The sequence below is a fragment of the Pristis pectinata genome, chromosome 33 (genome assembly GCF_009764475.1).
Source record: "Pristis pectinata isolate sPriPec2 chromosome 33, sPriPec2.1.pri, whole genome shotgun sequence".
NCBI lineage: Eukaryota > Metazoa > Chordata > Chondrichthyes > Rhinopristiformes > Pristidae > Pristis > Pristis pectinata.
In genome coordinates, this window is record NC_067437.1 from 17,423,621 (window position 1) to 17,495,709 (window position 72,089).

Consider the following 72,089-nt stretch of genomic DNA (forward strand, 5'->3'; position numbering starts at 1 on the left):
GAATGTCGACTTGAGGGGGCCATGTTTGGATTCCTCTATATTATCTTCAGTTATTCCTTGAACTCCTGAATAACTGATCCAAACCGTCCTATACTGGTCTTTGTATTCAGAAACATCCTCTGAAGCCTTTTGTTTGCAATTGACCACTTTACTCCAATCAATCTGTGTTGGGGCCTTTTCTTTCAACCAACTCTTAATTGCATTCCCACCACCTCCTAGGTCCTGTCTGTCATCTCCCGTGCTGTCATCAATTCTCTCACTCAGCTGTCTGGTTTGCTGAGAAGGCAACGTGGTGGCCAAAATTTGGAGGCCATCATATGGATGCAGTTGGTATATGTTCTTGAACCGATGACGTTCAGTCCAAGTCCTTAAGTTTCCTTTTTTAGGATGTGGAATTTCTCTGGACCATTTGTCAATTTTTTCTGGGTCCACTGGTTGATGGTAAGTCTCTTGTCTCCTTTCATAATCTCCATTCTCATTCTTGTATGCTTTGCCTTTGTTTTTATTGGGGCAAGTCGTGACATGGCTGCCAGACCAACTTTCTCATCACTGTCGTCATCACTTGAGTCACAAGAGGTTTCTGTTGGGTCAGTGTTATATCCATTCCGCAGTGCCTTGGAGTTCCCAAGGCGTTGCTGTTCCTGGGGTCTGTTCAATGCTGTGCCCCTGGAAGGACCGGCCACTGAAAGTGTATTGAAGCTGATTCAGTATGTCCTGGAGCTCCCCACGTTTTGCATTAAGTTGGTTACATTTATTGCTTTGTTTTCTCACTCGTTCAGTTAATGTAGAAAGTTGTTCTTTGGACTTCACTGTCTCTGTCATACTGTTCCTGCAGCACGTTACACATTTCTTCCTCCTTCCTCAATTGTTCAGTTAATCTATTTGCTCAGTCCATTCACCATGTGCTCACTTTAGTTCACGGGTTTGGATTTTTTAGCTCGGCATGCTCACTCTCAGGTTCAGTGATTTGGCTCCTTAGCTCAGCACACTGATGCTTTCTTAGCTCTGTTAACATTGCAATCGTCCAGCCAGGTTTTGCCTTTCCCGGCCACATTTTCTGAATCTTATTCCATATCTTTCCAACATCACTCATAAGCCAATTTTCACCAGACTGGGCATCAACAGCACACTTCTTCCAGATTGGTTCATTAATCACATCAAATTCATACACTTTATCCAAGTAAGGACTTAAATCCCCAGTTATCAGTTCTCTCTCAGGTGGAGATGCTGTGGTTTGTTTCTCAACTCCAGACATTGTTTCAATTCAATCTCAATGAATACTCTTCAGTTAGATGTCAATCACAGTTATCAATAGAGTTTCAACCCGAAATATTTCAAATAGCAAGGTAAAATAGAGTTTTCTTCTCACTCTTAAACTTCCTTCAGATGGTGTACTGAAGCAGAATCTGATGATTTCCCCAACAATTCAGAAATGGAAGATGCTCTTACCTTCTGTCTGTCTGAGGAATTTTCAAACTCTGTTTCTCATAACCATCCTGACGACTATGCCAAGATTGTCAGATCCGGATATTTTCAAATCCGCAGGTTCTTTCAGGAGTCCAGGAATGAGTTGGAAACAACTTGGTGCTTCACAAAGTTTTATTGGAAAAGTTGAAAACAAAGTAACAGTCACAGAGCACATGGCTCCAGCCTTACTACTAGGAGATGAGCCGAGACAAAAAGAACTAAAGATGAGCTAGGGCCAGAGGGGGAAGAGAGCAAGAGAGAGAGGCAAGAGAGTGATTAACAAAAACAACACCTTTTATACCTGAGATAAGAGGTCCTTCTTAGCTAACAATAGTCCAATCAGGAAACCTATTAGATAGCTGTGGCAAAACCAACCAACGAGAAAACACGTATTCACCTGATGGACAAACCAATAAGCTAGGAAGTGGCCATTCCTTGTGCAGCCACTTGAGGTGTATTAAACACGATACGTGTTAAAAAACTACTTAAGACAGTCGAATCCAACAACAGGCAGGATTTCAGATTAATGAGGTTTCAAAAAGTATTGATGGAATTGTGCTTTATCAGAAATAATACAGGATAAAGAAAGGAGTAAAGGATAACGATGAACCTCCGTAAGCCTCTCCATGACCTCAGTTTGTATACTGTGTGTTTTGGAAGAGGAGAATACAGATTCATTAGGGTGCTGCTTGGTGTGAGCAAAAACAAATGCCAGAAAAGTGAATGGTTAAGCTTTCTTTGTTAGGACATCAGAAGATTTAAAGGAAGAAAATGGGACGTTAGCTTTCATAAGTCGGGGGATCGAGTTTAAGAGCCGCGAGGTGATGATGCAGCTTTACAAAACTCTGGTTAGACCACACTTAGAGTACTGTGTCCAGTTCTGGTCGCCTCACTATAGGAAGGATGTGGAGGCGTTGGAAAGGGTGCAGAGGAGATTTACCAGGATGCTGCCTGAAGTAGAGAGTATGGATTATGAGGAGAGACTAAAGGAGCTACGGCTGTTCTCATTGGAGAGAAGGAGGGTGAGGGGAGACATGATAGAGGTATACAAGATATTGAGAGGAATAGATAGAGTGGACAGCCAGCACCTCTTTCCCATGGCGCCAATGCTCAAAACAAGAGGACACGTCTTTAAGGTATTGGGTGGGAAGTTCAAGGGTGATGTCAGAGGGAGGTTTTTCACCCAGAGAGTGGTTGGGGCATGGAATGCACTGCCTGGGGTGGTGGTGGAGGCTGATACATTGGACAAGTTCAAGAGATTGTTAGATAAGCATATGGAGGAATTTAAGTTAGAGGGATATGTGGGAGGAAGGGGTTAGATAGTCTTAGGTGTGGTTTGAAGGGCGGCACAACATGGTGGGCCGAAGGGCCTGTATTGTGCTGTATTGTTCTATGGTTCTATGGTAAAATGATACAAGTAAGGTAAAGTAGAAGCACAGTGCTGCTATTTAATATTTAGCGCATCGAGCAAGAAAGGGTTTATATACAAGGTTAAACATTAGGAGCAGGAGAAACCTGCACACGGACAACTGAGAGGCTGTGGAATACACGGCCATGGCTGCTTGCTGAGCAGAAGAGTCAGCATTGTAATATTAGACTGGAAAGAATTCGAAGGATGGGAGAGCAGGACAGGTAAATGTGATTAGAATACTTGCTCACACGTGGACTATTAGAAAGGAATGCCCTGTTTCCATTTGTGACCCCTCTGTACTCCTGTGTCGAAGTAATTAGGAAGGTCAAACTCGTGGACCAGGGGAGCATCAATCACCCCTTTACACCCCTGCAGTTGTTTTTCTCATCACCAAAATGCTGTGTGAGGTATAAGAGTTTTTAGAACTTGACTAGCAGGCTGGTAAACAAACCACAAGAGCTGTCACACTGACCCAGTGAACACAGGACATCACCTCTTCTGCAGTTGGTCTCCATTCCACAAGCTGTGTGTGTAGAGGAGCAACCTGTTGGCAGGCTTTATGGTCTGTGGCTGGTTCACCATCACTTCCTAACACAACCGTCACCGTCACCACACACAATCCCTGCCTCCACCTCTCCTCCCTTCACCCAGCCCCCATGAATTTTCCCCATTTTAATTCTGATCGGAATCTGTGTTCCAAATTCAGCTAGATCTCAGCTGAGGTCAGTTTCTGATTAGTTTTACTTTTTAACTCTGCTCATTGAATCAATTAATATATAACTGACTATCAGGAGAGTTCATGCTGACCGTCAATGAGCTACATTGCCATACGAAAGTAATGTGAAATCAGGAAGTGATCATTTGACCCCCTCATATCTGCTCCACAAATCTAATGGCCTCTGCATTCAATACATTCAGTGGCTGAACTTCCAAAGCCTCCTGGGTATAGATTTCAAAGATTCGTTCCATTCTGGGTGAAGAAATTTGTTACGTGTGTCTTGTGTGACTGATCCCTTATTTTGAGACCGTGACCCCCTAATTATTGATACCCCAACCAATGTGGGAACATAATCCATCTTGCTAAGAATTCTGTTCCTTTCAGTATGATCTCTCATTCTTCCACACAAAGAGTGTAAGCTCAGTCTGCTTAACATCTCATGTGAGATACAAACCACTTCAGAAGTCAACCTGATGAAGCTTCACTGCATTTTCTCTATCGTAAGTGCATACTTATTAAGTTGGGAGACCAGATCTGTTTACAATGTTCTACTAATACTCAGTTCCATGGCAATGAAGGTCAACCAAATTGCTTGCTTGACCTGCATGTTAACTGTGTGATTTATGTACAAGGTCACGCAGGATCCTCTGAATACCAACACTTCTCAGTCTCTCATCGTTTAAAAAATACTCTGCCTCTCTATCTTTTTCAGTCAAAGTTCATGATCTCACGTTTCCACATTGCATTCCTTGCCCATTCACTAACCTGTCTATTTCCCCAGAAGTTTCTCTGCATCCTCCTCATTGCCAACACTGATATCCTGCTTTGTATCATCAGCAAACTTGGATATATTACACATGGTCTGCTCATCCAAATCATTGATATAGGTTGCGAACTGCTGGGGCCCAGCCTTGTGGCACCTTGCTAGTTACAACCTGTAAGTGACCAGTTTATTCCTGTGGTGTTATTCAGTGCTGTCAACCTGGATATAAGCTTCTGTTTTCTTTTAAACCATTTGAAGCTTTCACTGATGATTGTCTGGCTGTCCACCACAGTACTAGCACAGTAACTAGTTGTCACTCTAATCAGCAGCAGTTATTTTGGTTTATTTCACATCATGGGAAAATGACAAAAAAATGAACTTTTCAGTGACTGTCCAGAGCGTAATTGAACATTCTATGTTCCCAGGGTCTCTTTCCAATGCACCGCTCACCACTTAAATTGATAGATTATATTGTCCTTTGGTGCCAAGAGGTGAGTAAAACTTACTTTAGAAGTTCCCAGTCTAGAAAGATTTCACATACTCATCATGGGACACTTTCCTGTATTTATTGTCTGAATTCAGGGCCAGTGCCTTTAGTGTCAAACAAACAAAGTATGTCCTGCCAAAATCAACAGATGATTTCTAGCAGATGGCTCCTCTTCTGGGTACTTCTTATGAGACAGTGTAAAGGGAACTTGCTTTGTATCTAATATGTACTGCTCTGTCCTGCAAGGGTTTGGGGTGGCACTTAGTCTTCACTGTATCTGCACTGTAGCAGTCCTAAAGTGTTAGGTAGAACACTAAAATCAGCTACACTTTGTATCAATCCTGCACTGTACTGCATTGGAGTGTTTGAAGGAACAGTGCAGAGGACACAAGTGTATTATCTACTCCACAGTTTTTTAAATCTGTTTCTCAGGATCTGATTCAACTCTTCTAGTGAAGCTACTCCCACAGTGCTGTTTGAGATGGACTTCCAGGATTTAGACCCAACAGTGATAAAGGAACACAAATACATTTCCAAGTCAGGATAGTGTGCAACTTAGAGGGGAACCTGTAGGTGGTGGTGTTCCCATGCAGCTAGAGTTCGTGTCCTTGGCAGCAGAGGTTGCAAGTTTGGGAGGGACGGTTGGGTACCCTAGGTGAGCACTGCAGTGATGCAAGGAATGAATGTTTCAGGTAGTGGACGGAATGCCAATCAGATGGATAAAGTCAGGCTTCGACTGTTGTTGGAGCTGCTTTATCCAGGTAAGTGGATGGTATTCCTTCAGTCTCCTGACCTGCGCCTTATATCCAATGGAAAGACTTTGGAGTTCAAGTGGTGAGTCACTCACCACAGGATACCCTGCCTCAGATCACTTTTTGTAGGTATTTATGAGGCTGGTGCAGTTGAGTTTCTAGTCAATGACGACTCCCAGGATGTTAATGGTCAGGGAGAGCCAAGGTAATGCCATTGAATTTCAGTGGAAGGTGACTACTTCAATGCACGGTGTAATGAATTGATCTGTATGAACGGTATGCAAGACAAGCTTTTCACTGAACCTCAATACATGTGACAATAATAAACCGATTTACCAAATTAACCAATTTAGACTGTTGTTGGGGATGGTCATCGCCTGGCACTTTTGTGGCATGGATGTTATTCGCCACATGGCAGCCTGCACTCAGGTCTTGTTTCTTGCAGGTGGGGGCTGCTTCATTTGCTGAGCTGTGAATGGAATTGAACATTGTGCGATCATCAGTGAACATCCTCACCCCTGACTTTATGAAGGATGGAAGGTCGTTGATGAAGGATCTGAAGATGGCTGGGCCTAGGACATTGCCCAGTGGAGCTCCTGCAGTGATGATTGGCCTCCAATAACCACAACCACCTTCCTTTGTGCAAGGATGACTCCAAGCACTGCAGTGTTTACTCTGTGCCCACAGATCTACCGGGGCTCCTTGATGTCAGTCAGTCAAACACTGCCTTGATGTCAAGGGCAGTTACTCCACCTCTGGAATTCAGCGCTTTGATCCATGTTTAAACCAAGGTTGCGGTGAGGTCTGGAGGTGAGCGGTCCTGATGAAACCCACTGGGTGAGTGGGTTATTGGTGAGTAAATGCCATCGATAACACTGTCAACAGCACCTTCCATCACCTTGTTGCTGTTTGAGAGTAGACTGATTGGGTTGCAGCAGAGCAGACTTGATTGGATATCCTGAGGTTTGTGAACAATACATTGCTGAGCAACTTCCTACAGGGGTAGGGCTGGTGTCAATGTTGTAACTGTTCTGGAACAGCTTGGCTGGAGGAACAGCTAGTTCTGGAGTGCAGTTCTTCAGAACCAAAGCAGCTTGTCATCTGGTCCCACGGTCTTTGCTGAAAACTGTGCTCTCAGCGTGTCTTGATATCACTGGGAGTCAACATAATGAGCTGAAGCCTATCTCTGTGATGGTGAGGATCTCAGCTGAGACACATCATCTAGATAAGATATCTTTATTAGTCACCCGTACGTTGAAACACACAGTGAAATGCATCTTTTGCGTCGAGTGTTCTGAGGGCAGCCCACAAGTGTCGCCACGCTTCCGGTGCCAACATAGCATGCCCACAACTTCCTAACCTGTATGTCTTTGGAATGTGGGAGGAAACCGGAGCACCCGGCGGAAACCCATGCAGACACAGGGAGAACATACAAACTTCTTACAGACAGCAGCCGGAATTGAACCTGGGTCACTGGCGCTGTAAAGCATTAGGCTAACCGCTACACTACCGTGCCTACACAGCACTTCTAGGTAGATCTATTTGTGAATGCTTCAGCCTTGTCTTTAGCACTCGTACACCAGGCCCTACCGTCACTGAGGATGGAGATGTTCTTGGGGATATCTTCTCCTTTCAGCTGCTTGATTATCTATCACCATTCATGACAATATGAGGGAAGACTACACAACTTTGTTCTGATCTGTTGGTTGAGGGATCACTTTGCTCTATCGTCTGCATGCTGTGTTCGTGTTTAGCAAGCACATAGTCCTTCACCCAGATGACGCATCATTTTTAGATCACCTGCTGCAGCTCCCAGCATCCCCTTCAGTGCTCCTCATTGAACCTGGATTGATCCCCTGGCTTGATCATAGTGGTGGAGTCAGGAAGGTGCCAAGTTACAAACTGCAGTCGTTTACATTTCAGCTGGAAGGAAAAACTATAAAATAATCCAGGGAAAGCAACTGAAGTAAATGCAATTAATGACCCAACACTATCAGAGGTGTATGTCCTTCCCCTTGCACCTTGAGACGTCCATGTCCTGTCAGATTTATGTGAAATTGTCAGCCTGTCATTAGTTTTGTCCTGTTTTTGTTTCAGTTGAGTCTTGGCATGGTGAATTGTACCTACCTTTCATCAGGCACTACTCTCTGTTTGCAGTGTGATAAGTCAGGATGGTCACACTGACCAGGGGTGGATTAAACAAAGCTCAACCATGCACCCGAGAGGTAGCCAACTTGCCGCTCTTCTCGCTGCTGGGCAGGACACAGCCACAGATGTGTAAGGAAATCAGATTTTAACAGCTATTGACCGTGTTCTGAAAATTCTGAATTGGAGTTTCAAGAAATTGGCTGCAATGTTTCGAAGAATCCCATTTCTGATGCTCTGCAAATCCAAAGTGGTGCTTTGGTTTTTAATTCTGATCAGCCTGGCGCTGCACATCCTGATTGCACTGCTGCCTGTACAGGAGTTAAACACACAAATATGTGATCACAACACACAGGCTGCAGACAAGACAGGTCACTTTCTCCCAAACCAGCCATTGTTGAAGAGCAGGCTGTCAAAGGCGAACAGAGAACTGCAAAACTTTGCCAGCACTGGAACATTGAGCAGCACGTCTCAGTCCTTGGAAAAGGTGAGGGATTCAAGTGACAGGAGTCAGTCACTCCCAAGCAAGTTATCTTCAAAGTCAGGCTCTGAACTTGGCAGTAATTTGCAGAGGGATCTCTACAAGCAGAATAAATCCAAGCTGACAGCACTATTTCAGCATCCACTCTACAACATCCCTACTCCACCACTGTCGCCAGATGACCACCTCTTCTCAGTAAATTCAGCAGAAAGATTCACTGCAAAGAGCAGCAACAGTGATGGCTGGTAAGTGGAACACAGATCAAATAACCCAGGAATCACCAGGGAGGGACGGTCAGCTGTGATACAGTCATTGTCTGATGCACAGAGACATATTACTGCATGCAACATCCAAACTAAGGCAATCAGCACTAAATAATGTAACAGAGCCAGTAAAACAAAATATCTGCAGGCAGACACCATATTCTACTGTGGAACACAAGCTTTGTTGTAATACACATCCTATACAATAGAACATACAGCAAAATAGGGAGCCAGTTTAATGTGATACATATTCTGGAGTAGGGAAGTGATCTAATATAGGGACTGTACAATACTCTCAAGAGATCAGACTGAATCAGAATGAGATTTATTATCACTGATTTATATGAGATGAAATTTGTTGTTTTGCAGTGCAAAGACATAAAATGACAATAAATTACAAAAATAAAGAAGTAGTGCAAAAAGAAGGAATAATGAGGCAGTGTTCATGGGTTCATGGACCATTCAGAAATCTGCTGGCGGAGGGGAAGAAGCTGTTGGTCTTCAGGCTCCTGTAACTCCTCCCCGATCGCAATAACGAAAAGAGGGCATGTCCTGGATGGTGAGGGTCCTTAGTGATGGATGGGTGGTCCTCAGCAGTCAACAATCCTAATGTAATATATATTTGTTGCAAAATACTCTGATCCACATTTCACATGGTACACAGTGCATAAACTGTACTCTATTCCAATAGATTCTGCCAAACCGAAATACAACACAAGGACTGTCAAATACATCCTACTGTAGTACAGACTGTGCATTTCTTAGCTACATATATGTTAATGCCCAATCTATCATGTACTGTGAATGTTGTAAAATATTCTACACTGATCATACTGTTAACAAATAATACATGATGCAATATTCCAGTCTGGGATCATATCAATATAACACACATTGTAAAACGTATTCCAATGTAAAATATAAAATACACAGTGCACTAACACACACACAATACAATATGTACTCAAAATACACTAATCTAATACACATCCCTTTCAATACTTTTAATATTATGTAATTATAAACCTCTAATATGTGCCTTATTTTTATCATTGAACGGTTTGCACTTTGCTCTCATAGGGTTAGCCATGAACAGGAGTACGTTCTGCCAGATGGCAATTCTCCTGCTGATACATACCCCAGCTGGCTGAAATTCTACATCGGAATTAATCGATATGAGCTCTATGCACAGAACAGCAGCCATATTGTCTCTTTACTGCAGGAGCTCGCAACCTTGAAGATTGTCCGCGTCGGTAAGGAGAATTTTATTTGCCATTTCTGCTAAGTGAGTGCAAGGGCATTTGGTTTTGTGCAGGCTTGTCCAGACATGACGTGTGAGGGTGCACGCAATGGAATGTCCACACAGTTGTGCACTGGATGATGTGTGCAGGTGTGTGTGTGTGTGTGTGTGTGTGTGTGTGTGTGTGTGTGTGTGTGTGTGTGTGTGTGTGTGTGTGTGTGTGTGTGTGTGTGCAGGGCAGTTTAGGTGGATATGTGCATGCTGGATGGTGTGGATAGTCACCACAAGATGGTGCTGTGTAGAGTTTGTGCAAAGGTGTATGCTTGGTTTGCAATGGATGTATGTATACACTAGAGTGTGTGTGTATGCACTAAGGATGATACATGTTTGCAGAAGTGTGTAAAATGGCATAAGTGTCTGCATATCTATGCACGAGATGGAACCCGTGCACAGAAAAGCACCATTTCAAGTGTATATACTGGTGTGCACTGCATGGATCATCTGCACAGTTGTGCACCATTTGGAGAATGAATGCTGGTGTGCACTACTTGCTGAATGGTGTCTGTACATACATAGGATGGAACTGGTGGATGGATGTGTACGTGTGTACGTTGGTGAAGTATGTGCCTTCAGCTGTGTGTTGCCTGGCACCTGCCCATGCTCAGGAATGAACTGCAGTGTCTGCATGCATGGGTGTGCAAGTTTGGTATCCACCATATTGGTTGTGCTAAAATGTATTTGCGGGGGTATGCTGTTGGGATGTGCTTAGCTGTAGTGTACATTAGATAGTGCCAGGGTACTGCTCTGTATCTGACACAGCTCATATACCAGATAGGACTTGTGTGAGGCTAAGCACTGATGTGCTCGATGTGTTTCCTTTTGATATATTTTTCAGGAGCTGGGGTAAGGACAGCATTTACTGCCTGTCCCTAAATGACCTTGAACAGAGTGACCTTCAAATGCATTTCAGTCAGGCATGTTGGTGGATCAGGAGCTAAACAAGATGAGGATGGCAGATTAGGTCACTGGTGAACTAGACGTGTTTCTACAGCAATCTGTACCAATGACTTTAAAAAAAAATGATAACAAACTGAATTTAAATTCCACAGCTGCCATGGTAGGATTTGAATTTGGTTCTGTAGATTATGTGTCCAGGCCTCAGGGTTACAAGTATTGTAATTTAACCACTGCACCACCTCTAACTGCATGCACATATGCAAGTGTGCACCAGAATGGAGCGTGCATGCAGTTGTGGGCTGCGTGAATTTCTGCACACTGATGTGTTACAGCTGATGTGCGCCTGCCCAGCAACATCCATCAGCACATTGGCTTGGTGGTGTGCCAGAGACATAGGTGTATATGTGCACGGGGGGGTTTGTCTGCCAGCACACACTGGGAAGTGTGTACATGTGCACCCCAAATAGGAAGACTACACAAAAACTCGGAAGGAAAAGTGATTCATCTGTGGTTGACCAGAGAAATTAAAGATAGGATTAAATCAAAGGAAGTAGCTCATAAATTTGCCATAAATAACTGTAGGCCTGAGGATTGGAAGCATTTTAGAACTCAGCAAAGGAGGACAGAAGAATTGATAAAGAAAGGCAAAGCGGAATTTGTGTGCAGACTAGCAAGAAACACAGGAGAAAGGCAAAGATGAGCGAGAGCAAATGTGGGCTGCTACAGGCTGAAAGGAGAGAAATTATAATGGGAATAAGAACAAGGCAGAGGAATTACTTTGTGTGTGCTTTCACAGAAGACGCACAAAACCTGCGAGATGTATTAGCGAATCAGGGGTCAAGTGGCAATGAGGATCTGAAGGAACTAAATATTAGTTAAAAAATAGTACGAGCGAAAGCAGATAAATCTCAAGGACCCGATGACATACATCCCAGGGCTTTGAAAGAGGTGGAGTTTGAGATGATGGATACTTGGATTATCATCTCCCAAGATTCTGTAGATTCTGGAACTGTCCTTGTGGATCAGAGGGGAGCAAATATAACCCCACTATTTAACAAAGGATGGAGGATGAAACAGGAAGCTTAACCCCATGGCAGTGGTTGGGAAGATGCTGGAATTTATGTTAAAGGATATGATAACAGAACACCGAGAAACCATCCTACACTGATCCCATTTTATTCGCCCCATATTCCCTCTCCCCCAGACCCCAGCTCTGCTCCCGCCACTCATCTACACAAGGGGCAAATCACAGTGCACACTTAACCTAGCAAGCCACACGGCTCTGGGATCTGGGAGGAAACCCATGTGGTCACAGGGAGAACGTGCAAACTCCACACAGACAGCACTGGAGGTCAGGATTGAACCCGGGTCGCTGGAGCTGTGAGGCAGCAGCACTATCAGCTGTGCCACTGTGTCCCCGGCCTTTGGGGAGGGTAAAAAGTACAAAATAGAAACTCTGTTTGTCTCATTATAGGAAGGTCGTGAAGGCATTCGAGAGGGCCCAGAGAAGATTTATGAGAATGGCTCCGGTTCCTGTGATGAGGGACTACAGATACAGTGATAGGCAAGAGAGGCCGAGGGGAGAGCAGATATAAAACCATGAGCGGTCTGGGCAAAGGAGACACCCACTTGGTGGAGAGATCATGTATCGCAGGTATAAAATAAAGGTCAACAGGATTAAGGGTGACATGAGGAAAAACATTTTTTTTATATACAGCATGAGGTTGGAAACTAGAGCGTACTGCGTGCAGCTGTGGTGAAGGGAGGTTCCAGTGTGGCCTTCAAGAAGGAACTGGATAAATCTAAGGTGAGGAAAAAAATTACAAGGTTGCAAAGAAAAGGCCGGTGGGTGGAAGTAGAGAGATGCGCTGGTAGCGAGCCAGCAGGGACACAATGGGCCAAATAGCCTCCTTGGGTGCTATAAATATTCTGTGGCTCTCTGTTTCCCCCAGCTCAGGAGTCATAAAGACCAGGCAACCCTGGTTGAGAATAAGGGGTAGGCTGTTCAGGACTGAAATATCTCATCACTCAGAGGGTAGTGAACCTTTGGAATTCCCCACTGTAGATAGCTGTGGAAACTCAGTGTTCACCCAAGACAAAGATCAATAGATTAACATATCAAGAGATAACATATCGACAGATACACCACCTGGCCATTGATGGTGCTGAGGTAGAAGGTTAGCCATGACCTTGATGACTAGTGCAGCTGGCTCAAAGGGCCAAATGGCCTCCTCTGGCTCCAATTTCTTATGTTCTTATATACCCTCCCTGAGGTTCTGCAGGTGTAGGTGCGCCCACAGGTGTGGTGTGCACAGGTGTGTTGCCCCAGTCCAGTGGTTCTTTAGAGAATGACTGGAAGATTATTACATGGATAATTGACAAGTTAGAGCAGAAATGCTTCAGAGTTGATTGGGAAAGGGCAGTGGTAGCAATTGACACCAGACCAGGTCTTAGGGGTGTGAGCCTTTACTTGGTAGGCAGAATGTGTCCTGAACCCAGGGGAGAGAGGTTTTCATGGAGCTAGGATGGGAATGAAGGTGAAGCTTGGCCCAGATGGACTATTGCAGAGTGGATGGGAAATTGAGTTCTGGGCGCAGAGTGTGAGTGCGGCCAATGCTGTGAGACCTTCATTTCGGGGCTTGTGTGGTGTCTGATTCCAGAAAGAGCCGTCTAATCTCTGTAACAATTGGTGCAAGACTTTCTTACTCTTGTTCTTTAACCCACTGAGTATAAAAGCAAACATACTGTTTGCTTTCCCAATTGTTTGCTGTACTTGCAACTTTGTGACACGTGAATGTGGACACCCAAATCTGTCTGAACACTTAACCCTTGCCCTCTACCTAAAAATATTTTGTTTTTCTGTCCTTCCAACCAAGTCAAGTAACATCACGTTTGTGTTCACTATACTCTGTTTTCTTCCTCACTCACTACTCCTGTGGCAGGCCCTTTGCATCCTCCTAGTAGCTTCCAGGTGGATGGATGAAGAATATGCACACATGCTGGACGTATGGGTGAATGGTGTCTGCGTGCACTGCAGTGTACGTATGGCTGGTGTGGAGACAAAGCACTCCTGATTGAGGGGAACAGGCTGATGTGGTGGGGATGTTAGATTGGTGAGAGGTGGTGTGCTCTTGCTGGATGGGAGTACAAGGAGTCAAGATTATAACGGTTAAATTATGGGTCTTGTAACCCAAAGGCCTAGGCTAATGATCTAGAGGTATGAGTTCAAATCCCACCTTGGTAGCTGGGGATTTTAAATTTAGTTAACCTCCAGATTTGGTAAAACAATCACCACTAGGCTCAAGGACTGGCTGTTATAATACTCTTGAGTGTATGATAGAGATGAACTCTTGATCTCTCAATCTACCTCGTCATGGCCCTTGCACCTTATTTGTCTGCCTGCACTGCACTTTCTCTGCAACTGTAACACTATATTCTGCATTCTGTTATTGTTTTTCCTTTTCTACTACCTCGATGTACTTATGTTTGGAATGATCTGCCTGGGTGGCATGTTTTTCACTGCATCTCAGTACATGGGACAATAAGAAACCAATTAAGATAAGATATCTTTATTAGTCACATGTACATCGGAACACACAGTGAAATGCATCTTTTGTGTAGGGTGTTCTGGGGGCAGCCCACAAGTGTCGCCACGCTTCCGGCGCCAACATAGCATGCCCACAACTTCCTAACCTGTATGTCTTTTGGAATGTGGGAGGAAACCGGAGCACCCAGAGGAAACCCACACAGACACGGGGAGAACGTACAAACTCCTTACAGACAGCAGCCAGAATTGAACCCAGGTCACTGGTGCTGTAAAGCATTACACTAATCGCTACACTACCGTGCCTGCCCTCTCTGATTCCCTCAATGTAAATGGCTGCCCTCAGGCAATGAGCCCAGACCCACAGCCAACTTGACTCTCAGTAGTCCCCTGAAACTGCCACACAGGTCACTCAGATACATTAAACAGCAACATTCATATTTAATAATAAAACCAGATACACCACCTGGCACCAACCTGGTCACCGGATTCAGACACACCAAAGATGTTGCCGGTGCTGTCAACCTTGCGGAGTGCCCCTCACCAACATCTGAGGTGCATCCCACAGATGCAGAGGGACTGCAGAGCTTCTGTCTGATCTGTTGATATTGAGACTGCTTTGGTCTGTCCAGTGCCTGCTGTGTTGGGGGTCTAGCACACACTGGTCCTGTGTTACAGGTCCACGAGGCTGGACCTCATCATCTTTAGATAAGTGGAGTGCTACTCCCAGCATGCCCTTCTGCACTCCTCATTAAACCACGGTGGACAGTAATGGCAGAGCGAGGGATGTGTCAGGCTGTGAGGTTTTACAGAGTGTGGTGCTGGGCATTTCTGCTGCTGATGATGGTCCACAGTCTCTCATGGATGCTCAGTTTTCAGCTGCCAACTGTTTTGAGTCTATCCCATTCAGCACAATGGAGGGTGTCCTCAGTCTGAAGGAGAGATTTTGTCTCCACAATGACTGTGCAGTGGTCATTTCTACCAATCTTACCATGGATGGATACATCTCAGAGTCATGGATTAATACAGCACAGAAACAGGCCCTTTGGCCCAACAGCACTATGCTAACCATCAAGCACCCATATACACTAATACTACACTGAACCCATTTAATTCCCCTATATTCCCTCTGGTTTCTACTGCTCCCCGACACAATCAATTTATAGTGGCCAATTAACCTACCAACCTGCATGCCTTTGTGATGTGAAGGAAACTGGACCACCCAGGGAAAACCCAAGGAAATTCCACAGACTGTGCTGGAGATTGGGATCAAACCTGGGATGCTAGAGCTGCAAGACCCAGCATGCCACTGTGACACCCATCTGCCACAGGTAAATTGGCGGGGACAAGGTCAAGTAGGTTATCCCTCATGTCCATTCACTTTTACCTGAGCAGACCCAGTCTGACAGATATGTCTTTCAGGACTCAGACAGCTCGGTCGGTGCTGGTGCTACCGAGCCATTCTAGGTGATGGTATCTGAAGTCCCCACCCAAAGTACATCCTGACTGAAGTATGATGCCAACCAGTGGTGTGTTTTCACTATGATTTCTATTAACTTCAGTCTTATCCAGGGCCCTCAATGCTGCACTCAGTCAAATCTGCTCTGATTTCACAGGCAGTCACTCTCACCTCACCCCTGGAATTCGGTACTTTTAGAACATCGAACATGGAACAGTACAGCACAGGAACAAGCCCTTCGGCCCACAATGTTGTGCCGAACCAATTACATTAGTGATAAAATGCCCAACTGAACTAATCCCTTCTGCCTGCACAACATCCGCATCCTACCATTTCCCTCACATCCATGTGCCTATCTCAGAGCTTCTTGAATGTCCCTATCGTATCTGCCTCCACCACCCCTGGCAGCACATTCCAGGCACCCCCCACCTTCTGTGTAAAATACTTGCCCCGCACATCTCCTTTGAACTTACCCCCTCTCACAGTAAATGCATGCCCTCTGGTATTAGATATCTCAACCCTGGGGAAAAGATACTGGCTGTCTTTGTCTGTGTTCAGACCAAGCTGTGATGAGGTTTGGAGCCTTGTGGGGTTTGCTAAGTAACAAGTAACATAGAAACCACACAAGTGGTGAACACTGACCATTTCCAATAAGGGCATGGCTACTTGATTGGTTCCCATCCGTCACACTAAACGTTTGCTCCTTCCACCACATGGCCGCAGTGTGTATTAGCTACAAATGCATTGCAGCATCTCCCAAACCCATGACCTCTAGTGCCCCAGAAAGCCCTGCTGGCACACACTATCACCATCACTTCCAGACTTACCGATTCTGACTCATGAATTAGAAATGAATTACTTTTCCCTATCAGTGGGTCTACTAGTTGGAACTTGATATCAACTCCCCAACCACCCCCCCCCCCCCCCCCACAGGAGTACCTTCACTAAGCAGACGGCACTGGTCCAATAAGACATCTCCAGGTACGTAGGGAAGGATAGTGCTTCCTGGGCCAGCACCTTGTAGTTGAATTTAAAATAATCTGAGTTCACGGGACAGTAACTGTTGAAATTTGTTTTCCTAGTTCAGAAATTTGGTGGAACCCAGATGAAGTTGACGATGACATTGCAGAACTATGGGAAAGCCTTGTTTAAACCATTAAGGTAAGTTTGAGACTCTGACACATGCTAATTCTCTTAAAAATGGAAATGGGCAAGTACATCGCCTGATGGGATCCTTGCATCCAGCTTCCAAAGCAGCCTCACTCCCTACCAACACATGCAGAGACATGTGGAGGTGCTTTCACACAAAGTCACTGCCCGGAATCTCCCTGAGGACAAACTTCACTGCCGTTAACTGATGTCGATTAGTTCCGGTCTCCCCAGTGGAGCTGTCAGCCTGCCAACCTCAACCTATCCCAGCCACAGGCAGCCCCAGGCCCTGGTCTCCCACTGCCCGTCTCCCAGATCACGTCACTTCTCGCTGTCAGTCTCCCAGGTCCTGCCAAATTTTGTTGTCTTCTCCCTACGAATCCACCAGGGTCTTAGGTTGAGACTGTAAGCCATTAAATCCCAAGCAGCTGATAATCTACATCCCAGACATTTGAAAGTGTTGGCTGCAGGAAGGATGGATGCACTGGTTATCACATTTCAAAAGTGGTTGGATCCTAGAATGGGTTCTGTAGTTTGGAGGGTAGCAAACGTGATCCCACTGCCTGAAAAAGGAAAGAGAAAACGGGGAGATCCCAACCTGCGAGTCTAACACGTGGGAATTACACAGAATGGAATAACAGAACACCTAGAAAAGAATAATAGGAATGAACAGGGTCAGCATGGACTTATGGAAGGAAAATCACGTTGGACTAATTTACTGGGGTTCACTGAGGATGTGGCCAGTGGAATAGAAAAAGGGGGAATCAGTGGATGTGATATATTTAAATTTTCAGAGGGCTTTCAATAAGGTCCCACACAAGTGGTAAATTTACTGACATGGATTGAGAATTGTTAACACTGCACTGACACCACACGGGAGCTAAACTGTCATTCTATACAGCAGCACCATCAGCACAATCTGTCCCAACAGTACCAATAACAGAGTGCCTGAGGGATAGACATTGGCCTGAGGTTAACTGGCGGAAGCGAAGAGTTGGGATAACATAGTTTTGTCAGAATGTCCGTCTGTAACTACTGGGGACATTGCTTAGTGCCCTGGTTATTCCCAATCTGTATCAATGATTTAGCTGAGGGGACCAAGTGCCATATTTCCAAGTTTGTTAATGTTACAAAGTGAGGTGGGATTGTGTGAAGGAAGAAGGACGTAAAGAGGCTTCAAGGGGTTATTGATAAGCAGAACAAATGGGTCAGAACTTGACAGATGGAATATAATGTGGACAATAAACTAAAAAAGATTGTTAAATTGTGAGAGATTGGGTAATGTTGATATTCAAAAGGACATAAGTGTCTTTTTACAAAGTCACTAAAAGCCAAAAAAAACAGGTATCACAAAAGGAGGGGTTGGCTCTTATTGCAGGAGGATTTGAGTACTGTAATTATATAGTCCACACCTGTACAATTTTGTCTTCTTACCTGAAAAAAAAGGCTATACTTTCCCTGGAGAGAGTGCAGCAAAGATTCACAAGACCACTTCCAGAGACAGTGGGTATCTCCACATTATAGATTGAGTAGATTGGGACTGTATTCTTTAGATTTTAGAAGAACGAGAGGAGATCTCAGTGAAACTTCTTACAGGGTTCAACAGGGTGGACGCAGGGAGGATGTTTGCCCTGGCTGAGGAGTGTAGAATAAGGATAGTCTCAGAATGAGGGAGAGGGCATTTGGCACTGAGCTAAGGAGAAATCCATCACTGAGGGGATAGGGAAGCTTTGTAATTCTCTACCAGAGGGGACAGTAGGGGCTCAGTCATTAAGCTAATTTGAAACCAAAATCGATAGATTTCTGGAATCAAGGGATACAGGGATAATGCAGGAAAATGGAGCTGAAGTACATCAGCCAAATTCTTGATGTGTGGTCCAGATGGCCCACTCCTTTTCCTGATTCTTGTTTTTGTTTGTATCAATTGCAGTCTCTTCAAGTCAGTTAATGAGCTTTGTTCCTAACAGACAGACTCGGGAGGAGGAAACATCCCCAGATCTTTTCTACTTCTCTGATTTTGAGAGGCACAATGCAGAGATCGCTGCCTTTCATTTGGATCGGTAAGGAAAAGGGATATGGTGAGCTGGGAAATAAAGACTGATCAAACAACTTTAGAAAATTCCAATAAGTCACATCCACTGAACTTCCAGTACTGTTGCATGTTAAGTACGCTTGATCTGCCGGTTATAAATCAGTACTATAATGTAATCTCCTCTGGCACTTAGTCTTTTAAACCTAGATTACAGACAACAGTCGTGTAATTTCCTGATACTATACTGGCACGTCCCTGTCTCTTTTTGGAAGAGATGTGTCATGTTGATTGTAGAGTGCTTGCTTTTCCTTTCCCAACAGTAAGACTCTTGTGTCAGGTCTAAGCGATTTATCTACCACAAATTTAGATTAAGACTGGTACTGGAATATCCCACACCGTACTCCAGTGATTCTTTCATCACTTCCATGTTAAGGCTTTAACCCTTTTAACCTTCTTAGCGCTTGGAACAGTCTGCAATAGAAGCAGCCACTTCATTTAATTTCGGTGTATCTTTATCTCTACCACCTTTATCCAATTATTATCCAGGTGCATTCTACTCTGGGCTTTTTTGCTAACTACATGTCACGTAATTGGTTGCATGATTCTGTTTATTGATTCCTTTTTCCATTAACAGAGTGCCTATATTATCTCAGCATAATTTTTCCTCACTTAGGTATGCCTGTACCATCTTTCCTTTTCCTACACTGGCCCCAATTCTATTGTGATCAGTTTTCCAAAAGTTCCCCTAATTAAAGGCCATTTTCAAAGCATGACTTTGACACAAAACTCAAGTATAGTTATTGAGACAGATAGTAACAGACTTCAGGTGGACATTGACAGATAGGTGAAACACGTGAGAGCTAAAATTTAGCAGAAGTTGGCAGTGATACATTTTGGTGGGAACAATAAAGAAAAAATGTAAACTCTGTTATTCAGCTTTGCCAACTTATCATGCCACCTTCAAGGATTTGTTTATGTAAACTGTCAGGAATAGAGAGGCCTAAATAAACTACTCATTGAAGGTAATAGGATAAGCTGGAAATGCTGTTGTAAAGGCATTTAGGACCCTCTGTTTTATTAATTGAGGTATAATTACAAAACAAGGAAGTTAAACTAAACCTTCATAAGATGCTGAGTAAGCTCTCATTGGAGTATTCCCCCTTCTGGGCCCCTCACTTTAGGAAGATCTAAGATAAGGTCTCTTTATTAGTCTCATGTACATCGAAACACACAGTGAAATGCATCTTTTTGTGTAGAGTGTTCTGGGGGCAGCCCACAAGTGTCGCCACGTTTCCGGTGCCAACATAGCATGCCCACAACTTCCTATGCTGTACGTCTTTGGAATGTGGGAGGAAACCGGAGCACCCGGAGGAAACCCACGCAGACACAGGGAGAACGTAAAAACTCCTTACAGGCAGTGGCCGGATTTGAACCCGGGTCGCTGGCGCTGTAAAGCATTACGCTAACCGCTAGACTACCGTGCCTGCTAGATTAGCAAAAGTCATTGTGGGTCCCTTACAGACTGAGACATGAGATAGGAAAAGGAAAAATGGTACAGGTATACCTAAGTGGGGAAAAATTATGATGAGATAATACAGGCACTCTGTTAATGGAATAAGGAAGGAAAAGGTCCTGGGGATTTATCAGTTTGAGTCCTATTATTTTCTCCAGTTTTTATTTACTTGTACTAATTTTATTCATTTATTTTTGTTTCTTCTTTCCTGTCAGCTCCTTATTCACTCCAGTCTATAGTTCACTATTTTCAAGAGGTTTCCTGCATTTTCTTGCAAGATGGCACATGCAAAATATTTGTTTAATTTCTCCGCTATTTCCTTATTCCTCAATATGTTATCTCATGTCTCAGTCTGTAAGGGACCCACATTGATTTTTGCTCATACTTTCCTCCTGTAGAAGCTTTGATATACTGTTTTTTGCAAGGTCACTCTTGTAACTTCATTTCCCTTCTTAATCCCGGGTCCTCATCTATTGAATTTTGAAATATTCCAGTCCTCAGACTGACTGTTCATTTTCTGAAACATTATAAACCTTTCGCTTTGATCCAACGCTACCTTTCACTTCCTTGGTAGCCACAGCTTGACAATTGTTCCTGTTGGGTTTCCACAGAATCATAGAAACATAGAGCAGAGAAACAGGCTCTTATGCCCCATGCTGCCCATACCAATGGTGATGCCCATCTATATTCATCCCATTTGCCCACATTAGGCCCATATCCCTCTCATCCTTTCCTATCCCTGTCCAAATGCTTTTTAAACATTGTAATTGTATCTGTCTCCACCAACTTCTCTGGCAGCTTGTTCCAAATATTCACCATGTCCTGTGTGGAAAAAATTACCCTTCAGATCTCCTTTACATTACTCCCCTCTCACCTTAAACCTGTGCCCTTTATTTTGGACTCCTCTACCCTGGAAAAAAGACACTATTTATCCTAACTATGTCCCTCATAATTATGTACACCTCCATAAGGTCACCCATCAGCCTCCTACATTGCAGTTAGAATAAGGCCAGACTATCCAATTTCTCTTTATAACTACAGCCCTCCATTCTAGGCAACACTATAGTGAATCTCTTCTGCACTCTCTCTAATGCTACCACATCCTTCCTGTAGGGTGATAACCAGAACTGTGCACACTATACTCTACGTGCTGTCTAACCAAGTGGCTTAAATATTTGTTGTGCCCTAAGGATTAATATTTTAAATGCTTAGAGCCCCTCTTGTTGGAGATGGTCATTATCTGCCAATTTTGTGGCATGAATATTGCTAGCCATCAGCAGCCCATACCTTCACGTTGTCTATCGTTGCTGCATGCAGGCATGGACTGCTTCATTTCTAGGGGAATTACGTGTGGAATTGAACATTGTGTAATCGTCAGTGAACATCTGAAAGGAGTGGGAGCAGAGGCCCCATGAGTGGACTGTGGAGTCAGGGAGACACAGGCCTGGTCACACTCTGTTCCTGGCTGTCAGTGCCAGAGTGAGTGTCACAGGGCAGCAGGTAGGCAATTAGCTGGTATTTCTTCCCAGCCTCTTCTGATTGGCCATGATATTTAAATCAGAGGAGGTTAATAGAGCTAACGAGTGCATGTTTAAAATAAATAGATCCAAACTAATTAATTAAATAGAACAGGGATGACCAGGCAAGCAATATTTTGTAGATGCAACGTGGGAGCTGATGGACCTCAATGTGGTTTATGGTGACCATATCTGCACCAACTGTTGGCTGCCTGAGGTACTTTGGCTATGAATTGATGAGCTGGAGTCGAAGCTTCAGACATTGCAATGCATCAGTGAGGGGTACTATGCTCCAGGAGGAAGTCACACTACACTCCTCTCAGTTTCCCTCACTTAGAGAGTAGATGGATTGAGAGTTAGTTAGCCAGATGGGATTTGTTCTGCTTTTTTGGGCCAGTTAGCCAGATGGGATTTGTTCCACATTGTCAAGATGTATCTGGACTGGAACAGCTGGGATAAAGGTGCAGCTAGTTCAGTACCACAGCTGGATGTTGTCCGGTCCTTGCTGTATCCAGTGCTTTCAGCTGTTTCATGATATCATGCGGAGTGAATGGAATTGGTTGAAGACCAACTTCTGTGATGGGAAGAGTCTCAGGAAGGAACCAAGATGGACCATCCACTCAGCATTTCTGGCTGAAAATGGTTGCAAATGCTTCAGCCTTGCATGCCGGGCCCTGGCATTTTTGAAAATGGGGCAAGTTCTTGGCGCCACCTCCTCCCATTAGTTGTTTAATTGTCTACCCCCTTTCACAATTAAATGAAGCAGAACTGCAGAGCTTTGATCTGGTCTGATGGATATGGGGTCACTGAACTCTGCTTTTGCAGTCCTGTACAGCAGCTTCACTGGCTGGGACTTTATGTATTCCTGGTGCTACACTTGCATGCTGATGTGTACTGCTCACTGAACCAGGGTGGAACCCCTGGTTTCTCTGCAAGAGTAATGAGGAAAAGGCTAGGACCAAAAGCACATTTCTGCTGCTGCTGATGGCCCACAGCACCTCAAGGATGCCCAGTTTTGAGCTTCCAGATCTCCTCCGAGTCCATCCCATTCACCAACACTGTGCTGCCACACAACATGATGGAGGGTGTTCTCGATGGGCAGGTGCGGGAGGGTGTGGAGTGCGTAGGTTAATCTCATTGTCTCTCTTTTGAAGAATTTTAGGTTTCCGGCGGATTCCCCCGGTCTCAGGCCGTCAAGTCAACGTGGTGAGGGATATTAAAGAGCTGACGACCGATGGTCAGCTTGAGGAGACATTCTTTATCTCACCAGGTATCGAGGAAACGGAAGTAGTGATGGTGGAGGGTTGGGGTCAGTTACGTACAAGTCAGGGAAAAGGAACATGGCGCTGGGGAGAGAGAACGTTAGACAACGGGTAGAAGAGAGGATCTTGCCGTTGGTAATGGAATGAGATGAGAGTTGGGCTTGGGCAGTGTGTGAGGGTGGGTGTGGGGGGAGCTGTGTCTTGGCAATGGGAGAGATGTTAGCTGGGCCCTAGGAAGGGGAATTAGGCCCAAGCAGGCTAAATGAGCAGAGCTGAGCCTAGACCATAGCCGGCATGTACAGGGAGATGAAAACAGTGGCTGAGAATGGGCTGGGTCTACGCAGCATATGAGAGGGTTGAGCAACCTGATTAGAGCAGGGTCTTGACGGATCAAGTACACTTGAGGAGTGGGTGAGAGGCAGCTTGTAATAGGGGAGCTGGCCAGCTGGTGAGAGGGGAGCTGGTTCCAGGTCTGGAGAGTGAGTGAGGTGGAGCCGGGCTGGGGAAGTAGAGAAGAACCACTTTTTTCACAGTCTACAGATGCTCCTGGAGTTGCTTAGTTTTAGGGGATGAAGGAGCTGAGATTTGAGTTCATGAATGTGGACTGAATCATAGAATCATACCGCACAGCAACATCCCTTCAGCCCATCTTGTCCATGCCCACCATGATGCCTATCCATGCTAATCCCACGCCCGCATTAGGCCCGTACTCCTCTACTCCTTTCCTAACCAAGTACCTGAACAAATGCCTTTTAAATGTTGTAATTGTATCTGCCTCCACCACCCCTTCTGGCCGCTTGTTCCAAATATTCACCAGTCTGGATGTGAAAAATACAGATCTCTTAAAGTTACTCCCCTCTCAACTTAAACCTGTGCCCTCTAGTTTTGGCTCTCTACCATGAGAAAAAGATTCTTGTCATCTAACCTATCTATGCCCCGCATAATTTTGTAAGCCTCTATAAGGTCACCCCTCAGCCTCCTACATTCCAGTGAGGATAAACCCAGCCTATCCAATCTGTCCTTATAACCACAGCCCTCTTCCAGGCAATATCCTGGTGAATCTCTTCTGCACTCTCTCTATTGCTACCAATCCTTCCTATTGGCTGGCAACCAGAACTGTGCACAATAAGTGTAATCTAACCAACGTTTTGTACAGTTGCAATTGGAGGGAATTCAGTGCTCAAGCATTTGGGGGAGGGACCGAGAGGCGAAAGCAGGCAGAGGGGGAGGTCAGACAGTGGGAGGGGTCAGACAGAGGGAAAGATCAGACAGTGGGAAAGATCAGACAGTGGGAAAAAGAGGGAACTCCCAAATGTAGTTGGAGAAGATACTGCAGGGAAAAAGGCAAAACTAGGAAGCTTGGTTCACGCTGCATGATCAGCAAATGCAGGGGTGCACTGGTGGACTGAGGGTGCAAGGGTGATACTAGGAAGGAAATTAGAGCATGGAAAAATACCGATTAGGAAAAATGTAATAACTTGTGTAGATAGAACAGTTACCAATTGAGTAAGAAAATTGCAATTAATTGTGTGCTTTAAAAATAGCCAATTAATTTCTGTTGTGGTTGCCCTGCTAAATAATGATAGAAGCCAACATTTTTTGCCGAGGAGAGAAAAGGGGAGGGAAGAGAGGCTGTGAAAAGACAGTGAAGGTTTTGTGAGAGGGATGCAAAGAGAGGCAGCAAGTGAGGGAGGTGAGAGAGAGAGTCTGTGTAAAGAAAGTGAGAGGGGTGTGGAGGGTGAAAGACGGGATAAGAGAGGAGGGGAAGGAGAGAGTGGGGATTTTGAGGAAGGTTTGTAAGAGGGCTGTGGAGAGAGGGGGGGAGAAAAATGAAGGGCTATTGAGTGTGCAACAAGGTAATTGGTGATGGCACTGGAGAACATGTTTCTGAATACTTTGCATCTGTTCACAGTCAGAACAATGGTGAATTGTAGTCAAGCAGGAATAGTATTGGATGTGATATGGGCGCTGGGGGGGGGGGGGGGTTGCTGAGGGTGAGTGGCAGAAGAGGGAGGGGGCCTGGAGTGGTCTGAGTGGCAGAGGGGAGCCTAAACCAGGTAGGGGTTTTAGGCAAGGCAATGTGGAGCTGAAGCCAGCCTGTGGATTTGGACAGTGACTGTTTCTCTTGCTCTCAGCGAACAATGTTTGTTTCTATGGTACATGCTCCTATTACTGTGACATGGAGCACCCTCTGTGTGGAAAGCCAGAGATGATGGAGGGCTCCATGGCTGCCTATCTGCCTGATGTTACACTGGCCAAGCGTCTGTCCTGGAGGAATCCTTGGAAACAGTCATACCACAAGAACAAGAAAGCCAAGTGAGTGTATCCACCTACTCCGACACAGGAACCCACAGCCACCTAATTCAAAGCACCACTCTGTTCCACCTAAGTATCTCACTAAGATGAAGATGCCAGTGACCCCCAACTCAGGATTACCCCAGCCACAGGCCAGGGCCCCCGCTGTCCCCAACACACCTCATCAATCCCCCATCAATTAACACTAATTATACCTCCGACATCCATATCCAAATCATTTATATAACAAACAGAATGGACCCAGTACCAATCCTGTGGTACACCACTGGCCACAGGCTTCCAATCATAAAAACAATCTTCTACAGTCACCCTCTGCCTCCCTATTAACATGTCAATTTTGGATCCAATTTGACCTGGATGCCATGGGCTCTACCCTTTGGGACCAGCCTTCCATGTGGGACCTTGTCAAAGACTCTACTAAAGTCCATGTCAAGTATTTCATTCATACTGCCCTCATCAATACAGATCCAGTATCCAAATCTGACAGGATCTCCCCCTAACAAAATCATGCTGACTATCTTTGAATTATCCCTACCTTTTCAAGTGTAGATTAATCCAGGCCCTCTGCTTTAGTTCCAATATATTCCCTCCTACTGACAGCAGACTCACTGGCCTGCAATTATCCGGCTTATCTCTGCTGCCCTTCCTGAATTAGGGTACCACATTTGTTGTCTTCCAGTCACCTGGCACCTTACTTGTAACCAGCGAAGATTTAGAAATCTCTGTCAGGACCCCAGCAGTCTCCTCCCTGGTCTCCCATAGCAGCCTAAAATGCATCTCATCAGCCCCTGGGGATTTACCCATCTTTAAGCCTGCTTAGATATCTAATACCTAATCCTTGTCAATGCTAACATGTTCTAGAATTTCACCATCCCCTTCATTGAACTCTCCAACTACAATGTCTTTTTACTGAGTGAAAATAGGCGAGAAACATACATTTAAAACCTCACCTACATCCTCTATGATTTTTAATGGAGCCTACTCTGTCCCCAGTTCCCCTCTTGCCCTTAACATACTTATAAAATACTTCGAGATTTTCCTTAATCTGATCTGCCAGTGATATTTTATGGATCCTCTTTGCCCTTCTAACATCTTGTTTTAGGTACCACTTACATTTTCGATTCTCAGGGCTTTCTCTATTTTCAGTTCTCCATACCTGCATATGGTTCCTTTCTTTCTTTATCCAGCACTCGGTATTCCTTGACGTCCAAGGCTCCTTGTGTTCGCCATCCTCACCTTTCACTCTTATGGGAGCACAGTGACCCTGAGTATTTCACTTTTGCATTATTCCCACTTGTCAGAAGTTCCCAGCTCCATTCTTATGATATTGAAATCTGCCTTCCCCTGTTTCAGGACCTTAATTTCCAGATCATCCTTATTCCCTTCTATATAACTAACTTGTAACTTAAGAGTTATAGTCACTATCTCCAAAATCCTCACCCACTGGCTGCATTCCTTAAAATAACACCCAGTACTGCCCTTTCTCCAGCAGAACTATCTATGTACTGGTTGAAAGTGCTCTCTTGGATGCACATCAGAAATTCCACCCCATCTACGTCTGTCACACTACAGCGATCCCACTTGATATTGAGGAAGTTGAAATCCTCCTATATGTCTGTGATTTGTCTAATATCTGTATCTCCTGTCGATTGTAATACACCCCCAGCAAAATGATCACCCATTTTGTTCCTAAGCTCTACATGTGGCCTCATTTGAAAAGCCTTTTGGGATATCCTCCCTCATTACTGCAGTAATAGATTCCTCAATCAATATCCCCTTTTACATTCCCAGTCCACCCGCTACCGCCGGTCACACTTCAAGAGTCTATATTCTGGAATGCTGAGTTGCCAGTGCTGCTCCTCTTTAATCCTGTCCCATTTCATATTCCCATGTGCTGATCAACACTCTAAGTTCATGTGCCTTACTTGTCAGACGCTTTGCATTAAAATAGATGCAATTTATCCTCCCGTGTGCTTATCGTACTGCTGTCTGTGTTGCCTACTGGATGAAGTACTTAGTTTTCCTTCAATTTTTGACTCACCCTCTCCCCAAATGTAAATCTGCTCCATGTCCCACTCCCCTGCCAAATTAGTTTAAATCCTTCCCAACAGCACCAGCAAGCCTCCCTGCAAGCATGTTGGACCTGTTCCAGTTCAGGTGCGAACCGTCAGGCTTGTACAGATCCCACCTTCCCTAGGAACAGTCTCAGTAATCCAGAAATCTAAAGCCCTCCTTCCTACACACATTAATCTGACCTGTCCTCCTACTTCCATACTCACTAGAACATGGCATTAGAAGTAATCCACAGATTAAACCTCAGAGGTCCTGCTCTTTAATCTGCAACCTTGCTACCCAAAGTTATGTTGCAGGACCTCATCCTTCTTTTTATCTACGCCATCTGTGCCAGTGAGAACCACAAGCTCTGGCTGTTTACCCTCACCCTTTAGAATGTGAAATCCTTGACCCCGGCATCAAGGAGGTAACACACCACTCTGGGTTCACATCTACTGCCACAGAAGTGCCTGTCTATTCCTCTCAATATTGGTCTCTTACCAATATTGCTCCTTTCCACAATTCTGCGAACTTGGCTCTGGCTGGATTCCTCAAAGATGCATTCACCCTCATCTTCTTCCAATGAGGAGAAACTGTTTTGGAGCAAGGTACAGTCTGAGGTCTCCCCAACCACCTGTCTGCCTTCCTTCCTCTGTCCAATGGTTATCTGTTCGTTTTCTGACCATATTTCCTTAAGCTGCAGAGTGACCACCTCTAAAAACATGCTGTTCACATAATTTTCAGCCTAGCGGATGCACCGTAATACCTCCTATTGGCACCCAACCTCTGAAACCAGCCTTCAAGCCTGCTGAACTGGAGGCACCACCCGCAGATGTAGTCATCCAGACCACAGGGAGCACCTTGAAGTTCCCACACGCATCAAACTGTTCACCACACTGACTAGGATCACCTTCTATAAGTTACATTTAAAAAGCACCCCTAAAAATTATCCACCTGTTCTACACTTTAAATAACAAAAAAGTGAAAGTATGCAATCACTACTGACTGGCACTAATGTCACACTGTCCGACCAAAGGCCAACGTTGGTAAAGATGCCACAAGCCCTCCTCGACAAAGTCCCCTCATTCACCACAGCCCACACTCTGACACTGCTGCATTCCAAGAACCACTGTAAGAAGCCACACTGTGGTTTCTGGGCTTCAGTTTTTATACACTCCTGCAGCTCTCGTCCAGTCAGCTGAAATTAATTGACCATAATTGAAAAGCTGACAGAAAACTCCCTGCCCCAGTGCCTCCTCTCACTCTCTCCATCACACTTCAACCTTCTGCTGCCTTCTCCAACTGGTTCTCTCTTCCCCTTTTGCCTCCCATCAAATTGACACTTAATCTCTCATAAACTTAGCCACTCCTCATTCTTTCAATGCAACTAGCACCCCTCCAATCCTCCTCTGCTCCTCCAACCCCTGCCTTGTCACGTCATGACTGCCTCCTCAACCTTTCCCAAATCATCTCTCCCTTCCTCTGTCGTTGTCAGCCCTACCTGTTGCTCTTCATAGGTCTCCCATTCTTTCTATTGCAGGTGGGAAATGGACCCTAGGTACTGTGATAAGATCAAAAAAACTGCACTCTACAACACCGGAACACGGCTGATTGATCTAATAGACATGACCATCCTGGACTTCCTGATGGGTGAGAGCACATCTCTGTGTGCCTTGGTAGATGTGTCCATTGGTGTGAGTGTAGAGTTCCGTGCAGGTCAGGGGGAAGGCAAGGACTGGACAGGATAGACGTGGGCTATGGCAGGACAGGGCAGAGGGGACAGGTGAAATAGAGTGCCAGGCAAGGTAGAGGAGAGGACTGGGTGAAGCAGGGAGTGGGTGGACGTACGTGTGGCTTAGAATGGAGTGTGGGCAGTGAGGACTTTGAGTTGTGTGTGTGTATGGGTGGAAGGGGTAGTGTGCGTGGTTGCAAGGACAGTGCTTGGTTAAGTGGGTTGTGTGGAATGGTGACTGGGTTGTGTAGGGTGGCTTGGTGCATGGGGAACATGGAGTTTGAAGTTTAGGGTGGGAGAGTTTGCGGAGTGCAGTTGGGTGGGTGTGCAAACAGGCAGAGGAGCAGTTGGGTGTGCGTGTTGGATGGAATGTCAATGGGTCTGAGTATGAAGTCAGGTTGGGTCCAACTACCTGCAAGAGGGGCGAGGGGTAGGTATGAGTGGGGAGCGGAGCAATGGTGGTAGAAGTGTGGTGGTGGGTGGGTATGAAAGGGAAATGGGGGAATGGGTGGGTATCGCTTGATAGTGGGTTGTGTGGGTACAAGAGGGGAGCGGGGTGATGGAGAGTAGGGCATTGGCGTGCATGTAGGTGTGCGTGCATTGGGAGTGGGTTGTATGGAGTGGGGTGGAGATGTTTTGGGTGGGGAATTGTGTCGATTGAGGGCTGCTTTCATGAGGAGTGGGTGAGTGGGGAGATTGGGTGCAGGATGCATGGAGGAGTGGTCGGGTGGCTGTTGGTGGTCATGGGGAAAGAGGGTGTGAGTGGATGGTTGTGCATGGAGGTCTGGGAGTTGACTAGGTTTTTGTGGGGTCTGAGGGATAGGTACAGTATGCGTGAGTGTGGGAGCTGGAGACTGAACGATGGGGGTTATGTTTGCGTCAGGGAAGTTGTGTGTGTGGTGGTCTGGGGTGAGTGTGCACGCATAAGAGAATGGGTGGGGTTTGCAATGGGTGGGAGTTGGGTGGATAGATTGGTCTATGTGGATGGGTGTGGGGATGGGAATGGTGATGGTGCTTGCGTGAAGGAGATATGGTGAATGTGCACTGAGAGAGTGGATGCAAGTGCATGGAGATTGGGATTGCTTTGGGTAGGTATTTTCAGGACTGTCAGCAGTGTATTGCGTGTTGTTGGGTAACTGGTAATTCTAATAGATCTAATGAACACATCTGCTGAGAACAGCTGGCAAAGAGTCACCACGCTCCGGCACCATCTTGAACTCGGGTGTGTGAGTGGAAGTGCCGACATATGGATCTGGATGTGAGTGTGTGTGATACGTGGGTAGACGTCCCTGAGGGTTGGAGGGTCCTGTGTGGATTGGGTGTCCACAGGAGGTGAGAGTGTGTGTCATATATGAGGGGGGCTTAAGTCAGCATGGGGTACAACTGGGTAGATTGGTATGTGTGGTGGATGTGGGGATGGATCTGTTGGGAATTGGGCTGAGTGCACCGGATGAATCTTTGTACTGGGGGTCTCTTTGCTTCAGGGCATCATGGGGAGCCTCTCTCTGAAGCCAATAACTCTCTTCAGAGAAGGACTGCTGAACTCTTGCATGGTCTGGCCTCTCACTGTTGTATCAAAGCTACTGCACTGCTTTTGGACATGACAAAGGCATACCCAACCCAGACTCTGCAAAGTCCTCATCAATGCCTGGCAACTTCTGATCCTAATGGAGGAGTTGTTCTACACTTTCATCATACTCACTTATTAAATCTCGCAACCAACCTCCCGAACTCCTCTATCACCATGTCAGGCTCTCTTTTTCTCCACCAAAGGCAGGACAACGGGTTATAAATTGGCTCTGGGCATGTTCAATATTGAATCTCTCAAAGACTCATGAAAACATGCAAAATGCCCTATGGCAACTTGCCAAGGGGCTTTCTGGACCTCCTTTATCCCTGCTGGGGAAAATCTTGGAACTCCCTATCAAACTGATCTCCAGGACCACCGTCAGCACGTTTCAGAAGAAGGCCCTGAACCACCATATCAGGTGAAAATTAAATACTAACCTTGCCAGAAATGTCCTCATTACATGAACGGAACAAAAACAGCCATTGCACACATGAAAAGTGTAGTGGGGTGAGGACTGCAAGGGTTGTGAAGTTGCCCTGTACTAATAATTCCAAGAGAGACATCTGGCCTACCTCACAATGTGGCTCTCTGCTTCCAGTAAGGAATAACAGACCAACTGGCTTCCATTATAAACACAGAAAGTGCTGGAAACACTCAACAGGTCAGGCAGCATCTGTGGAAAGAGAAACAGAGTTAACTTTTCAAGTTGAAGACTCTTCATCAGAACTAGGAAAGAGAAAAGCAAGTTAGTATTAAGTTGTGGAGAAGTTGGGGGGGGGAGGGAATAGATATGACAACGGTAACATCTATGACAGGGTGAGGTCAAAGTTGCCATGGGAATAGGTTGTAGAGGTCCTCCAGTTAATAGAGGGAGATGATACAGACAAGAAGCACAAAAATGTTGTCAAAAGCAGAGCTATTGGACACACCCAGTAGGTCAAGCTGTGCTAAAGGAGAGAGAAAACTTGAGCCAATATCATCTGAATTCACACCAGTCTCCCTGTGTTCTTTCTACAGGTAACATGGACCGACATCACTATGAAACGTTCCAGAAGTTTGATAATGACAGCTTCTTCCTTCACTTAGATAATGGCCGAGGGTGAGTGACCATAGATAGCTCAGAGTCATATTGCACAGAAACAGGCGCTTCGGCCCACCATGTCCATGCTGATCATCAAGTATCCATCCATACTAATCCCATTTACAAGCACTTGGTCTGTCGCCATTTATGCTTTGGCAATTCAAGTGTTCGTCCAGATAGTTCTTAAACGTCGGAGATTTATCAGCTTTCCTGATAATTTCTTTCAGCTGTTCTCCATTATTTTTGGGAGGATTTTTACATCTTCGTTCAGATACCAAGTATTTGTTTAATTTCCCTGCCATTTATTTATTCCATAGTACAGTTCCTCAGTCTGTAAGCAATCTGCACTAATTTTGGATAATCTACTTTTTACCATATCTATAGAAGCGTTTACAATCTGTTTTTATCATTCCTGCTGGATTGTTCCCTTATTTCCCGTTTCTTATCAATTTATTGTTCCTCCTTTGCTGAATTCTGAAATTTTCCTAATCTCCAGGCTTACTGCACTTTCTGGCAATACTATAAGCTTTTCCTTTTACTTAATTCTATCTTTAACTTTTCTTGTTGGCCACAACTGGACTGCTTTTCCAATTGGGTTTCTGTGCCTTAAAGGGACATATATCTATTATAAACTTAGTAGTTCTTTAAATATTAGGCATTGCTGGTTTACTGCCATACCTGTTAAGATAGTTTTTCAATCTACTATCACCTTCTCATTGTTTTGTTTAGAATTAAGAATTAAGACCAACCTTCCATGCAGCACCCCACGATGCAGTAATATAAAGGGCCAGGATTAATCAACTAAGTGTCCGGATCCACCAATAAAGGGACAAGATTCAGTATGAAATGTATTCAGTAAAACGGGTTTCTGTAATAAACAGATATGATTCAGTCGCAAGGATATATTACACAGCCGTAAAAGTACACAATTCAGTCATAAAGCTAAGATTCGGTAATTATAGGAACATGATGTATTAACAGAGGATGTATTCTATAATAGTAAACACAGGATTTGATAATAAAAAGATAGATTACATCCTTTCGCATGGCAAAGAGCAATTTATAAACTGAGTTCAAGGCTTCTAAACCATAGTAAGACCTTCTTAAAGACCAACTTTATCTCAAAGATAGTTCCAGCAAATTTGTATCAATGGTTGGATGTAATTCTATGATACTTTGTTTGATCTGAGATACCCCATTTACAGGCAAAGGAAGGTTTGATTTGCCACTTGTGCATTAAGTGGCCACAGAGGGAAGTTGAAAAGCATGAGAGAACAGGTCACAGGGAGATATGTGGGGGAATAGGACTGATGTGTACGTTCAGACAACTGGCATGAGACGGCTATATTCAGACGGCATGATAATTAACAGAAAGAATTCCATGGAAAAGAGACAGGATCCAGTAATCATAGAATCATAAAAAAATTAAAACCCACCCACCATGTCCATGGTGGCTAAATATGCAGCCGTCTAGGATACCTCTGTATCCAGCTCTTGGCCCATAGCTCTTCACACATTCATCCAGGTGTTAAGTGCTTAGGATTCCTGCCCTCACCAATCCTTCAGGCAGCAAGTTCCAGACCCCCACTAGTCTTCGGCTGGACAAAGTTTTCCTCAACTCTCCTCTACTCCTTCCACCAATTAACTTAAACCTATATTCTCCAGTGATCAACCTCTCTGCTCTTGCACACGTCCTTCCTATTCCACTTCTCTAGACATGGTATAATTTTATACTCATCATTTAAATCTCCCCTGGCTGTCCTCTGTTCCAAAGAACACAATCCCAACCTGGACAACTTCCCTCAATAATAACTCTCCAGCCCAACAATAGCTTCACTGATCTCCTCTGCACTCTGTCTGTGCTCTTACATCCTTCCTGCAGTGTGGAGATCAGAACTGCTGTACCCGAGGACTAACTCATGCTTAACATGGTTCCAGAATGACCTCCCTACTCTCGTCATTATTGGCTGAGGCACAGAATACAAATTTCCTGTATCCCTTTCCTACCACCTTATCAACCTGCTCTGCTACCTTCAGTGATCTGTTAACATACTCTCCAAAGTCCCACTGTTGCTCTTCTCTTGATAGTGTTCAAACCATCTGTGTATTTGCTTGCCTTGTTGGCCATCCCCAACTGCAACTACCACACACTTCTCCACATCGAGTTCCACTTGGGCTCCTCGACGCCCACTGAACCAAAGCACTGAGATCATCCTTCAGGCTGGAAACTTCTTCGTCACTGTCATCCCGACTCGATCCCCACCGTCCAAGCCACATCTTGAAAACTGGCACAAGTGGCCCTTGAAATGGGAAATGGTGGAAATGAACGTGTTTTTTTAAATTCATTCAAGGGATGTGGGCTTTACAAGCTGAGCCAGCATTTAATTGCCCATCCCTAATTGCCCTTGAGAAGGTGGTGGTGAGCTGCCTTCTTGACCCACTGCAGTCTTTGAATTGTGGGTGTACCCACAGTGCTGTTAGGGAGAGAGTTCCAGGATTTTGACCCAGCGACGGTGAATACATTGGTATATTTCCAAGTCAAGACGGTGTGCGGCTTGGAGGGCAACTTGCAGGTGGTGGGCTCCCATGTTTCTGCTACCCTTGTCCTTCTAACTGGTGATGGGTTTGGAAGGTGCTGTCGAAGGAGTCTCGGTGAGTTGCTGCAGTGCATCCTGTAGATGGTACAGACTGCTGCTACTATGTGTCAGTGGTGGAGTGAGTGAATGGTTGTGGATGGGGTGCTTATCAAGCAGGCTGCTGTGCCCTGTATGTTGTCGAGCGTGAATCCAGGCAAGTGCTCCTGACTTGAGCCTTCTATATGGTGGACAGGCTTTGGGAGTCAGGAGGCAAGTTACTTGCCACAGGAATCCTAGCTTCTGACCTGCTCTTGTGGCCTCATTGTGGATATGGGTACTCCAGTTCAGTTTCTGATCAATGATAAACCTGCAGGATATTGATAGTGGGGGATTCAGTGAATGTAATACCATTGAATGTCAGGGGGTGGTAGCTGGATTTTCTCTTGTTGGATATCATCATTGCTTGGCACGTATGGCAGGAACGTTTCTTGCCACCTATCAGCCCAGGCCTGGATATTGTTCAGGTGTTGCTACATTTCGTTATCTGAGAAGTCACGAATGGGGCTGAACATTGTGCAATCATTAGTGAACATCCCTATTTCTGGCCTTATGAAGGAAGGAAGGTCATTGATGAAGCAGCTGAAGATGGCAGGGCCTAGGGTACTACCCTGAGGAACCAACCCGAGAATCTCCTGCAGAGTTGTCCTGTGGTTGAGAAAACTGACCTCCAGCACCACAACCACCATCCTTTGTGCTAGGCATGATTCAAACCCCCAATTTCCATTGACTCCAGTTTAACCAGGGCTACTTGATGCTATACTCGATCAAATGCTGCTGATGTCAAGGGCTTTACTGTGGAGTTCAGCTCTTTTGTCCAAATTTGGGCCAAGACTGTAGTGAGGTCAGGAGCTGAGTGACTTTAGCAGAATCCTAACTGAACCTGTGTGAGTAGGTTGTTGCAAAGCAAGTGCTGCTTGATAGTCCTATTGATTATTCCTTCCAACACTTTGCTGATGACCAAGGGTAGACTAATGGGTCGGTAATTGGCCGGGCTGGATTTGTCCTGCTTCCTGTGGACAGGATGTACCTGGGCAATAGCTGGGTAGTTGCTGGTGTTGTAGCTGTACTGGAACAGCTTGGCAAAGTGTGCAGCAAGATCTGGAGCACAGGTCTTCAGTAATATTGCCAGAATGTTGTCAGGACCCATAGTCTTTGCTATATCCAGTGCCCTTAGCCGAAGAAATTAATGTTTTATGCACATTCAGCTTTAGGAGATGAAAGTTCAAGAACAGCTACTTCCCTTCAACCATTTGGTTCTTGAACCAACCGGCACAACCCTAATCACTAGAGTTTAGCAACTCTATGACCACCTTGCACTAAAATAGACTTTGTTTTTTTTGTCCTAATTGTGTTCTTTCTTGTAAAAATTGTGTTTAATTTATGTTTTTCTTGTGAATGCTGCTTATCTGATGCTCTGTGCCTGTGACGCTGCTGCAAGTAAGTTTTTCATTTTACCTGTGCACACATGGACTTGTGCAGATGACAATAAACTCAGCTTTGAGTTTGAGTCTGTGATGGAAACCAATGCATCTGTTTACTGCTTGTGTTTTCAAGGTTTGGAAGGCACTCTCATGATGAGCTCTCAATCCTGGCCCCCCTTCAGCAATGCTGCTGGTAAGTCCCACACCAAGACCTTCCACTCATTCTCTGCTGAGATGCAGCAGCTCTGGGCAAACAAAGGCAGAACTAGGATTATTATCACTGACATATGACGTGAACTTTGTTGCTTAGTGTTGAAATAGTGCAAAGACGTAAAAATCTATGAATTACAAAAATAAATAAATAGTGAAAAAAGAGGAGGAATAACGAGGTAGCATTCGTAGGTTCAGGGATCATTCAGAAATCTGATGGCGGAGGGGAAGAAGCTGTTCGTGAATCGTTGAGTGTGGGTCTTCAGGCTCCTGTACCTCCCCCCGATGGTAGCAATGAGAAGAGGGCATGTCCCGTATGGTGAGGGTCCTTAATGATGGATGCCGCCTTCTTGAGGCACCGCCTTTTGAAGATGTCCTTGATGGTGGGGAGGATTGTACCCGTGATGGAGCTGGCTGAGTCCATAACCCTCTGCAGCCTCTTGTGATCCTGTGCATTGGAGGCTCCACACCAGGTGGTGATGCAACCAGTCAGAATGCTCTCCACCGTACATCTATTGAAATTTGAGTCTTTGGTGACATACCAAATCCCCTCAAACTCCTAACGAAGTAAGTTCCAGAGACGATGAACTGCTTTTCCAGAGGGTCTACTGTACAGAGGCATAACTCCAGTGACTGAACCTAAGTGCCACTCCCTGCATGATGACCCCCATGACGCTGTGACCCACTAGGTCACTGACCCATGACCGTTCCCCACAGTCTTTGCCCCTTGATCCTCTCACAGTTCCTGCCTCGTGACTCATCAAAACTCCCTCTCCCACCCATACCCCGTGAATCCCCAGTTACCTCTGCCCTGTGCCGTGAAACTCAGGCTGCGTGGCCATGGTTGGAACAGAAATGGTTCTGCACTGCGCTGAGCTGTCGTTTGATGGTTTGGTTTTTCTTGTCATTGTTCACAGGATTCGGAAAAGCACATTCCTTCGGTTACAGCTTCTGGCCACTGAGGCCTACAGGCTGAGTGACGTCATGCGTGAGGCGCTCCTGAGTGACCAACTGTCTCCCATCCTCACTGAGCCTCACCTCTCTGCTCTCAACCGCAGGCTGCTCACTGTACTAGAAACCATCAGAAACTGCATCAAGCAACATGGTGACCAAAGTGTGGTGGTGAATGACATGGAAGCTTGGTCAGTGGCTCAGGAATGAGGGAGGGTGATCAGGCCGTTAATGAGTTGGGGTGTGTGTTAGCAGTGGTCACGCTATGAGAGGATGACAGGTTGCGAGCAGCAGCCCTTAAGTTCTCAATGCTGCATACACTGGAACTTTGCAATGACTGTGTTGGTGATTTGAAGCTGGGCTGTGGTTTTACTTGTTTAATAAAGTGTTTTTTGCTCTTTCTCTTCCTGCTGTTGGATTCTTGCAAAAATGTAACCTCAGCTGCTGTGCATGACGACGCACCAACAGCAATCCTCCTGTTCCACTCCATCACATCCCATCATTGCCAGTTTCAATCACATTCACCTCCATAAACTTTGCTGTTGTAAGGCAGTATTGTCAGAACCCCAGTACAGAGAGAGCACTGCCTTAGTGGGATTTGAATAATGGAGTGCTCTGTTGTCAGAATTGCAACAGAGGGTGTTGCATGGTCAAAATTGCAATACTGAGGGAACATTGTATTGTGTGAAATAAAGACACACTGAGGGAATGTTGCACTGTCAGAATTGCATTACTGAAGAGGCATTACACTGTTGGAATTGCAATAATAAGGAATGTGACAGTTGTAATATTGATGAAGTCCTGTATTGTCAGAACTACAATACTGAGAGGAAACTGGATTAGAGAGTTTTAGCTTGAAGGAGAGATCGGACAAACTTGGATTGTTTTCTCTGGAGCATCAGAGGCTGAGGGGTGACCTGACAGAAGTATATAAAATGACGAGAGGTACAGGTGGAATATATAGTCAGAGTCTGTATTCCAGAGTGGAAATGTCAAATACTAGAGGGCAGAGCTTTGAGGTGAGAGGGGGAAAGTTTAAAGGAGATTTATAAGGCAATTTTTTATTGCAGAGTGGTAGGTGCCTGGAACACGAAGCTAGGGGATATGGTGGAAGCAGATACAATATCAACGTTTAAGAGACATTTAGACAGGCATGTGAACAGGCAGGGAAGGGAGGGATATGGATGATGTGCAGGCAGATGTGCAGTTTAATTTGGTACCGTTGTCAGCACAGACATCATGGGCTGAAGGGCCTGTTCCTGTGCTCTACTGTTCTGTGTTCTATGTTTAAATCTCCAGAACCTGATGACCTGCAACATAGGATTTGGAAAGAAATGTCCGTGGACATAATCCCATGGAATTCAGAATTGATTCTTTCAGATTGGAAGGTGGCAAACATATCTCTGATACTTAAGAAAGATGGAAAGAGAAAAGGGGGAACTATGTTCCATTTACCCCGACAAGTGTTAGAATCGATTATTAAGGGAGTGGTAACAGGACACTTTGGAAATAACAATAGGACTGGGCAGAGTCAATATGGAAAACACATCTATCAACTTTGTTAGTTTTTTTTGAGGTTGCAGCTGGCAGAATGGTTTAAGGGGAAACCAGTGGAAATGGTATTTTCCAACTATCAGAAGGCTTTTGATAAGGTTCTAAAGAAGAGGTTGCAAAATTCAAGAATATTGGTATTAATATTGGTTTATTATTGTTGCTTGTACCGAGGTACAGTGAAAAACTTGTCTCGCATACTGATTGTACAGGTCAATTCATTACACAGTGCAGTTACATTGAGTTAGTACAGAGTGCATTGATGTAGTACAGGTAAAAACAATAACAGTACAGAGTAAAGTGTCACAGCTACAGAGAAAGTGCAGTGCAATAAAGTGCAAGGTCACAACAAGGTAGATCGTGAGGTCAGAGTCCATCTCATTGTATAAGGGAACCGTTCAATAGTCTTATCACAGTGGGATAGAAGCTGTCAAGTCTGGTGGTATGAGCCTTCAGACTCCTGTATCTTCTACCCGATGGAAGGGGAGAGAAGAGAGGATGTCCCGGGTGGGTGGGGTCTTTGATTATGCTGGCTGCTTCACCAAGACAATGAGAGGTAAAGACAGAGTCCAAGGAGGGGAGGCTGGTGTCCGTGATGTGCTGGGCTGTGTCCACAACTCTCTGCAGTTTCTTGAGGCCCTGGGCAGAGCAGTTGGTGTACCAAGCCTTGATACATCCAGATAGATGCTTTCTATGGTGCATCGATAAAAGTTGGTGAGAGTCAAAGGGGTCAAACCAAATTTCTTTAGCCTCCTGAGGAAGTAGAGGCGCTGGTGAGCTTTCTTGGCCGTGGCATCTACGTGATTTGACCAGGACAGGCAGTTGGTGATCTCACTAAAACACAAAATTCTTGTGGAATGCAGGGACGATGTTTCGCCTGTCTTGGTTGTCTAGATTAGGACCCAATCTCATAATAAAGAGGCAGCTATTCAGTACTGAGATGGGGAGAAATTTCTCCTCTCAGAGTGGCGAATCCTTTGAATTCGCTACCCTTGAGGGCTGTGGAGGCTTGTTCACTGAGTAAATTCAAAACAGAGGCTGGATATTGAGGCAATTAGGGATATAGGGTTAGTTCAGAAAAATGACTGAGGCGAAAGATCCACAGTGATCTTATTTGGACGGTAGAGCAGGCACACGGGGCCAGGAGGCACACTCCTTTTTCTTATTAGATAGTCAGCATTGCAATACTGAAACAATGGTGGGTTTGAATCACAATAGGGAGGGCGTGTTGCATTGTTGGAATTGCAATATTGAGGGAGCACTGCATTGGTTCTTACAGTATATTGCTTCCTGTAGTATTTTTATGCTTACAGGGTGTTTTAAGAATAGGTGTGGACTTTGAAAATAGGATCAATGAGGCTGTGAGAGATGTCAGCAGCTATAGAGTTGTATTCTACCACAATCTGTAATCTCCTGGCTCAGTTAAAAAAAAACACAAGATGCTGGAGGAACTCAGCAGGCCAGGCAACATCCGTGGAGAAAAGCAGGCGGTCAACGTTTCAGGTCAGGACCCTCCTTCAGGACTGAAGATAGGAAAAGGGGAAGCCCGATACAAGCGGGAAAATCGGAGCAGTAATAGGTGGACAAAAGAGGGGAGGAGGGGTGTGCACAAGGTGGTGATAGGTAGATGCAGGTAAGAGATAGTGACAGGCAGATACGAGGGAGGCAGGGAGAGCAGATCCACGGGGGGATGGGTCAGGTATGGAGGCAGGCACACCAAGGGGGGAGGGGACGAGAGGAAAAAAATAGGTGAGGAGAAAAAAGAGAGGCTGGGAAAGGGAAGAAAAGATGAGGCGTGGTGATGGGTGGTGGGTGGTGGGTGGTGGGTGATGGGTGGTGGGTGGTGGGTGATGGGTGGTGGGTGATGGGTGGTGGGTGGTGGGTGGTGGGTGGTGGGTGGTGGGTGATGGGTGGTGGGTGGTGGGTGGTGGGTGGTAGGTGATGGGTGGTGGTGGGTGGTGGTGGTGGGTGGTGGGTGGTGGGTGGTGGGTGATGGGTGGCGGGTGGTGGTGGTGGGTGGTGGGTGATGGGTGATGGGTGGTAGGTGATGGGTGGTGGGTGGTGGGTGGTGGGTGATGGGTGATGGGTGGTGGGTGGTGGGTGGTGGGTGATGAGTGATGGGTGGTGGGTGGTGGGTGGTGGGTGGTGGGTGATGGGTGGTGGGTGGTGGGTGATGGGTGATGGGTGGTGGGTGGTGGGTGGTGGTGGTTGTGGGGGGGGTGCGGTTTGCTTGACTTAAAATGGGAGAATTCAATGTTCATACCATTAAGCAATCAGGATCCAAGACGTAAAATGAGGTGCTGTTCCTCCAGTTTGTGTTTGGACGTCTCCTGGCAGTGGAGGAGGCCTACTCCGGCCCCATTCCACAACTCTTTCTCCATTATATCAACGACTGCATTGGTGCCACCTCTTGTACCCGTGCGGAACTTGACAGTTTCATAAATTTCGCCACAAATTTTCACCCAGCTCTCCAATTCACTTGGAGTACCTCTGACACCTCTCTCTCCCTTCTCAATCTCTCCATCTCCATCTCAAGAGATTCTTTATCCACCGACATCTCCTACAAACCCACTGACGCCCACAGCTACCTCGATTACAGCTCCTCCCACCCTGTCTCTTGCAAGGACGTGATCCCTTTCTCTCAATTTCTCTGCCTCCGCCGCATCTGCTCCCATGATGAGGCTTTCCACTCAGGACATCGGAGATGTCCAACTTCTTTACTAACTGTGGCTTCCTCCCTGACTGTGGTCGAGAGAGCTCGCACCCGCATCTCTGCCATTTCCCGCACCTCCGCTCTCACCCCCACCCCTCCCAGACCCAACAGGGATAGGGTCCCCCTTGTCCTTGCGTTTCATCCCTCTAGCCTACGTATTCAACACATCATTCTCCGCCACTTCTGCCATCTGCAATGGGACCCCATCACCAAGCATATACTCCCCTCCCCACACCTTTCTGCCTTTCACAGGGACTATTCTCTATGCGACTCCCTAGTTCACTCCTCCCTCCCCACCCATCCTGCTCCTACCCCAGGGACTTTCTACTGCTCCCGCCATAAGTGTAACATCTGCATCTACACCACCTCCATCCAGGGACCCAAACAGTCCTTTCAGGCGAGACAGAGATTCACCTGCACCTCCCTTAATATTATCTGCTGCATTCAGTGCTCCAAGTGTGACCTCCTCTGCATTGGCGAGACCAAACGCAAACTAGGTGACCGTTTCACAGAACACCTGCGCTCCGTCCGTAACCGCGATCTGCATCTCCCTGTTGCCAGTCACTTCAACTCCCCCCCCCCCCCCCCCCCCCCCCCCCCCCACACTATCACTGATATGTCAGCCCTCGGCCTCCTCCACTGCCAAGAGAAGTCCAAATGCAAACTGGAGGAATGGCACCTCATTTTCCATCTTGGGACCACACAGCCTAGTGACATGAACATCGAATTCTCCCACTTTAAGTAAACCAAACGGCCCCCCACCCCCATCATGCCTCTTCTTTTCTTCCCTTTCCTAGCCTACATCTCTTTTTTCTCACTTATTTTTCCCTCTCTCCCCTCCTCCCATGGGGCACCTGCCTCCATACCCGTGGCCCAGCCCCCGGTGGATCTGCTCTCCCCTCCTCCCCCGCACCTGCCTATCACCATCTCTTACCTGCATCTACCTATCGCCACCTCGTGCCCACCCTGCCTCCCCTCTTTTGTCCACCTATCACTGCTCTGCATCTATCACTGCATCTATCACCCTCATATTGAGCTTCCCCTTTTCGTGTCTTCAGTCCTGAAGAAGAGTCCTGACCCGAAACGTTGACCATCTGCTTTTCTCCATAGATGCCGCCCGGCCTGCTGAGTTCCTCCAGCATCATCGTGTTTTTTTTTGCTTTTTGTGGCTCAGTAAGGTTCTCATTTTATGGACCACACCTGACTCAATGAGGAGTAGGTGGAAGGGCATGATGAAGCAGCAGAATGAGACTAGGTTCATGCTAAGAACACAAGAAGAAAAGAAGCCCCTCAAGCCTGCCCCGCCACCAATACGATCATGGTTGATCTGCCCCAGGCTTCAGCTCCACTTCTGTGCTAGCTTCCTATAGCCCTTAATTCCCCGACTTTTCAAAAGTCTATTTCTTGTTAAATATGATCCACCCTTCAAAGCCCCGAGGAAGAGAATTTGAGAGATTCATTACCCTTTGCAAAAAGTTCTTACTCAATTCGGTTTTAAATGACTGTCCCCTTATCTCGTAACTATATCCCCTCATCCGAGACCCTCCCACAAACATATTAACATCTTCCCTGTCGTGCCCGCTTAGGATCTTACAAGTTTCAATAAGATATTATCCCTCATCCTATTAAACTCAAAAGAATATAGCTCTAATTTATTTAGTTGATTGTGATAGGACACACCACTCATCCAAGGAATTAACCTAATGAATTGCTTATGGAGTCCCTCCAATTCTTTAATAAGGAGATCTGGTTCCATAGATCCATATAACCAAACAGCTCGGAGAGAGGCCTCAGCCCACTGTGCCTGTTCCGACCATAACCACCCATTTACATTAACCCGTTTCTTATTTTCCCCAGATTCTCGTCAACTCCCCCATATTCTACCACACACCTATGCATTATGGGCCATGTACAGTGGCCAATTAACCTACTGACCTGCAAGTCTTTGGGATGAGCAACCAGAGGAAACCCACACAGTCACAGGGAGAATGCACAAACTACACGCAGTGTGTGTACCCACTGTCAGGATCGAACCCAGGTCTTTGGCACTGTGAGGCAACAGCTCTACCAGCTCTGTCACTGTGCCACCCGAACCTGTCCATGCTCCACACTCAGTGTCCCAGTTCCCTTGTTCCCTTTAAACTTACTGGGTTCACTCGAAAATTTATGAAAATACTGTTTAACATATAAATAAAAGTGAATTAAAAGTGTGTTGTATTCATGGAATCATAGAGAGTAGGAATAGCATCTAATAGTTTAGATAATCTGCCAGTTCAGCACCAGAGTCCCAAAAGTTTCTCCAAGTTCTTACCAAACTACACGAGCTCATAGTTGGCAACATTAAATTCCACCTGCCAAGTTTTCACCCACTCAATCAACCAATCAATATCCCATTGCAGAGTCCAAATATCCGCGTCATAATATGCCCTCCCGCCTTTATTTGTGTCATCAACAAACTTGGATATCTTATTGATCGGCTGGTAAGTTGGGGAGTGCGATGGAAAATGGAATTTAATACTGATCAATGTGAGGTGATACACTTTGCGGGTCTAATAATGGTAGGAAATCTACCATGAATGGTAGGGCCCGAGGGACTTTGGTTTACAAGTTTAAAGATCCTGCAGGTGGCAGCACAGCTAGATAGAGTGGTGAAGGAAACACGCAGGATGCTTCTCGTCATTAGCAGGGCACAGAGTACAAGCGCAGGAGGTCTTGGTACAATGTTATAAAATAATGGTTAGGCCACTGCAAGAATATTTTCTGAAGTTCAGGTCACCACATTGTAGGAAGGACATGATTGCACTGGAGAGGGTGCAGAGGAGATCGCCTGAGGTGCAACATTTCAGTTACAAGGAGGGACTGGAGAGGTAAGGTGATTGGGTAGATAGCAAGAAACTTTTCCCCGTGGCTGAGACACCTAAGACCGGAGGGCATAATTTTAATGTGAGGAGTAAGAAGTTTAGAGGTGATTTGAAGAAAAGTTTTTTTTCACCCAGAAGCTGGCTACAATCTCCCTGAGATGATGGCGGAGGCAGATACAGTATTCTCAGATTTCAGAAGCACCTGGGCATTTACTTGAATCACTAAGGCATAGGAGGCCAAGTGCTGGTAAATGGGATTAAAATAGATGAGCTGAGGGGGCTGTTTCTGTGCTGCATGACGTTATGACTCTCTGTCATTAATACAAGTAGTAAAGAATTGAGGGCTTAAAACTGATCCTGGACTATGCCACCAGTTACATCCTTCCAGAATGAAAAAGACCTGTTTGTTCTGAATTATTGTATCTATGTGATAACTAGTCTCTAATCCATTCTAACACACTTACCCCAATATGTTGTACACAAGCCTTTTATGTAGCAACTTGTCAAATGCTTTCTGAAAATCCAAGAACGTTACATCTACATATTCCCCTTCTATTGACTCTGCTTATGACATCCTCAAAGAAGTCTAGCAAATTTGTCAAACTTGACTTATCTCTCATAAAACCAGTTTGACTTGGTTTGATTCCATTAAAATCCTCAAATGATTTACCATTTCTTCCTTGAGTATAAACATCAGCGTCTTGCCAACAATAAATGTTAAACTAACAAGCCTATAGTTACCTGCCTTTCGTCTTCCTCCCATCTTGAAGTTGAGAGTCATATTTACCGTTTTCCTATCCACTGGTACCTCCCCGAACTCTATGAGTTTTGAAAAACTTCAACTAATGGGTCCACTGTCTCTGCTGCTGCTTCCTTTAAAACCCCCGGGTACAGGCCATTGGGTCCTGGCAACTTGTCTGCCTTTAGTTCCATTCGTTTTTCTAATGGTTTGATCCTCTGCAGCAAAAAAGCTGCAAGCAACAGACAGAGCTAATTAATGTCATAACCAACACCTTAGATTAAAGCTCTGCAGTCCTGCCACACCAGGTCATGAATGGTCATGGACAATTAAACAGATAATGGAAGGAGCAGCTTCCAGGAATATTCCTATCCTCAATGCTTGAGGAGCACCAAGGGTGAAGCATTTGCAATCACGTTCAGCCAGAAGTATCAAGTTGATGACCCACCTTGGGTTCCTCCTGGGGATCACCACAGAATACAGCCTTCAGCCAACTCCATTCACTGCACTGGTATTATGAAACAAGTGACAGCACTGGATACAGCAAAGGCTGCAGTATTGAGGACTGCTGCTTCACAACTGGCGACACTCCAGCCAAGCTGTTCCAGTACAGTTCCAAAGTTACAATGCTGGCATCTACACAAGAAAATTGCCCAGCTATGTTCTGTTCACATAATAAAGCAAGGCGAATAAAATCCAGCTAATCACTGTCCAATCAGTTGTAACACGGCCATTTACCCGACAATATGGAAAATTGCCATGTTGTTTGGACAAAGTAGGACAAATGCACACCATCTAATCATTGCCCAGTCAGTAAACCTCAATCATCTGGAACATAATGGAAGGTGTTGTCAGCAGTACAATCAAAAGGCACTTATTCACCAATAACCTGTTCACCCAGGAATAATTTGGGACCACTTGGACCAAAGAGCTGAACTAAGGTAACTAAGAAAACTTATGGAGACAGACTGTTAGACATAGTTCATGAGGACTTTAGTAAGGCTTTTGACCAGGTCCCACATGGCAGGCTGGTCCAAAAGGCACAAGGGATCCGAAGAGTGTTGGCAAACTGGGTCCAAAATTAACTGAATGAGAGGAGGCAGAGGGTAATGGTGGATGGGCGTTTTCTTGATTGGAAAACAAGTAGTGCACCACAGGGATTGATGCTGGGACCTTTGTGTTTGTAATATACACAACTGACTTTGATCAGAATGTAGTCAGTTTACAGATGCCACGAAAATTGGTAGAGTCATAGATAGCAAAGGTAGTTGTCTCAGGATAAAGTGGGATATAGATCAGTTGGAAAGTTGGGTAGAGTGGTGGCAGATGGAATTTAATCCAGAGGAGTGTGAGGTAATGCACTTTGGGAACAAATTCTGGTTGGACATAGAGAGTAAGTGGCAGGGACCTTAGGAGCATTGATGTACTGAGAGACCTTTGGGTGCTCCTTGTAAATGCGACACAGGTGGACAGGGTAGTGAAAAAAGCATTTGGTATGCTTGCCCTTTATAGGCTGAGGCATTGAGTATAGGAGTTGGGATGTCATGTTGCAGTTGTACAAAACATTAGTTAGACCACACTTAAGAGTACTGAGTCACACACTACAGGAAGGATGTGGTAGCAACAGAGAGAGTGCAGAAACGTTGCCACAAATAGAGGACTGCAGTTATAAGGAGAGATTGGATAGGCTGTGTTTATTCTCGCTGGAATGTAGGAGGCTGAGGGGTGACCTTAAAGAGGTTTATAAAATTATGAGGGGCATCGGTACGATAGAGAGTCAGAATCTTTTTCCCAGGACAGAGGAGTCTAGAACTAGAGGTTTAAAGTGGGGGGAGGGATTTAAAAGAGATTTGAGTGGTGAGCAGAATTAGCATAGATAGGCATCAAGGTCAGGCATGGACGAGGTGGGTCAAAAGAGTCCATTTCTGTGCTGGATGTTTGTATGATTCTATGAACTCCAGAGGCAAGTTGAGAGTGACTGCTCTTAATACGAAGGCACCACTTGACAGCATGGCAACAAGGAGCAGTGGTAAAATTGGAGCATTTAAGGGGAAAATATTCCAATTGTCGGTCTCATATCTCATACAAAAGAAAATGGTTGTAGTTGTTGGAGGTCAGTCATCCCAGCCTCGGGGATTTACTGCAGGGGTTCCTCAAGGCAGTGTGCTCGGGCACCCAGCTACTTAATCAATGTCCTTCTCTCCATCATGTAAGAAATGGACACATTCACTGATGATTGCACAACGATCAATTCCATTTGCAACACCTCAGTAAATGAAGCGGTCCATGCCGGCATCCAGTAAGATGTGGAAACATTCAGATTAGGACTGATAAAATGGCAAGTACCATCCTTGCCACACCAGTACCAGGCAATGACCAACCACAAGAAACAGACTTATCAGCTTCCTTTCACATTCTATGGCACTACCACTGCTGAGGACCCCACTATCCAATCATTACCTAAAAATCTGAGATATGGAATAAAATTCACTCTCACTGAATTCACAAGATCACAAGACAAAGGTGCAGAAGTAGGCCATTCGGCCCATCGAGTTAAACTAAAACTATTCCTATCTAGCCCCAATTTCCAGCCTTATCCCCATATCCCTTGATACCTTGACTAATTAGATACTTATCAATCTCCTCCTTAAACACCTCCAATGATCGGGCCTCCACAGCTGTACATGGCAAAGAATTCCATAATTTCACTACCCTCTGGCTAAAGAAATTTCTCCTCATCTCTGTTTTAAACTGGTACCCTCTAATTCTAAGATTGTGCCCTCTAGTCCTGGACTCACCCACCAGGGGAAACAGCTTAGCCACATCTACACTGTCCAGTCCTTTCAACATTCTAAATGTCTCTATGAGGTCCCCTCTCATTCTTCTGTACTCCAGTGAGTACAGTCCAAGACCCGACAAACGCTCATCATAAGTAAGCCCTTTCATCCTGGGAATCATCCTCGTAAATCTCTTCTGAACCCTCTCCAATATCAGCACATCCTTTCTAAGTTATGGGGCCCAAAACTGTGCACAGTGGGCCCAAAACTGCACAGATTTATATGAAAAAAGTAAATACAAAATTTTTTGTCAACTCACATTTCTTGATACAAATGCAGGTGACACAGGTTTACGTTATGGAAAATTGGATACAGACCGTTTTCCAGGAACACAACCCACCCCCCTGCAGTACGGGTTCACCTGTATCACTTTGTAAGGTTAACTGGTCTATAGCTCCCTGTTCTCTCTCTCCTTCTTAAACATTTGCTACTTTCCAATCTGTGGGAATTTTGGAAGACAACATCCAATGCATGCACTATTTCTACAGCCACCTCCGTATGTTCTTTATGTTAGAAATGGCTGAGCACTAAATATAACAAAGACAATGAAAACAGCAACATCCCAGATGTCGTTCTAAAGACCTGGCCTCCGGAACTAGCTATCCCTGGAGTCAAGCTGTTGTGGTACAGATATAACATTGGCATCTACCCTACAATGTGAAAAATTGTCCAGATATGTCCTCTCTGGCTAATCACTGCCACAATAGTTAACTCTCTCTCACCAGCAGAATGAGGAAAAATGTCATCCGTGCGACCACAAGCACTTTACGCACCCATCGTCGGCTCACAGAGGATCAGTTTTGTATTACCATAACAAAATGGGTCCAGACGACCTTGATTCAAACATGGACAAAAGGCTGAGTTCCAGAGGACAGGTGAGACAGACCATCCTTGAGCATTTTAGTTAGTCTGGTGTGGAGATTGGGTAAAAGTAATCAGTGGGAGTCGAGGCGAAAAACACTTCAATGTTGAAGTCATGTTTTGAGTGTAAATTGATGTTGAGGGTCATCTTGACCCTGGGACATCATTGCAGGAGCTCTTTAGGGCACAACCATCAACAAGCTGCTACATCATTGACCATTTCACCACAGGGTCAGAAATTGGGAGATTCACTGAAGGTTGCCAGATAACTGTGTGAATCAGTCCCCATTCACTGGGAGGTCACAATGTGTGACTCAGTCCCCATTGACTGGAAATTTAAAGTAAAAACAAGTTGCTGCATAGACTCAGCAGATCTGACAGCATTCTGAGGAGGGTGACAGTTAATGTTTCAGGTCAATGACCCTTCATCAAAACTGGAGAAGTGAGAAAACAAGTGTGTTCTCATCTGCAGAGAGGGAGAGGGTGTAGAGGACAGAGGGAATGTCTCTGATAGGTTGCAGATGAAGATCGTACACATGACACATTGCCACACACTCCGTGTAGTTAGTAGATGAATGAGGGCAGATAGAGAGGGGCAAATACAGAATAAAGAAACATTCTAGGACTGAGAGGCAGAACACAGCAGCTGCTGGAAAATTGAAACTGGGAATACTCAGTGGATGAGGCTGTGAAGAGAACTAAGGTGGTTAACTTTACATCAGAACTGGCCAACTCTGACAGAAACAGGAAAGGCTGGTTATCTGAAATTGCAGAACTCAATATTGAGTACAGAGAGCTGCAACATGCCGGGACGGAAGTTGAGATGCTGTTCCTAGAGCTTACTCTGGGCTTTGTTTCACCAGTGCAAGGGCTGCAGACAGAGTGGGATGGAGAATTTAAGTGACAGGCAACTGAAAGCTCAGGGTTGGTCCTGCTGACTGAAGTGGAAAAAAGAACAGGGAACCAAGAGCAGAATCTTTCTGGTTAAAATTAAATCTAAGGGCATTATCATGCCACTGGGGCTACACTATAGATACCAAATTGTGACAGAATCTGCAGAAGATAAAGAAACAGAAGGCAGCTGTTCAGCCCCTTGTGCTGGTTCAACCATTCAATGAGATCATGACTGATCTTTTACCTCAGCCTCACTTTCCATATTCCCTGAAATCTTCGGGGAGGTTTACGTAGATGTGTGACAACTATAGAGTCTTATCGTTACAGGGCAAAGAAAGGGATGAGCAGAGATGTGGCCGGACTTTTCTGTTTCATTTTTCTTCTCTGTCTCCATCTGCTGGTTTTTAAAGTACTTGACAACTTAAGTCTGCACCCTATCGGAGACATCTCCTATGTTCTCTCCACCACTCTCCCTTTCTGCAACTGAAAGCAGGCTTGTTTTCTCATTTTTGCAGTTTTGAGGAAGGTCTTTGACCTGAAACAATAATTTTGTTTCTTTCCCCAGGATTCTCCTGTCACCCCAAGGGCTTTCCACCAGGCTAGAGTCGGGATGGGAGGAAATACTCTTCACTTCCCTGGATGAGTGCAGCTTCAACAACTCCCAAGAAGTTTGATACAATCCTGGACAAAGCAATGTTCTTGATTGGCACCCAATTCACTACTAGAACATTGTGGCTGCAGAATGCACTGCAGTTACTCACTCAGGCTGCCCTGACAACACCTCCCAAACCTGAGACCTCTGTCAACAAAGACCAGCAAGTACATAGGAACACAACACCTACTGGTTCCCCTCCAAAACACACACCATCCTGGCTTGGAAATATATTGCTTCTCTCTCATCTTCACTGGATCTAAATCCTAGTACTCCCTTCCTGGCTGTATTGTGGGAGTACCTTCACCAGGATTGCATTGTCCCAAGGAGACATCAAGGCAGTATATGACTAAATATGGAATCAGAAGCCCAAGCAAAATTGAAGTAATTAGGGGGAAACATTCCACTGGCTGCAGTTATACCTCACTGGGCAGACACAGTAGTGTAGCGGTTAGCGTAATGCTTTACAGTGGCGGTGACCCGGGTTCAATTCTGGCTGCTGTCTGTAAGGAGTTTATATGTCCTCTCCGTGTCTGTGTGGGTTTCCTCCGGGTGCTCCGGTTTCCTCCCACATTGCAAATGAAAGGTACGGGTTAGGAAATTGTGGGCATGCTATGTTGGTGCCGGAAGCGTGGCGACACTTGCAGGCTGCCCCCAGAACACTCTCCGGAAAAAGACACATTTCACTGTTTGTTTCGATGTACATGTGATTAATAAAGAAATCAGATCAGATACAAAAGTAGATGCACTCCTGCAGTAACAGCTTTATGTTTATCCCTGAACTAAATTACTCCAACATGGTAGACATTCCTTCAGCTGCCAGGCCCAAAGCTCTGGAATTTCCTCCCTGAATTTCTCTGCCCCTATATCCTCCCTCTGTCTCCTCTAAATCCAGCTGTTCTACTCAGCTTTCATAACAATTTGTTATGCGTCAAATTTTGTTTGATGGTTCTCTTGTGAAGCATCTTGGGCCACTTGTGTGGTGACACTTGCAGGCTGCCCCCAGAACTCTCTACGCAAAAAAAAATATCACTGTCTGTTTCGATGTACATGTGACTAATAAAGATCTTATCTTATCTTATTTTACAACAGTAAAAATGCTTCCTAGGTAAAGTTGTTGTTAAATTCTCTTCCATCAATATTATGGGAGCCACTAGCTGATCAAAAACTTAGCTGGACTGGCCTTGTGAAGAACAGGTCAGGGGATATGTATCCTGCAACACATTACTCACCTCTAACACTCAAAAGTCTGCCACTGTCTACAAGGTAGACATCAGGAGTATGAGTATGCACTAACCACTTTCCTGGACCACTGCTCAATCTCCAACACCATCCAGGACAAGGAAGCCCTTGTGATTGGCATCTCATCAAACATTCACTCTCTGCACCATTGGCACACCATGGCTAAAGTATGCATCGTCTACAAGATGGATTGGAGCAACTCACCAAGGCTTCTTTGATAGCCGTCCATGCCTGTGACCTCCACCACCAAGATAGACATGAGCAGCAGCTATCTGGGAATACCAGCACCCCCAAGTTCCCCTCCATGTCACACCTGACCTTCATTTGGGGGTAAAAACAGAAAATGCTGACAACCCTCAGCAGGTCCTGCAGCTTCTGTGGAAAGAGTTAATGTTTCAGATATGAGACCCTACTTCAGAACTGAAAAGGAGAGAAAACTATTTTGCTATTATTTTAGTAATGAAACAGGTCAGGTAACTTTCCAGCATTCTCTGTTTTTATTTCAGATTTCCAACGTACATATTTCCCTCTCTTTTTTTCATCATTTTGGAAAAGTTCCTCAACAGCACTATGACAGCTCCACGGCGGACTGCAGCAGTTTGAAAAGCTTGCTCACAATCACCCTTCAAAGGGCAATTAGGGATAGGCGCTAAATGCTGGCTTTGCTAGCGATGCTCATCTCTGGTGAATAAATGGTGTCAATATTGCAGGCTCCGTGGAATAGATAGCCTACTCTTAGTTCTATGATCCTAATTCCTTCCCTAATTCTCTCCACCTCCATACCCCTTCTCCTACTTTTAAGACAATCCCAAAAACCTGTCTCATTGATCAAGCATTTGGTCACCTGGCTCCATATCTCATAGAACATAGAACCGTACAGCACAGGAACAGCCTACCATGTTGTGCCAAACTAATTAAACTAGTAATTAAACGCCTAACTACACTAATCCCTTCTGCCTACATAATGTTCATATCCCTCCATTCTTTGTACATTCTTAAGAGTCTCTTAATCACCTCTATTGTATCTGCCTCCACTACTACCCCTGGCAGCGCATTCCAGGCACCCGCCACTCTCTGTGTAAAGAAACTTGCCCTGCACATCTCCTTTGAACTTTCCCCCCTCACCTTAAATGCATGCCCTCTAGTATTACACATTTCGACCCTGGAAAAAGATACCAGCTGCCTATCTATGCCTCTCATAATCTTATGAACTTCTTTCAGGTCTCCCGTCAGCCTGCGTCGCTCCAGAGTAAACAACTCAAGTTTGTCCAACCTTTCCTTATAACACATGCCCTCTAATCCAGGCAGCATCCTGGTGAACTCTACACCCCCTCAAAAGCCTCCACACCCTTTCTGTAATGGAGTTTTATAAAGCTGCAACATGACTTACTGACTCTTGAACTCAATGCCTTGACTAATGAAGGCAAGCATGCTGTATGCTTTCTTTACACCCTGTCAACCTGTGCAGCCACTTACAGGGAGCTATGGACTTGGATCCCAAGATTGCTCTGTACATCAACACTGTTAAGGGTCCTGCCATTAACAGTGTACTGTCCCTTTACATTTGATCTTCCAAAGTGCAACACCTCACGTTTGGCCAGATTAAACCCCATCTGCCATTTCTCTGCCCATATCTGCAACTTATCCCGCTGTATCCTTTGGCAATCTTCTACACTATTCACAACACCAGCAATCTTTGTATCTTCTGCAAACTTACTAACCCACCCATCTACATTTTCATCCAGGTCATTTATAGTACATCGCAAAAAGCTGAGGTCGCAGTGCAGGTCCCTGCGGAACACCACTAGTCACTGACCTCCAACCAGAATAAGTCCCATCGACCTCTACCCTCTGTCTTCTATGGGTAAGCCAATTCTGAATCCAAACAGCCAAGTCACCGTGGATCCCATGCATCTTAATCTTCTGGATGAGCCTACCATGAGGGACCTTGTCAAACGCCTTACCAAAATCCATGTAGACATCATCCACAGCTCTACCTTCTTCAATCACCTTCGTCATCTCCTCGAAAAACTCAATCAAGTTAGTAAGACATGACTTGCCCTGCACAAAGTCTTGCTGACTGTCCCTAATTAGGCCATGGTCTTCCAAATTAGACGGGGCGTAGTTTGTTAAGTGTGTCCAGGACAGATTCCCGACGCAGTATGTTGACAGGCTGATGAGGGAGTGCCATATTAGATCTAGTTTTAGGTAATGAACCCGGTCAGGTGACAGATCTTTTGGTGGGTGAGCATTTGGGGGACAGTGACCATTGCTCCATAACCTTTAGCATTGTCATGGACAAGGATAGGAGCAAAGAGGACAGGAAGATATTTAATTGGGGAAAGGCGAATTATGAGGCTATAGGGCAGGAGTGTAAATTGGGATGACATTTTTGAAGGGAAATGTACTATGGAGATGTGGTCGATGTTCAGGGATCTTTTGCAGGATGTTAGGGATAAATTTGTCCCAGTGAGGCAGAGAAGGAATGGCAGGGTGAAGGAACCGTGGGTGACGAGAGATGTGGAACAACTAGTTAGGAAGAAGAAGGCAGCATACATAAGGTGTAAGCGGCAAGGATCGGACAGGGCTCGTGAGGAATATAGGGTAGCAAGGAAGGAACTTAAGAAAGGGCTGAGGAGAGCAAGAAGGGGACATGAAAAGGCTTTGTCGAGTAGGGTTAAGGAGAATCCCAAGGCTTTTTTCTCGTATGTAAAGAGCAGAAGGATGGCTAGGGTAAAGGTAGGTCCGATTAAAGACAAAGGTGGGAGGATGTGCCTGGAAGCTGTGGAAGTGGGTGAGGTTCTCAATGAATACTTCTCTTCAGTATTCACCATGGAGAGGGGTCTTGATGATGCTGAGAACAGTGTAGGTGAGGGTAATGCTCTAGAGTATGTAGATATTAAGAGAGAGGATGTGTTGGAGTTGTTAGAAAATATTAGGACAGATAAGTCCCTGGGGCCTGACGGAATATTCCCCAGGCTGCTTCGTGAGGGAGGAGATTGCTGAACCATTGGTTAGGATCTTTGAGTCTTCGTTGTCAACAGGGATGGTACCGGAGGATTGGAGGGTGGCAAATGTTGTCTCCTTATTCAAAAAAGGTAGTAGGGATAGTCCAGGGAATTACAGACCGGTGAGCCTTACATCTGTGGTGGGTAAGCTGTTGTAAAGGATTCTAAGAGGTAGGATCTATGAGCATTTGGAGAAGCATGGACTGATTAGGGACAGCCAGCATGGCTTTGTGAAGGGAAGATCTTGCCTCACAAGCCTGATAGCATTCTTTGAGGAGGTGACCAGGAAGATTGATGAGGGTAGTGCAGTGGATGTGGTCTACATGGATTTTAGTAAGGCATTTGACAAGGTTCCGCATGGTAGGCTTCTTCAGAAGGTCAGAGGCCAAGGAATCCGGGGAAGCTTGGCTGTGTGGATTCAAAATTGGCTTGCCTGTAGAAAGCAGAGGGTTGTGGTGAAGAGAGTGCATTCGGATTGGAGGGCTGTGACTAGTGGTGTCACGCAGGGATCGGTTCTGGGACCTCTACTTTTTGTGATATTTATTAACGACTTAGATGAGGGGATGGAAGGGTGGGTTAGCAAGTTTGCAGATGACACAAAGATTGGTGGTGTTGTGGATAGTGTGGAGGGCTGTCGAAGCTTGCAGAGGGATATTGATAGGATGCAGAGCTGGGCTGACAATTGGCAGATGGAGTTCAATCCAGAGAAGTGTGAGGTCGTACACTTTGGAAGGACAAACTCCAAGACAGAGTACAAGGTAAATGGCAGGATTCTGGGCAGTGTAGAGGAGCAGAGGGATCTAGGGGCTTCATATCCACAGATCACTGAAAGTTGCCTTGCAGGTGGATAGGGTAGTTAAGAAAGTTTATGGGATGTTAGCTTTCATAAATCGTGGGATTGAGTTTAAGAGCCGCGAAGTGATGATGCAGCTTTACAAAACTGGTTAGGCCACACTTAGAGTACTGTGTCCAATTCTGGTTGCCACATTATAGGAAGGATGTGGAGGTGTTGGAGAGGGTGCAGAGGAGATTTACCAGGATGCTGCCTGGATTAGAGAGTATGGATTATGAGGAGAGACTAAAGGAGCTAGGGCTGTTCTCATTGGAGAGAAGGAGGATGAGGGGAGACATGATAGAGGTGTACAAGATATTGAGAGGAATAGATAGAGTGGACAGCCAGCGCCTCTTTCCCAGGGCACCAATGCTCAAAACAAGAGGACATGGCTTTAAGGTAATGGGTGGGAAGTTCAAGGGTGATGTCAGAGGGAGGTTTTTCACCCAGAGAGTGGTTGGTGCATGGAATGCGCTGCCTGGGGTGGTGGTGGAGGCTGATACATTGGACAAGTTCAAGAGATTGTTAGATAAACATATGGAGGAATTCAAGTTAGAGGGATATGTGGGAGGAAAGGGTTAGATGGTCTTAGGTGTGGTTTGAAGGGTGGCACAACATGGTGGGCCGAAGGGCCTGTATTGTGCTGTATTGTTCTATGGTTCTATAGTTCTAAATGCTCATAAATCCTATCCCTAAGAATCCTCTCGAATGTGAGACACCATAGTCTATAGTTTCCAGGATTATCCCTGTTTCCCTTCTTGAAGAATGGAACAACATTAGCTACTCGCTAGTCCTCCAGGACCTCACCTGTGGCTAGAGAGGACATAAAGATCTTGGGTCATGGCCCTAGCAATCTCATCTCCTGCCTCCCTCAATAACCTGGGCTATATCCCATCTGGCCCTGATTTCACTACATAAATGTAAAATACTGCCTGATCTGGTGAAAATATTTCATGTTTTATCCTTCTATTGTTATTTATAGACATTTCCTGACAACAAATGTTGGACTTCCAGATCTATCATTCCCTCATCTTCCTCCCTCCTTTGTTAAATAACAGAGTGACATGTGCAATATTCCAATCTGAGGGAACGGTTTCCAGATCGAATAAACTCCATATACAAAATACACGACACAGATTCCGAAATGGCGTAAACTAAATTATTAGTGTGTTGGAGCCCAGTCAGAAGATGTTGATCTCAAACACTGTCCAACGCACGAGGCAGGAGGGTCAACCTATAAATAGTACAGTGGAAAGGAATGTAATAGTGGTGTTTTGTTGGAACACAGCCCCTACAATTGTTGTCTGTTATTTAACTGTGGCATTCTTGACAGGGTGAATCAGAGTGTCAGGGATTCTGCCAATTTGTGTGTGGCTGTCAAGGTGGCTGTGTTGACTGTGTAATTATGAGGCTGCCTGGCAGTATCACTGCGAATGGCAGTGGCTGTGTGTTTTAATACAAGTGTGAAAAGGAGAGTAAATTTAAAGATACAATGTGGGAACCATCAGTGTTTCATCTGGGAGCTAATTTAAAGGCAAGGCTCCATCAATCACACCATTTTAATTGAAGAATCTCCCTCTTAATTTTCTTCCTAACTAAAGTCCTGCGTTTCCTCTTGTATTTTTCTATCTCCCAGAGCCTCTAGGAATACATTGGAGAAATAATAATCCCATCTTCCTGAGGCAAGTGACCATCTTTAAAACCTGCAATGCCTCTGCATTCTACTTTCGTCTGCGTTCTCTTATGGATGCTGGATACCATAGCAAACGCTTGCTACGTACAGAAAGGCAGTCAACTGTGAAAAGATCAAAGATAGGAAAGGAAAGGCTTTTCTAATGCCAGTTGTGCAATGAATGGGGAATTCTCCAGGTATCCAGACCAATAATCCTCCCTCAAACTGGCTGCTGCAGTGACTACACCACATGCATTTATTGGCTAATAGATGAGCTACTGGGTGGGCTGGTGGGCTGTTGCATTGTCTGCTGGATGGGCTGGTGGGCTGCTGGATTTCTGGATGGATATTCCTTGGTCTGATAGGCTACTACATGAGCTGATGAGGCTGCTTGGAATGTAGTTAGGTACAGTTGGCATTGATGACATCTGTCAAGGGATGATGATCTGCAAAAAAATGTGGATCTCATTTTTTTTCAAATACCGATTCATGAGATACAAGCAGCAGCTCCTGAACTGGCTGTGTATGCACTCTTGGTTGTCTTGTCAAATTCTGGTGGAGATTAGAGTCACTCCTGAAACAATCAGCGCCCTGTGATCCAAAGGAAAAACAAAATCTAAATACAGAACAATGGGATAGTTCAAATCAAAGAAAATGATACAAAGAGGCCATTAGAGCAACTCTGAGCTGGGAAACTGGGAGCAGGCTGACAGATTTCACAATACATTTAAACCTCTCCCATTTCAGGAGTGGAATTCCTGGAACATGTAGGAAGTTTATTGTTACCCTGTGTCCTAGTGGATTAAGAACATGAGAAATAGGAGTCATCTTGGCCTTCAAGCATGCTCTTCTCATTCAATACGATCCTCTACTTCAATACCATAATCCCAACACCGAACAGCTTTCTGTGTCTGGAAATCTGGAAGCCTCCACCATCTTATGTGGTCAAGAATTCCAAGTTGATTCCCTCTGAGTGAAGAAATTCCTCCTCATCTCAGACCTAAGTATCATGCCCTATATGCTGAGACTGCGACCATCATTCTACACCCTGAGACCAGGGGAACATCTGCTTCACCTCCAATTTATTGAGCTCTGTCAGAATTTTGTGCTTGATTCCTCCAAACTCCAATGAGTATACGCTGAGTTGACACAATCCCTCTTCATGTGGCAGTCCTGCTATCTGAGGAATCATTCTGGTGAACCTTCGTTGTACTCCCCTCTGAGCCATGTTGAAGGCCTGAAATGCAAATATACTAAGAGCAATATAATTAGAGCAATAAAGCAGCATTGCCTGGCAAGCTAACACAGATGCAAGAGGATTATGATTTTCTTATAGGTTTCAGTGGCTAGCCTTATCCATTTTGCTCAAAAGAGAAGCACATTACTCAAATGGAGACACAAGAGATTCTGTGGATGCTGGATCTGGAGCAACACACACAAAATGCTGGAGGAACTCAGCAGATCAGGCAACATGTATGGAGGGAAACAAACAGCCAACGTTTCGGGTCAAGACCCTTCATCAGGACCAGGTCCTGATGAAGAGTCTCGACCCAAAACATCAACTATTTATTTCCCTCCACAGATGCTGCCTGACCTGCTGAGTTCCTCCAGCATTTTGTGTGTTGCGCATTACTCAAAGACATCTTGCAACCACAGAAACGCACTGGTATGTATCACAACTGGCAGCTTCTAGCTGCGTAGCTGTGACCTCAGTCTCTATGGCTGAAGCTTGTAGCAAGGAGAAAATGGCCAAGAGAGAAGTTGGAAAGGGGATGAATGAAGGCGACCCGGCAGATCACTAGTGGAGCAGATCACTAGTGGAGAGAGATCAGGAAAGGCACGAGTTAATGCAACAGCCAGGTGTCCTTAGTAGAAATGGTGTAGGAAGTTACAGCCAGCAGAGAGACTCCAGGACAGTGGCCCATTGTCAGATGTACCTCAGCCTGCTGAGATGTGTTGAGGTGAGGCCTCAGCTCCCAACTCTACAGTCTTTTGTTTGAGGTCACAGGATAATGTCCCAGTAACTCTTCGTCCCACAAACTCACTCCCTGATTTCCCCCATTCATTCCCATTCCCCCTTCTCCCCACTCATCCCCCATTCCCCCTCCTACCTCCACGTCCTCATTCCTTGATTATCCCCACACCCCCTCACACACTTTGAAACTCACCCTGATGGCGGGGTGGAGGGGTGGTGGTGATAAGTTGTAATGATAATGGCACGGTTGTAGGTACACTCGTACATTACAGGTCTGAGGTTTCAAAATAATAGTCCTTATTGGTTGTACCAAGGAAACAAGAACGTTGTGCTTGCACAAGCAGGCAGAGGCGCAGAGAAAAGTATTGGTGTGCGCAATTCATGGAGAAATACCCAGTTGATTTGTGTGTTGAGATGATTATTACAACTGCATCCACTTACAGGACAGCAGCACGGTAAAGGGTGACTAAAGCCCTTGCGGATGGAAATGAAATCAAAAATACTTTGTTAACTAGAACAGAGGGAGCCAACAACAGAGACGCTCACAGATGAATCAGAAACACATCATGTTATAGAACTCATGGAAAGAATGCCCAGTGCAGTGAATCCTGAAAACAGCAATCATGTTGCTGTTATATTTGGCACAGTCATGTAAAGGATCAGACAGAAATGTACTGAAAGGTCACAGTGATGGAAATGAACATTTTATCAGTCTGTCACTTGAAATTTTTCCAGTATACGACTAACACCCTTTGGTATTTTCTGATTTTTGCAGAATAGTGGGAGAAATTAGGGTGGATCCGTGGAGGTCTGGGATCTTCCACGGCCAACAGAGATAAAGCAGGCAAAGTAAATTATCTGCTCCCAGATACTGATTTCCAGAATTGTGCAGGGTAGCATAAATCAGAAGCTGGGAGCTTGGCGACCACTTCCGTGAAGAATAAAACGACAGAAAACCCAGGGCGATGCAGGGTGTAGTGGTGTAATTGAGAAGGCGAAGTGGAGGGACAATGAGGGCATAAAAGAGAATATGGACAAATGAAAGCCTTAGATTTCATGAGTTGCAATTAAAGGTAGCAGTCTCTGCAGGCACGGTAGTGTAGCAGTTAGCGTGACGCTATTACAGCGCCAGCGACCCGGGTTCAATTCCTGCCGCTGTCTGTAAGGAGTTTGGACGTTCTCCCCGTGTCTGCGTGGGTTTCCTCCGGGTGCTCCGGTTTCCTCCCACATTCCAAAGACGTACGGGTTAGGAAGTTGTGGGCATGCTATGTTGGCGCCGGAAGCGTGGCGACACTTGCGGGCTGCCCCCAGAACACTCGACGCAAAAGATGTATTTCACTGTGTGTTTCGATGTACATGTGACTAATAAAGATATCTTATCTTAACTGACAGCTGAGCCACAGTCCACATGCAAGTGCATATTGCTATCACTTCATCAAAGATATTCACAGCGACTACTTGCATTGTTCAATCAGAATATGAAATCTGGATAACAGTTTAGCGTTCATTGTGGTGCAATAAGAGACAGTCATCTGTGACAGGTTTTCCCGCTCAAGAGTGCTTGGTGCCAAAAGTGTGATTTTCCAGTTTTTGATTACATGCATTGTTTCAGGAACAAAATACCATTCCTATAATAAAGTGCATTGAAAATAGAAGGAAGGGATGGGCCAAGTAAAAACACTCATGTCAGTATTATGTTGATGTTGGCTGGATTAAAGCACATCGCTAGGCACAACAGTAGGCATGTTGCAATGAACCATTAGTTCATAAAGGACAGTCGGCACATATTTGTTAAAGGCACTTTCTGAACCAAAGACCTTCATGAATATTTAATGGAAGTGACCAGGAAGATATTGCTGTCACCACTTGGGTGTATTATACATGTACTCAAGCAAAGCATATATCAAAGTTACACATAGAACATTGATAGAGAAATTATAAATCCACGGAAGCCAAGGAGAAGAATGATGTTGAACAGGGCACTGTTTCAGTGTAAGAAAGCTAAGAGCAATGCTGAAAGCTAGTTTGATTGCCCGTAGTGTTATGAGGCAGATGTTATGAAAAATGGACACTTGCCAACAGTAGACTTTGTTGTATGTTGGGGCTCCACGTGCAGAACTTCCTCCTGTGCTCAGTATTCGTATCCGGTGACACAAAAGAAAAATTGTTGTGAAAACTTGACGTAATCATTGGAATGGTCATAATACCACCAAGGCCTACCACAAACATCTGTTAACTCAGGGATCAGACCAGGCATCTTTGAAGGGTGAATTGATATATGGGGAAATACATTGTTGAGAGGCATACGGTAAAGTTACAATATATTAATAACAATGGCTTAAATTTACGGGCCAGAAAGTTAGAGTGCATAGGTAGGCCAACTGGCCAGTTAGAACATCGAACATAGAACAGTACAGCACAGGAGCAGGCCCTTCGGGCCTCGACGTCTGCGCCAAACATGATGCTGAATTAAAATAAATCTCTTCTGCTTGTACATGATCCGTATCCCTCCAATCCCTGCATATTCATGCGTCTGTCTAGCAGCTTCTTAGATGCCACTATTGTATCTGCTTCCACCACCACCCCTGGCAGCCTGTTCCAGGCACCCAACACTCTGTCTCAAAACCTTTCCCCTCTCACTTTAAATGCATGTCCTCTAGTACTTGACATTTCTACCCTGGGAAAAAGATTCTGGCTGTCTACCCTATCTATGCTTCTCATAATTTTATAGATATCTATCAGGTCTCCACTCAGCTTCTGATGCTCCAGAAAAAATGACCCAAGTTTGTCCAACATCTCCTTATTGCTCATACCCTCTAATCCAGGCAGCATCCTGGTAAACCTCTTCTGCACCCTATCCAAAGCCTCCAAATCCTTCCATTAATGGGGCAACCAGAATTGCACACAGTACTCCAAGTGCAGCCTAACCAAAGGTTTATATAGCTGTAACATAACTTCCTTGCTCTCATACTCAATTCCCCAACCAATGAAGCCAAGCAAGACATATGCCTTTGTTACCACCCTATCTTTTTGCATGGCTACTTTCAGGGAGCTGTGGACTTGGACTTCATGATCTCTCTGTACGTCAATGCTGTTAAGGGTCCTGCCAATGACTGTATACTTTCCCCTTATACTTGACCTCTCAAAGTGCAACACCTCACACTTGCCTGGATTAAACTCCATCTGCCATTTCTCTGCCCATATCTGCAACTTATCTATGCCCCGTTGACATGACCTGCCCTGCACTAAGCCATGCTGACTGTCCCTAATCAGGCCATGTTTTTCAAATGCACATAAATCCTATGGCCCCTTTTGTCTTTCCTAATCTGCTTGAGATCTTTCCTGCTATCTTTATATTCCTCAAGGGCTCTGTCTGAATTTAGCTTCCTAAATCTTAGATATGCTTCCTTTTTCTTTTTGATCAAATTCATAACCTCATATTATATATCATATATCAGGCTGTCATCCAACGTTTCCTTACCTTGCCATCCTTGTCCTTCCACTTTACTGGAACATGGCGGTCCTGAGCTCTGATCAGCTGGTCGTTACAACTCCTACATAATCAGATGTGGACTTGTCCGATAACTGCTGCTCCCAATTAACTCCCCCTAGTTCCTGTCTAATAACGCCATAATTTACCCTCCCCTCAGTTTTGTACCCTCCCTCAAATTCCAGACTTATCCTTATTCATTACTATCTTAAAACTTAAGGAATTGTGATCACTGTTCCCAAAATGCTCTCCCACTGAAAGGCCAGTCACCCGGCCAACCTCATTTCCCAAAACAAAGCCCAGTATGGTCCCTCCTCTGGCTGGACTATCCATGTACTGTTTCAAGAAACCCTCTTGAATGCACTGAAGAAATTCTGCCCCATCTAAGCCCCTTGCACCAAGGAAGTCCCGCTCAATATTGGGGGTTAAAGTCACCCACTATGACAACCCTGTTGCTTGAGTTCTCCTCAACATCAGCTGCCATTATAACATGGGAATGTATGATGCACGTTGCCTCCTACTTGGTAATTAATGTACAGCGCACTGTTTGCCACGCAGAACCAAAAAAGTAATGAGCAAAAGTCCTATGGCTGAGCTGACCTGCAGAAAAAAAGGAATGCATCCTTCAGTGATCATGGGAAGAGGATACAGAGAGTACACTCACTAGAGATCACAGAGAGAGGATACAGAGAGTGCACTCACTAGTGATCACAGAGAGAGGATACAGAGAGTGCACTCACTAGTGATCACAGAGAGAGGATACAGAGAGTGCACTCACTAGTGATCACAGAGAGAGGATACAGAGAGTGCACTCACTAGTGATCACAGAGAGAGGATACAGAGAGTATACTCACTACTGATCACAGAGAGAGGTACAGAGAGTGCACTCACTAGTGACACAGAGAGAGGTATAGAGAGTGCACTCACTAGTGATCACAGAGAGAGGTACAGAGAGTACACTCACTACTGATCAAGAAGAGATGCTTCAGGAATATAGAATCAATATTCTGAGATCTGTTACAGGAAGAGTCTACCAGGTGGACAGAAGGAAAAAATTCATAGCCTCCTTGAAGCAAAAGCAACATTCTTGTGACTGAGAACCTTGAGTTCCAAACATTTGTTGCGTAAATAAATTCTCCCCATGTCACTTCGGATTCTTTTACTTTTGACGTTCATTTAATATCCCCAAGTTCTTGACACCTCCACCAAGGTACCAGTTTCTCAGTTTATACCCTTCACACTTTTACATATCTAGAACATAGAACAGTCAGCACAGTACGGGCCCTTTGGCCCACGATGTTGTGCCGAACTATATGTACACCTCCTCCATGATCAATCTAACCCTTCCCTCCTGCACAGCCCATAACCCTGGAGATTCACACCGCCCGGCACTGCCCCTCACAGCGCTGATTCACTGTAGCGCTCCTGACCCAGGGTACACTTTCTATAAAATGTACAAAAAGAATAATATCATTGAAACTCACCAGAGGAACGTGTGTGTTCCACCTGCTGGGGGCAAGAGCAAGGGGTCGGGCATGGCCCAGGGTGGCCGGTCACGGCACGGTTCCGGCCTTCACACCTGCGTGTCCCTCCGGCCTCCCTTACTTCGGAATACGGTGAGGAAATGCAGACCTGGGGGTGGGAGGGTGTGGGGTGTGTGTGTGAGGGAATGCAGGCTCCGGGGGGTGGGGGGGGTGTGAGTGTGTGAGGGAATGCAGGCCCCCGGGGTGGGGGGGTGGGTGAGAGAATCCAGAAGGGAGGTGAAGGAATGCAGGCCCCAGGGGAATCCCCTCCCACCCCACAGACAACTGTGTCCCTGCTCCATCATTAATCCCTCGAAACAACGGCCGAATCTCCAGATGTCAGCCCGGGCCGAGGCCCCGCACGTCGAGACCAAGAAAATGTCGGCAGGCCACTCGCCCAAGGGCTCCACGCCCCCGCTGGGGTTCCAAGGGCGCAGGCTTGTCAATGGTGACATCGAGGATGGCCAGCAGGCTGCCCTGCTTGTCAAAGGAGGCAAAGGCCATGGCTTCATAGGAGGTTCCCCTCCCTTAAGGCCTCCCCTGCCCCTGGTCAGGCAGGATACCTGGCCACTTGGAGAGAAAGATCCCGTGAGTCCACCTCTGGCCCTGCCATGCTCCTTCCGAGGCCTTTGTGTCCCTCATCAGGCAGGGACATCTGATCACTACTGGGGAGGGAGAGGAAGATCACGAGGAATGGTGGGTGGGGTTTAATTCAATTAAATTTGAGGTTTTGCGTTTTGGTCCAACAAACCAGGGCAGGACTTGCACAGTAAGTAGCAGGGCCCTGGGGGGTGTTGCAGGGGTGTAGGACCACAGGCTCCAGCCATCAAACTATCTCAAATTACCAACACGTCGGATGTGTCGCTAGAAAAACTTAGAATATGACCAATAACTTTATAAACAGATTCAACAATACCATAGATATAAAAGGCCAAATTTAACCCACCCCAAAAATTATAATCAATGTATTAAAACATTAATAATCCATAAATATTACAAAGTGACAGGGCAGAGAAGCAGCAAGCACCAGGTGGATGTTGTGCCATATTCAGTTTTGCTGCATTGACCACGGGGAGAATTTTGAGGAATCCAGGCAAGATCAAAGCTTCAGCCAGACCCCACTTCAGTTCATGCTGCTGGTGAACTTGTTCAAGGACCAGTGTGTTGGAGAAGAGGGAGATTGGGTTATGACCCTGGGTGGAAGATCAAACACGCCACTGCATGCATTTAAGCCGCTCATGATCACAGAGAAAGGCCATCCATGGAGGGTTCCTTCGATGTAGAGGCTGCAGTAACCAGTACCACATTCACATCAGTGGTGAAGCTACGCACGCTTTCAAGCGGACAGCACAGGAAAATCTGACACCCTCATACATCGATAGGCACGGCGGCCGTCCTCCTCCATCATCTTCAAGATAACGGGATGGGCCTTTTCTGGGAAAGGACGCTGTCATTCATCTTGAGAAGGAAAACATGCAGCTGGATTTGAGGTGTCCAATGACCAGCTGACACTCCTGCCGGGGTTAACACTTCGGGAGACCTCGTGCTGAAACCCATGCATGTCCACATGCAAAATAATAAACCAATACCAATACCAATACCAAAAACCCCAGGAGTGATGGAGCAGTTTTATAACGAACATCGACCTGTAATCTGGGAGGCAAACAAGAGGCTTGGGTAACAATCGCCATCTTCCAGCTGTGGTTCATTTCATACTTTTGCCCAGCATTGAAACGTTGCCATGAGGAAAATAACCTTGAGCTTAAAGCAACCTCACCCATCACTCCCCATCCCAAAGCACCTTCCCATGATCTGGAGAAGATTCACCTCTTCCCATCCCACCGTCCGGGTGAAGCAGCGATTGACTTGCACATCTTCCAATCACGTGCACTGTATTTGGTGCCAACAAAACAAAAGAGCTGGTCATTGATTTCAGGAAAGGGAGCGGTGTACATGCACCTGTCTCCATCAATGGTACTGAGGTAGAGAGAGTTGACAGCTTCAAGTTCCTGGGAGTGAACATCACCAACAGCCTGTCCTGGTCAAATCACGTAGATGCCACGGCCAAGAAAGCTCACCAGCGCCTCTACTTCCTCAGGAGGCTAAAGAAATTTGGTTTGTCCCCTTTGACTCTCACCAACTTTTACAGATGCACCATAGAAAGCATCCTATCTGGATGTATCACGGCTTGGTACGGCAACTGCTCTGCCCAGGACCGCAAGATCACGATCTACCTTGTTGTGACCTTGCACCTTATTGCACTGCACTTTCTCTGTAGCTGTGACACTTTACTCTGTACTGGTATTGTTTTTACCTGTACTACATCAATGCACTCTGTACTAACTCAATGTAACTACACTGTGTAATGAATTGACCTGTACCATCAGTTTGTAAGACAAGCTTTTCACTGTACCTCGGTACAAGTGACAATAATAAATCAATACCAATACCAATGTGACCTCCTCTGTATCGGAAAAACCAAAAACAGATTAGGTGATTGCTTAGCAGAGCACCTGTGCTCACTCCACAGAGGTGACCTGAGCTTCCCGTTGCATATCACTTTAACTCCCAATCCAACATCCATTCCAACCTGTTTGTCTGCAGCTTCCTCCACTTCCATTGTCAGCTTCGAAGTAAACTCCAAGAACAAAATCTCACCCTCCATCAGGGCACTTTGCAACCTTCTGGAATGAACACTGAGTTTTCCAACTTAAGGTAAACTGCTCTCTTATCACTCCCCATGATGTCCTTTTCTCTCTCTGTTTTATTCCGAATGCCTCACTCGCAATCAGTACAAATGCTCCTTATCATCTGATCTGCCTTTACAATTTCCATACCCTTGTAATAGGGCTGAAACAGGCTGTTCAGCCCATCTTGTCCATGCTGACCTTTTTTCCCATCTTCCCTAATCTCATTTGCCCACATTAGGACCATACCTTACACCTCACTCCCCCTCCCAGCCACACTTTGAAAACTCACACCCGCCTCTCTCCCTCCACTTCTGAGGAAGAGTCCCTGACTCAAAAACATTAACTGGTCTCTCTTTCCACAGATGCTGCTTGACTGGCTGAGTTCTTCCAGGATTTTTGTTTTTGTTTCAAGGCTTACCATCTTCAACCAAGAAACAACCTGCTGGAGGAACTCAGCAGATCTGTGGGTCAGAAAGAACCTGTCGATGTGTTGGGTTGAAACCCTGTACCATCTTCGGCACACCTTCAAACAGCCGGTTGAAGCAACAGATAGACAGGGTAAGTGGTCGATAAGGGAATTCTGAAGGATGTACAACATCATGAAGACCGTGGATGACATCAGTGCATCCTGGGCGGTTGTCACCTGTGCTTCCATTGACGGTGGAAGTTATGGCTGGAGGCATGTGGTGACGTTGTGGGATTTGAGGAGGGGGAGCAGGTGGCTACCAGAGACATTGTCCAGCTTGCCACCCAAGCAGGGATGGGTGAAGGTGACACCGGCGATGTGACAGAGATGCTGCAGTAACATGGGGACAACCTAACGAATGGGGAACTGCGAGAGTTGGAGCAACTCCCTGTCCATGTGGAGGCCGATGACACTGGAACTGTAGAGGCTCCAGTGGAAAGAAACGTGAACACAGCAGCGCTGATGGACGAGGAGGGAATAGAGCAGTTTTCAGAGAGTGACCCAGACTGGGGGGGGGCAGCTCCTCAGTGGACAGAATCATGCTCGCCGATATCTCCTGCGACAGAGAACTGCTCCCTGAGCAGAAGAAATGGGCAGGGCAGTTAACCCTGGAGGGGTCACAGCCTGGCCCCTTCCCTCAGATGTAGCCCCTTCCACATAGCCTCCTCCTCCCACTGCAGCTCTGATGTGTTTGTGAGTTTATTTCTATCATTTTATATTGTATTTTGCATTGTCTCATTCCATGTTCATTGTATAGTGAATAATAGGATGATATTTATTCTCAATGAACCCCTAATTTATCACTCATATGTAGAAAAAAAACACACTGTAACACCTCTCCTTATATAATGGTATAATGGTCCCCTTTAGAGCTGATTCAGTTAGCACTCTCATGCTCAGAAACACATCCTGAGTGCTAAGTGAGCTGTTAGTGTATCTGCAGATCCTCCCACAATGATTGTCCACTGGAATACAGAGACAGCATCTGGGGTTAGGCTGACGTGTGCCTAATAACATTTACACCACACATGAGGTATTGGCTATCTTGCACAGATCAAAATAATAATTGAAAACATAAGTGATGTAGCCGCTGTCATGAGAGAAACAGGATTAAAATTGGAGGTTGATGACCTTTCATCACAATTGGGAAAATTTGAAAAACAAGCATGTGTTAACCTGTAGAAGAGTGGAAGGGATGGAGGGAACTAAGGGAGTGCCTGTGATAGGGCAGAGACCAGGAGAAGCTGGATGACTTGTTCCCATGGAGAAGCTGGGTGTCGACCAGAAGACTATGCCGAATGCTCAGTGATGTCAGCTGGTCTGTCAGGAGGGGTGAAAGTGGAGGGAGGATGGAGAAGGGGAATCTAAAACTGCTGGAACTGTGAAATGAAGGAGAACACTGGGAAAACCCAGCAGGTCAGTCAGCTTCTGTGGAGAGGGGAAAACTGAGTTATGTCAGAAGTGGCCAAGGATTGAAAAGTAGAAATACTGCAGATGCTGGAAATCTGAAACAAACACAGAAAATGCTGGAAGCAGTAAATTGTAAGGATCTGCAGAGAAACAGTAAACGTCCTTGCCCGTTCTATCTTGGCCAGGAGAGATCATTGACTTGAACGCCAGCCCCACCCTCCTCACTGTGGACACTGCTCAACCCACTGTACCCTTAGTATTACCTATATCAGAACCAACCAGTTCTGGCACAAACAGCAACTGAACTTGTTGAATTCAATATTGAATCCCAAGGGCTGTAACATACCTAGACGGAAGATGAGATGTCCTCCCTCAAACTTGTGTTAAGCTCCCATGAAACAGTATGATGCTACAGACAGAAGGAATAGAGTGGAAATGTATTGGAGACTTCAAGTGATCGGCAATTGGTAGTTCAGGGTTACCCCTGCAGAGTGAACTATCACCGAATCTCTCTGACGAGGAGGAGATCACAGAACACTAAATTGGAAGAAATGCAAGTGATTCGCTGTGTCACCTGGGTCCTTGAATGTTGGGCAAGGAAGAGTTAAAAGGGCAGGTATTGCATCTCCTGTGGTTGCATCGAAGGGAGCTGCGAGGAGGTGACAATAGAAAAAAAAACAAACCATTGAGAAATGGAGGGAGGTATGAAGATGAGTCTGAGAGCTGATGTTCGGTCTCTGCGAGGTAAAGGTCGGATCACCAAATCACAACAGCATTGCTCTCTGGTCAGCAGGTTAGATTATGGTGTCAGGATTGGGCCTTGGTGAATGAAGTGCTGCAGGTTCAGGGAGCTAGGTCAGAGTGAGAAAGGTCAGTGGAGAAATGAGGACACAAGAGACTGCAGATGCTGGAATATGGTGCAACACACAAAAAGCCGGAGGAACTCAGCAGGTCAGGCAGCACCTTTGGAGGTAAATGGACAGTCGATGTTTTAGATTGAGGACCTTCATCTGGACAAAGATAGAAGGGAGGAACCCAACATAAAAAAGGTGGAGGAAAGCGGTGGAGCAAGAGGTGACAGGTGGATCCAAGTGAGGGGGGTAATAGGCAGATGGGGAGGGAGGGGATTGGGAGTGGCGTCAGCAGTTGGGAGATGATAGGTGTTGTCCATCTCTCACCATATATGCTGCCTGACCTGCTGAGTTCCTCCAGCATCTTGTGTGATGTTACAATGGAGAAATGAGATGATCAATTTTGCATCAGTAGTTAGTAATGAGTAGATCTAGAGAGGGTAAGAGGTCAGAGGGAGGGGTCCAAGTGGATCAGGAATACTGAAGATGGAAGACGGGGTGCACAGTCTTAAGTGAAGACACTTGGCGTGGAGACCGAGGTGGCAGAAGGAGAGATCAACATCATGTCAGGCTCAGAATTCTTTAAGGTGGGACAGGGGGCTGAAGAAGACCCCTCAACTGAGGGCCGATTGTTGGGAATCAGAGAGGGGAAGATCACGGTGGATTGTGAAAGTATAGCAAGGGGTGGAATGGTGGGAGGGAGAGCTGGGAGGAGAGGAAAGCAAAGGGGGAGAAGGAAGAGGAATGTTAGAGTTATTGAAGTTTGTGATCTGTGACAGCTGAAAAGAAGGAAAAGCACAGAATGCAGTGATGAATGAGATTCTCCATCCAACTCTCACTGTGACCGCTCTGTCATTAATCTCCTTTACTGTTCCAATGAAGCTCATCCTAAGCTCGAGCAACATCAGCACCTCATTTTCTGTCTCAGCACACTACCACCCACATGACTCACTACTGGATTCAACAATTTCAGACAGCCAGCCTTTCCAGTTTGTGTCAGGACTGGCCAGTTCTTGCGTCAAGGAATACTGGGGGTGCTCAATGGGTGGGGGGGCGGGGTGGGGTATATATCCATGGGCAGGGCAACAGTGGTGGTGCTTGGGTTGATGACCTTTCATGGTGGGTTGTTGTTGACCTGGGACATTGATTCTGTTTCTCTTTCCATAGATGCTGCTCAGCTTGCTGAGTATATCCGGCATTTTTCAGTTTTCGTTTCACATTTCCAGAATCTGCAGCTTTTTGCATTTTGTACAGGATAAAGCTCAGTAATCTCCTCTTCATCAAATTGCCCCTCCATTAATATCCTGGAGGTCTCTTCTGATTGAATCTTAGGACCTATCGACTTGACTACTAGAACTGGATTGGCTGTGTACTCTGTTTACCTGCGTGGTTCACTTGTGAAGCAAGGATTCCCACCACTCATCTGGACCAGCGCAACTACAACACCATAAGATAAGATAAGATATCCTTATTAGTCACATGTACATCGAAGCACACAGTGAAATGCATCTTTTGCGTAGTGTGTTCTGGGGCAGCCCGCCAGTGTCGCCACGCTTCCAGCGCCAACATAGCACGTCCACAATTTCCTAACCTGTATGTCTTTGGAATGTGGGAGGAAACCGGAGCACCCGGGAGACAGTGGCCGGAATTGAACCCGGGTCGCTGGCGCTGTAAAACGTTACACTAACCACTGCACTACCTTCCATTGGTTTCCCTGCCACTGGCTCCCTCCGCAAGCTGCACACTCTGGCTGCCGTGCACACCACCCACAAGCTTCCCCAGGACTGCTGTGTTGTACAGGGTCCTGGCCACGGTCATTCACACATTAAGGAATCAGGAGTTTCTGAGCAGTCATCCAAACTTGGTGAAATGTCCTAGATCTGCATACAGTCAGATCCTGGCTTCTCCTGGGAATCCCATTGCTCCTGAGGAGGAGGATGGAAAATAAGCAAAAGATGGAAACCACCAGTGCCCATGCTGAACCCAGGGGAAAATGATCAACTGCTCATACAGTGACCTCTGTCCTTGACATTCAAGGAGGCATTAAAAATAAATGCAGAATAAAAATGGGATATATTTGTCCACTGATGCCAGAAAGCTCTCCTTTCTCAGTACTTATTCTGTTGACAGGTTCCCTGCTCTCCAAAACATGTCTGCCTTTATTCTGTCCACATCAGCCCTCTGAGATGAATCACTTTCTATGTACCATTCCAGTGGACCTTCTGTGATGGAGGAATGTGCAGCTATTGTCTGCTGATAACTGGGCTTTCATGTTTTGAAAGAATAGTTGTCCTGATCTGGCACTGGAACAGGGCAAGTCTTCAGACTGCACGGACCAAAGGAATTAACAAACATATGTACAGGGAGGAAATATTGCAGAAGGATTATTGTATGTCTGGAATGCAGAGGACCTCTGGCTCAGGGCCAGACTTTGATAGTCAATATAGATCTTTTGTAATCAGACAATAGCCTTCTCCACTGACTTCCTGTGTTTGCTTCTAGTCAAAGCCTAGTTGCTAGGCCTCATTTCCTGTACTGAGCCCAGGCAACAATAGTTTGTGTAATAGAGCTGAAGTGAGTGCCTGCCGCTGACTTACGTCATTCTGTTTTTAAGGAAGAATTTGTTCCTTGGCCTTGACTCTCAACATACCAAAGGAAAATAAAAAAGGTATAAACCCTGACAAACAACCTGA

At 45.6% G+C, this 72,089-nt stretch overlaps 1 protein-coding gene across 1 annotated transcript; it reads left to right on the top strand.

Moving 5' to 3' along the window:
* Nucleotides 1-7,793: 7,793 nt before the first annotated feature.
* On the top strand, nt 7,794-37,489 carry LOC127585712 (extracellular serine/threonine protein kinase FAM20C-like). Its single transcript, XM_052043424.1, has 10 exons — nt 7,794-8,469; nt 9,568-9,740; nt 16,770-16,848; nt 18,804-18,896; nt 23,053-23,168; nt 25,296-25,476; nt 29,069-29,178; nt 31,848-31,929; nt 36,102-36,161; nt 37,096-37,489. Exons 1-10 carry the CDS (start codon nt 7,952-7,954, stop codon nt 37,337-37,339), a joined length of 1,656 nt encoding a protein of 551 aa, XP_051899384.1. The 5' UTR covers nt 7,794-7,951; the 3' UTR covers nt 37,340-37,489.
* The last annotated feature ends 34,600 nt before the right edge of the window (nt 37,490-72,089 follow it).

Bases quoted from the DNA above. Each gene is read 5' to 3' on its own strand.
- LOC127585712 (XM_052043424.1), top strand. From the start codon at position 7,952: ATGTTTCGAAGAATCCCATTTCTGATGCTCTGCAAATCCAAAGTGGTG. The intron at 9,741-16,769 runs GTAAGGAGAATT...TTGTTTTCCTAG, and splicing joins CTTGAAGATTGTCCGCGTCG to TTCAGAAATTTGGTGGAACC. The intron at 16,849-18,803 runs GTAAGTTTGAGA...TGTTCCTAACAG, and splicing joins GCCTTGTTTAAACCATTAAG to ACAGACTCGGGAGGAGGAAA.